This window comes from Hemibagrus wyckioides, linkage group LG01, assembly GCF_019097595.1.
Source record: "Hemibagrus wyckioides isolate EC202008001 linkage group LG01, SWU_Hwy_1.0, whole genome shotgun sequence".
In the NCBI taxonomy this organism is placed as follows: domain Eukaryota; kingdom Metazoa; phylum Chordata; class Actinopteri; order Siluriformes; family Bagridae; genus Hemibagrus; species Hemibagrus wyckioides.
Genome location: NC_080710.1, coordinates 16,828,571 through 16,898,279, shown reverse-complemented (window position 1 = coordinate 16,898,279; position 69,709 = coordinate 16,828,571). Strand labels below are relative to the sequence as shown.

General features: G+C 37.7%; 2 protein-coding genes across 5 annotated transcripts in view; both read right to left on the bottom strand.

Annotated features, from left to right (window-relative positions):
• Positions 1-29,065, bottom strand: part of ncalda (neurocalcin delta a) — a 36,170-nt gene extending 7,105 nt beyond the window's left edge. Inside the window, exons 1-2 of one of the 2 annotated variants that reach the window (XM_058389392.1) lie at positions 28,811-29,065; positions 18,772-18,839 (exon numbers count right to left, since the gene is read on the bottom strand). The gene's annotated coding sequence lies outside the window, so the exon portion shown is untranslated. Of the gene's footprint in view, positions 1-14,224; positions 14,428-18,771; positions 18,840-28,810 lie in introns of those variants that run through there. The other variant, XM_058389401.1, reaches the window with a different exon arrangement.
• A 6,808-nt stretch (positions 29,066-35,873) lies between these two features.
• Positions 35,874-60,287, bottom strand: id4 (inhibitor of DNA binding 4). 3 transcript variants are annotated; one of them, XM_058388473.1, is made up of 3 exons: positions 59,782-60,287; positions 59,329-59,395; positions 35,874-36,737 (listed from the first exon to the last, which is right to left on the bottom strand). In XM_058388473.1, the coding sequence occupies exons 1-2, from the start codon at positions 60,079-60,081 to the stop codon at positions 59,348-59,350; spliced, it is 348 nt and encodes a 115-aa protein (XP_058244456.1). In that variant the 5' UTR covers positions 60,082-60,287; the 3' UTR covers positions 35,874-36,737; positions 59,329-59,347. The 3 variants fall into 3 exon arrangements, with proteins under 3 accessions (XP_058244456.1, XP_058244367.1, XP_058244282.1); XM_058388384.1 differs by lacking the exon at positions 35,874-36,737 and adding an exon at positions 40,254-41,421; XM_058388299.1 differs by lacking the exon at positions 35,874-36,737 and adding an exon at positions 57,771-58,324.
• Between the last annotated feature and the right edge of the window lie 9,422 nt (positions 60,288-69,709).

Here is a 69,709-nt window from a genome sequence, read left to right as displayed (position 1 = left end):
GAACATTAGGGACATTAGTCCCTGAGAAGTTTTACGTGGAAATAATCATCAGTATCGCTGTTGCTCAAGTATAAAAACATGCAGGTCTGTATCAGACTCCGTATCAGTCTTTCATGTAAGAGGCAGCATGTAACAGTCAGTGCACTGATATCTTCTGAACTACAAGGTTATAACATGACAGATAACACAGGTACAGTAATGAAACTTCAGCATGGCTTAGTAAACACACACTGCAGAGCAGACACCTTATGTAGACATTATTGCTCCATAAAACATCTCAGACATAACAGCAAACAGCATTTCTTTCCTTACTGTGAGGGGCAGCACACTGGACATTGTTGGCTTTGGATGAAATCCAATGACAAAGAACTAACTAACAAACATGGCTGAGGTGGGAAATACTCTATTGTATTTGGTCAATAAAACCTACAAAATTTACTTATGTGATATTGTGTGCTGGAAACAAAGAGAGAGAGAAGAGAGAGAGGCGAGAGAGAGAGAGAGAGAGAGAGAGAGAGAGAGAGAAAGTGGTGTGTAGTAAAGCAGCTAGTTCAGTGACATGAAAAACATCTACGGTCAGAAAGTGGCCTATGCTTTTTATGTGGGTCGTTACCCTCATAAAATGAGATGCTCTGAAGAGTCTGCCTGAGAGCTAGGAAATTTTCCCCCTGGCTAGATACAGCACAGATGTAAGAAAACAGCAGTTGTAGCTTTAGCCTCTCTAAAAACAAAATACTATCATAAAGATGCTAAAACTGAACTTATTTTGGGTTTCACACATTTTGCTGAATGGGCTGAAAATCTGCTTAAAATATTAAAACCATTTAATACTTTTTAATGATTTAATAAAACCAGTAGTGGGATAATAATCATATTCCAATCATAATAATAATCAAAATGCATCTGTGCATTTAAAGTGCTTAAATCATATAGTATTTTCTTAAACAAGTGCCAAATTACAACAAAAATGTAGAACAAAATGCTTGCTTAAGTGATGTGACACAAAAATATGAATAAATGTACACATGATCAGCAAATTACATTTAATTAACAAACTGAGTTTTTAATTAATGTTTTTTTCCCCCACCACATTCTCAAATAGTATTTGTTAGTTATACTAATATTAGAGTAACATCACCACAAGGTAATGGTAGTTTTCACTTCAAGAGCTCATTTTTGTAAGTTTTGATTCGGTGACAGGCTAATTCATGTTTTTTCATGTGGTGTGTGGATTTTGGTCCATGCTCAAGTTTGATGAAGCTGCTTAGATAAGCAGTGAGAGGTGAAGTGAGTAACACTGATTATCTCCTCATCTTGGCACCTGTTAGTGGGTGGGATATATTAGGCAGCAAGTGAACATTTTGTCCTCAAAGTTAATGTGTTAGAAGCAGGAAAAATGGGCAAGCGTAAAGGATTTGGACGAGTTTGACAAGGGCCAACCTTGGGTCCTGCCATCCATGTGGATGTTACTTTGACACGTTCTACATACCTAAGCATGCGCCATAATACAAAGCAAAAATGCTTCAGGAATGGTTTTGAGGTTTTGACTTGGCCTCCAAATTCCCCAGATCTCAATCCAATCGAGCGTCTGTGGGATGTGCTGGACAAACAAGTTCAATCCATGGAGGCCCCACCTCGCATCTTACAGGACTTAAAGAATCTGCTGCTAAAATCTTGGTGTCAGATACCACAACACACCTTCAGGGAACTAGTGGAGTTCATGCCTCGAAGCAAAAGGGGGACCAACACAATATTAGACAGGTGGTCATAATGTCTGATCTGTGTATAAAAACCTCTGTAGAAAGGCACATTTGGACATCTTGATAATTCTAATTATTTTACCCTTTCCTAATTAAATTGATTAATAAATTGCAGTCCCAAAAGGGTCTAAGCAGTAGCTGTAAACATACCTTAACTCCTGCAAGCCTCTCATAAAAGGAAGACATGTTTTTAAAGCTAACTTTGATGCTTTCAGCAAGTTTATTCCTCTTCAGTAACCATTTAATTATGATTATGATCGAATTATGATTATGAAACACCGGAAATGAAGTGGATATACAACCTGGACTCAGGTCAGTCTGTCACAGCAAATTAGAGTCACAGATTCCAATACTAGCATGTTTGTTAAAAGAAAAGTAGATTATCTGGAAGAAAAGCTTCACAGGCACTGGGAAACATGCAAAACCCGTCACAGACAGCCACCCAAATTTAGAATGCTATGGTCTAAATTCAGTTCACATCATTTAGCTCAAGCTGGAAAGATACAGCCACCAAGATAACTTGTCTTAGCCCGATCAATCTGTTCTCAAAACCTCTTTGAGGGTAAATAATTTATTTAAAAAAAAATAAGTCGTCGTCGTCACACTGTTCCCTAGTGTACAGCTACACAGTCATGTTTAAAATAGAAGATTACATAAATTACTGCTCACACTTACATGGTCAGAGGGATGAAGTCTTACTCATTATCTCATACCATATATTATCCATCACCCACTCTTAGTCTGTGCACACACACTTACACACATGGCCACTGTTGTAGACAGAGCATAAGAGTATATGCCACTGACAGTGTGTGTCAGTTTGCGTAACATTTATGGAAAGAGTTTTGAGTGCCAGTACTTTGTAAAGTTTCCACACTGAGTTTCCACGTTCCACAGCAGACAAGCTGCGTTTTGCTTCTAATTAATGGCAAGAAAGAAAATGGAGGTGTTGGTGAGATAACGACTATTTATTACGGCTATAATGTAAGCGATAACAAGAACCAACTTGTCTAGCAGGTGTTCAATAAGATTAAATATAGCAAGAAATCATTTCGATGTGCGCTATTCATTAATAAGAAATGAAACAGAAACAGAATAAGACACTCCAGAACATGCAGTTATGCAAGAATAACACACTTTGGTCCACTTTGCATTTATCGCTTTCCTGTAACAGCATGACCCAATGCATGTTATTGCTGCACGATTAATAATCATTCAAAATTCATTTTAATATTCATTTTCAATTTTTCATTTAAAACTCTGAGGATATATTGAGACATTTTATTTACAGTCTTACACGAAAGGCCACAATGTCTATCAGCTTTGATTAAAATCAATCATTCTGAATGTATTGCAATACAATGTCTGCCTTAAGCTTGACCTTTACTGTTTGAGCGAAGGGAATGATTTAGAGTGAGCTGTTCAGAAGCACTAAAGTATTACTAATTACTCCAGTTGATCAATCCAATTAGTAAAATATGATCACACTGTGAAGGTTTTTGCCCCCATATAACCAGAAAACGATTTAGTTATCTAATGCGTTATTATTCAATCAATGCATATGGTGTGTGAATGGTATAAAGAAAAATACTACATTTGAAATTTAGCATTGTGTGTGTGTGTGTGCATGTCACCATGGTAACTCCATAATTAGGCAAAGCCCTAACAGCGCCACATGTTTTATTATACATGTTTCTCAGGAGGAACAGGAACCAGGCGTTGTACAACGGTGCACACATATGAACAAGCATGAAACACTGCCCAGAATGCTGTGTGCTAATGTATATCTGAAAATGACTCACTTTTTAAATCTGAACACCTTGCACATGTGCACAAATTATATGCTGCATTTAATTTCTCTACAGATATGCAAGAAATTATTAAAGAAATACGCCTCTGAGTGGATCCAGCGCTTCACACCATAAACACCACATTTAAAAGGTGCGAGAAATAAAAGTCCAATAAAATACCAATTTGAATATTAACAAATACACCTGGTTCATTTTCTCCATGTGGATTAGATTTGAAATCCCCCTCCTTTCATAAACCACTCGTCTTAGGACAATAGTGAAGCTAATGGATTATTCAGCCCAACGATTCAGTACAGAAATATGAATGAATACAGAAGCCTGGAAACAGCAGGAATAGGGGTATCTCTGTGCCCTGTTCCTTCTCCAGGCGTCTCTCTATAAAGAACAGGTAATATAACCAGTCAGAGTCATCAGGCTGTTGCCATGGTAATCTGTGCTGAACATTTCATGGGCTGATTGAGACGGAGTGAGGCAGAGTTCACCTCAATGTGTCACTCACAAACAGAAAAGAGGAAATCAGATGAGGGATATGAGAGTCACACAGTAAGGTTGTGCTTTATGAAAGCCTTTACCACCTGCCAAAATCCGGTCAATTACTCTCATTATCATGGTCAAAGCCTGGAGGAATGACAAAAACCTTAGATCATTAGATCCTTGAATCTTTCACCATCAGCAAATCATAAGAGTTCTAAAACCTTGTCTCCAATCTGAAAATTGAGAAATTACAGTTCCCGAAAATGGAGTCATTGTAATGTTTGGTGCTACACTTATATTGCCAAAAGTTTTGGGACACCCCTCCAGATCATTGAATTCAGGTGTTGGGCTTGGCCGCTTAGTTCCAGTGAAAGGATCTCCTAATGCTTCAGCATACCAAGACATTCTGGACAATGCTCCCAACATTGTGGGAACAGTTTGGTATGGTGAAGCATTGAGAGTTCCTTTCACTTGAACTAAGGGGGCAAGCCCAACCCCTGAAAAACCACACCTGAATTCAATGATTTAGAGGGGTGTCCCAAAACTTTTGACAAAATATAGTGTATGATAAAAGCTTCTATTTGACAGGTAAGCATGGGAGACTAAAGCACCAACCAGAGAGTAAAATACATTAGGAATTTGAGGATAAGCATATGTGCTGTCAGTTGTCTGATAATATCTAATCATATTATAAACTAAAAGTCAAAGCGAATGCTAATAAAACCAACACAAAATTTGCATAAAAATACTGCGTCCGAAATTAACGGTATTAATTTGTTGCTTACAGAAATGTTGAAAAGAATACATCATCATGCTTGCATTTATGAACTTATACTGAATATCAGCATGGCTGTGATTAGCTCAAGCCACGTCGATATTCAGTATAAGAACACGCGTGCTTGTGTGATATTGCTTAATTATCACCTTCTCAAGTGCATATGCTGTTTAATGACTGTTTCCAACAAATTAAAGGGACAACAGTCGATCTTTTTTTACTTCTACATATAACCTGGAAAATACATAGAACTTATTAAATATAATTGCTTAAGTCAAAGGCTCAGCTCAAGTGTATTACATGGCTGAGAAAACCTGCTGGGAAAACTGTATTATGGTCTGGATTGCTTGTTGGTGTTTTTTATGAATGACACATCCCGATGCCCTTCACTCCTCCCATCTCAGGCTGTTCAGAAAGGGAAAATAGGTTTGAAATCATTAAACACTCAGAACAGCCAGATACTTCTATTCTAAGCCACAAAAATAAATAAATAAATAAATAAATAAAACAAAAATAATAATAAAAAGAAGCACAGTAAAGCCAGAGAGAACAGTGGCAGTGTTTTTTCATGACAGAGTACACTGGAACCTCGGCATACGAATGTCCTCCCTTACGAATTTTCGCCTTAAGAATTGAAATTTTGCAAGAAATTTGCATCGGCATACGAAGCATTTTCAGCATACAAACAAATCAAACCCAACGCCGGCTAAGTTGCACGTGCATCTGAGAGACGTTCAAAACTTGTTTGCATCAGTGGAAAGCCAACCGAGTTTATGAATTTTACAAAAAAATTTTGTAATTTTTTTTGTGATTTTCTGTTTCAAAAGAATCAACACACGATAGCAACGTTGCCTTTGGCATGCGTTCAAAAACTAGGTGATTTTTTGGGTGTTTTTTATTGACAGATTGGTGGCGTGGGTGGTCTGTTCTATTTTTAGCCCAAGCTTGGGGGCACTACTTCCCGTGACATAGAATTCTCCGGTTGGGTCAGTTCTTTGTAAGCAGCCATACGGTTTACATACGCTTCGCATTGGTAATATTGGTCATATTTTTGGGTGGCTGGAACGGATTATCAGCATTTACAATTTTTCTTATAGTAAAATTAGTTTCGCAATACATACATACAAACATTTTGCCTTATAAACTCGTCTCCAGAACGAATTAAATTCGTATTCCGAGGTTCCGCTGTAATTTGTCATCGGTGAAGGAGATAAAGCTGGATGAACCAATAAGTTATAAATTGTTTGAATGACCGACTCTTAGAATACATACAGTTAGCACTTGGAGACCCAGGTAAGGCCGAAAGGCATGGTTATGGTATTATAACTTGCTTTTCAATCAGATGAATGCCCAAGTGGACAAGACAATGATGCCATGACAATCTTTGTTGATGTAACACTAGTTGAATATGGAGGTGCTGACTCAAGGAGGCTTTTTTTAAGGCAAATCTTAACTCCAACTATTTAACTGTTAAGGGTGTAATCTTGAGATTTTTTTTTGGCACATCTTGCTTACTGCACCTTTAAAGAACAAGATAAGCTCTGGAAGATAAGAAAGGTTCCCTTTAGCTCCAGTGTATCTGTCCCAAAATAAATCATGTACTACATAATTAAATTCTTCTTCTTATTATTATTATTATAGCTTAGTGTTGTTTAATTCTATTTGTCCACCATGTGTTAAATACAAAGCATTAACCCACATGGTTTAATTCATAACACAGTAAAAACCCAGGAGACTCTAGTGTTTAATTAGCTGAGACTGACCTTATGTCATGTTGCTATGGAAACAAAAACTTTTAACAATGAGAAAACAACAACAAAGAAAATTGTGTAACAATTAAAATAGATGCCCCCCCCCCAACATAACCTAACATTGTGAGGGAAAAACATGACCCATGTACTTCAGGTCCTTGTCTCAGTTAAGCCAGTTTATTATTGCACTATTATTTCCTGCTAGTGTTTGTGTCTACTGAAGTTTGACCCAGCTCTTTATAATTTTGCAGTGCTTCAAGCACATGAATACCTGCAAATGGTTACACAAATAATTTTCATGCCATTTCTGTTGCTGAACCAAGTTATGCTCTCAACCATAATGTCAATTTCATATAGCTTTCTGAACCATAAATCTCTGGCTTTCTACTTTATTAGCTGGTGTGGCAGACAGATACACAGACAGATAGATACGCAAACAGACAGACAGACACAGATAGAGACAGACAGACAGACAGATAGATAGTTTCATATACAAAAATGTTTACAAGGCAATTATAAAGGACACTTTCTAGAAGCTCTGCACTGCTGTTAAATTAAATGTGCATACACCTGTTTACAAAACATGACTTACTAGTTACAGTCTAGGTTTTCACCAGAGCTTTGTAAGTAAATCACTGATTTACATACACAATTTGACAATGCAACACAAGGACTAAGACCCTGAAATCTCATTTGTGTCAGATTGTGACAAATGCAAGCTAGTTTATTACCATTTGGTTAGCCAGCCAGCCATCTGGGATGGGAGGAAAACTTGGGGCTTTTCCAAGTGCCATATTCATGTTTACATGATCCATAGATCCTGGAAGTTGTTTCAAAAGGCTACAGACACATCCTTTAGCATTTCAAAATAATAAGACTTACTTGCAGTGGCACATGAAACCAACGATCAGTTTTTATTAGAGCATAATAAAAGTGTTAAGAGTAAATCAACATTACTATTGGGTTCATTGTAAGTGGAACATGAACCTGCATGTAAATGTGGTAAATACTGAGGAAGGAAAGGCTACAGGGCAGTGTCCTTTTCCTTCTCTTCCACCTTATCCTCTTATGCCCTTACAGCATTGAACATCTAGCAATTTTCCTAAACAAACTGACCTTGGTCTAGGGCTTCACATTGCTCATTAGTCAAAATCACAGACTAAAAGATTTGTTTCATCCATGGCAGACTTTTATGAAGCAGCAGATCTAAGTCTCAGCATGCTCTTATATTGTATAAGAGAATCCAGGAGAAGATTTCATGGTGACATTTTTAACTTTACTTTAGCTGATGACTCAGACTAGATACATATCACTTAAATTGGAATATAAACCAGTAGCAGAGCAGTCAAGCATTGATGACCATGTGAATGAATTCTGTAGATAAATATCCATGCTATTCCTAAAGTCAATGTTAAAAGTCTAATAATCTAATAGTAAATTCACTGATAAAAAAAAGCTTCTTCATTTAATGTATTTCTGTCTCCTATATTACCGTCATTTTTTCATGAAGAAGACTAAACTACAGAATAGACTAGACTTGAGTGTGTACAGAACTCGTCAGGGTGTGTTTGTGTGTGTTTTAATGAACACTGATGTACCAGGTTTAATTAATTCTGTGTTCATATGATTATATTAACTATAATAATTACTATTGTGTGTGTGTGTGTGTGCGCGCATGTATGTGTTTGTAACATAACATTGCCCAAGACTGTGAAAGGTGGGGAAATGTTTGCGGCTTGCACTCCAATCTAATCTAATCTCCCATCTCTTGAGAAGAGGTTCTCTAGAAACGTCTCTATTTTTAATTACACCTTGTTTTTTCAGCAGCATTATATAAGGGTTTGATTTACGTGAACCTGCATGTGTTGCACAGTGGCTCAGAAAAACACAGACAACAAAGCCTAACAGTTTCCTGGCACATCCTGACCTGAACACATTCCATTAGACTACAGATTAGAGAAAATCTCTCTTTTCAATATAACAGCTTCCTCATGCTCTGAAGGTGACATGACCCAGAGGACACATCACTGTGCTAGACAGTATTACCTATCCAGCCTTTCAGACCATTCAATGTCTTCTTTTCATTTCGATTCCCCATACAGCAGGCTCTTATTGCTCCGACAGAAAAATGAAAGGTGCTATATATACACACACCACATTTCCGCTATTATTATTATTACAGATTTAATTATAACAGATTAGTGCAACCACTTGGGGCCATTGGGGAAGCTGTCTGTTTTTTTTTTGTTTTTTTTCCCCCATTTCCCCTGGATGAGGATGATGATGGTAGTCACACTATAGTGCTCTTGCTGTCATTGAGTCAGTGAGATGAAGATTGATTGAGGGTTGCTGAGAGCAGAATTCAAAGGCAAACGTTTAAATATTAATATTTCATGATAAAGGTATGAAATAAACTTAATAAAATCCATTCCTTTCTTCACGTAGGAAATTAGTTTCAGACTGAATTGCATTGAGAATTTGAGGATATGTGTTTTATTGAAGACAGCTATGATGCACATGGAGGCGAGATAACAGCTACATTAAATTAAAAAAGTTGACCGCAAAGTCACCTGTTCATTATTCAACTGCTTCTTGTTCTTCAGATATATGAAGCGTCAGTGATTGTGAGACAGTAAAAATATTGCCTTCAGCTTTATAAAATGCCACTCAGTGTGTTACAAAAGGCTGTTCCTCTCAATTCTTACAGAAGGTGATCCTTCAGAGGTGTCAGTGTGAAGGATGGAACCTTCAGGGGGAGTAGGACATAGTCATGATCACGTCAGAATAGACGCCTCTGAGTGTAACAGACTGATGGGTGTAAGCTGATGGTGTCAGGACTGGTAGTTCCTATCCTTCACATCAACAGTACATCCTAGAATATTTTATTTATTTACTTTGCATTCTGTTTGCTAATTAATAAGCACGCAGACAGTTATTATACTAGAACTGATTTCTTTTCTCTTTTTTTTTTTTTAAAGCCATTGCCAAAATTATACGTACTGATGTGTCCTTCCATAACGAGAAGTGCCTCAGATCCACATAAACATTTTATCCATTATCATCCATCTTCAGTCACAACCAGCACTAACCAACGCCAGGATTATACCACATGATTTGGGCATGAAGTGCACATGAATTTTGCTTTGACTGGCAAATTCTTCCACCATATCTAAACTGGGTGTAAATCAGGGTGTTTGTTAAACAGTGTGAGAAGTTACGGGCATTCTATAAGCTGTTTTATATCCTAAAAATTCTTTGGGAAATTTCATCACGTGTAAAGTCGATGAAAGTGGTGCAGCGATACGATATGACTAGCAGCCTGGTGCCTGTTGTTACATGGAAGACAGATTGGAACACCACCATCCACAGATTTAAAGCCAATCTGTGACTTTTCAATCAACATTGCCGTTGTGTTGCTCCGCAACCATACCCACATGCTGTAGAGGATGTGTAAGTGTTTAGCGTCATTGTTTCGCATAAATGTTTGAATAAAATAGACACTTTCTGAAAATGTACCAAACTGTACTGATCACATTTCACCAACCATGTCTGTGTCTATTGTTTTTCCTGGGTCTGTTTTTCTCATAAGAAACTGGAGACAGTTTCATTTAATAGACTTTTGGACAGTGTACACAGAATTAGTTTACTCTTGAGAAGACTTCTGAGGATAATTAAAATGGAAATTTGGATGTTATGCAACAATGTACACTGTGAAGTGATTTCTGCTGTTGATGTGAGATACTGCAGTGCACTGTAGTCTGATCATACCTATGGGCAAACATGTACACTGTCACCCCTAATATATTCTGTATTGTTCTACATACTGCCTGAAATGTATATTTATTATTATTATTATTATACACCGATCAGGCATAACAATAATGGCACTGAGAGGTGAAGTAAATAACACTGATTATCTCCTCATCATGGCACCTGTTAGTGGGTGGGAGCATCTCCAAAACTGCAGCTCTTGTGGAGTGTTCCCGGTCTGCAGTGGTCAGTATCTATTAAAAGTGGTCCAAGGAAGGAACAATGGTGAACCGGCGACAGGGGCATGGGTGGCCAAGGCTCATTGATGCACGTGGGGAGCGAAGGTAGGCCTGTGTGTTCCGAGCCAACAGATGAGCTACTTTTGCTCAAACTGATGAAGTTAATGCTGGTTCTGATAGAAAGGTGTCAGAATGCACAGTTCATCACAGTCTGCTGCATTTTGGCAGCAAAAGGGGGACCAGCATAATATTACGCAGGTGGCCATAATGTTATGCCTGGACAGTGTATATTTTACTGTATTTGTTCTGTTCACAGGTAGCCTTTGTATCCCTTTTTGTGAAACAAGAGGTTAGCTAGCAATATCAATACCTCATTACATCATGAGCCTCCATAATGTCTAATAATTTACAGTGTGAAGGAAAACATACTTTTATTTTTATATAGTTGTCCAGAACAGGCCTAGGTATATGTTGATCCTCATGATTAAATTCTTCATGGATGATGAAACCCATTAACATTAGCAGCATGTACAAATGAATAATTAATCCTTGTTTTTAAATATAAACTTAATGAAACCGCAGATAAACTTGCTGCCTTGTAGCTGTGCCACAGGTTTTTGTGTAAACTGAAAGACAAGTGTGTATAAAATGGGCAGATTCCACCCATCCGGCAGCACTTCAGTATTTCAGCTACTTCTCATTAACAGCAACCGAGCTGTTACGAGTGCTGGAGTAAAACATAAAACGTTCCTTACATGGACACACCAAACTACAGATAGTCATCAGCACACCAGTGAGTGCAGAGGCAACAACAGTGGCCAAATTATTTGAAAAAGAAACAGAAAATACATATTCGGTGAAGTAAACTATACATTTCATGTCCACCCTCCATTTCAGTCTGCCACTAAAGAAAGACAAGCAGCTGTGTCTGGCTTGATGATGGACATTCAGTTATATGGCTGAGGAGACTTAGAGAACAAAACTAGCCTTTTGAATACTTGACACATGTCATACTAGTCCTTTATGCAAAGTCCAGAACAAGGAGATATCACTAGACACTAGAGATCCTGGAGGCATAGGGTTATTCAAGCTAAATGTATAAGAATGCATTTATAGTTATTTTATATAAAGGGGTTGAATTCACTAATCTGTAGTCCAAAACCTCCTGTTTCTCTGTTGCAATAATAAAGTAAGCTGAACATATTTTTCAGCCAGTTTCATACAGTTGGCAAACTCCATGCCATCGTCTAACAGGCATAGTGAAGCAACATCTTAAGCCCCCTTTTCTCAAAGCCAAAACCCATAAAGAGACAAGTCTTGGTGACCTCTGACCTTCTCCAAGTGGGCCATTGAGAATGTTACAATGGGGACGCCCACACAGCTGTCCCTGACAGCTCCATGTCCGCTCAGCACTGCCTCACTGTTTCACAAACAAGCCTAGCACAAATGGTTTGGACATCTGGGATATGATAAAAGACTATTAGGTTTGGTATTCAGAAACGTTCACATATAGCAACCTTTTCTTGTAAAGAAGCACATCACAAACAGCAACAACATGCTGGCCTTTAATATGTGTACACTGAACTTTCCCCTAATGCTTATCCTCACATCACAATTATCTGACCGAACATCTGATGTCCTGACATTCCTACACAGTCATGCCTTAAGAGCTAGTTTCTACTAGCTCTGTAATAAGCGCTCTGTAAATTACAGCAGAGAACTACGTGTCACTCGTTACCTTTATTTACAAGCCACAATTCAGAGTGTGACATGTGATGAGAGTTTCAATTCCTTAGTGAGGATTAATATACTATATTTAGTCAATTACACTAAGATAGAAGAGAAGAAATACAATCTACAAAGCTGTGCAAATCTACAGAGAGTCAATGCCTTGCTCTCAATATTAATCCTGGGATTATGATCAGGAGACTGGATGCTGGTCATGGCTGCCTCCTGAACCAGGTCATAAATGTTATTATATAAACTAAATTGCAGTTTCATAAGGGGTTCATAGAAGGTCATCGGGTTGGAACCTAGCCACCACAACAAACAAAAAATATTTCAAACCATTATGATACACACATCACACCAATGTGTCTCTAAAAAATCTTATTATTTTATATTAGGAATCCTCTCAGTGCATCTTATATATGCATCTTGTACATGTATCACTGTTAGCATATTTTAACAGGCTCTTGGCCTTGTTACAAACTTCATTGTACAAACTTTAAAATTCAGGACATAGAAGTACACAGCAGGAGGTACAAATATTTGGATCAAAATCATGATGTAAAAGACAGAACCCTTACTTACTACCATGTTTTGATAGGTGTATAGTCATTTTATTATTGTTCAAAATTTGAGGTTGACGATCACTTTTATTTGAATAATTCTACATCTGAGGACTGATGCCTGAGTGCGAGTGCGCACACACATGCACACGCGCATGCATACACACACACACAAAATCTGGGTCTGTAATAACAGACGAGGCTGATAACACACAATAGCAGTGGTTGCTGTGAGCCTAATCTCCTCCTACACGTGTGGGTTGTGTTGATGTAGCTGCCAGTATTGCATCTTATCCTCATTTCCAACAAGCTTCCAATGTGTGTCTGCGCCTGTCAACAGGCCTTCAGAAAAACAAGGAAAGAAAGTCTGTGCACGTGTGTGTGTGTGTGTGTTTGTGTATGAGTGAATGAACATTACAGCCATAGCAGACAGACTTCCTTATTTCCACCATCTGAGTACAATCATAATAAATTCCTTTTGCAATATGATTTCATAAGATATTGAGTAATATATTCTGTGTAGGCGTGCTTTGGTAGACTAGAAACTGAGCCGCACAGACAAATTGCTGAAGAAAAAAAAAAATATCGCAGCTACATCTAAAAAGCAAAATAAATCCAAAGCTATTCTGGCAAGCAGAAGAGGCGCAGCTGCTCTGCTAAATGCTGAAGAACTGCACATAAAAACACCGCTTAAGCAGATGAGGAGTGGGAGAGTTGAAAGCAGTGAAAGAGTAGGAGGGGAAATATTGAGGAAATTAGAAGCGATAAGGGAAAAGAGAAGAGCAGTACAAGCTAGCTTCATTTTCTGCCCATCTCTCTCACTCTCTCTTTCTTAGAATTTACATTCGTCCTTTAGTGTGGCATAAGCATGAAAAAGATATCAGAGCAACCCCATTATCCATGTACCCTCAATCGTAATCCATCCCTTCATCTTTTTTTTTTTTATCCCCTTCCTTCCCTTTCCCCCACACTCAAGTTCCCCCCAATCTCAGCATCAACATAAGCATAAATACCAGTCAAGCCTCTTGGGAATATATACTGACCTCATATCCGGAAGAGGGAGAGAGCACGAGAAAGATACACAGAGTGAGAAAGTGAGGAAAAAATGTAGGGGGCTGGGTATGTGAAAGAATGAGACTGGAAGGCGAAAATAAGAGGAAAATGGAATAAGTGTAATTGTGTTTGCAGTAAATACAGGAAGAGAGAGAAAAGCAGGGTGGATGGAGATGGGAGGTGATCAGGAAAAACCGAGTTTGTGTGTGTGACTGAGAAATACACAAAGTGGTGATCTATGTGTTCTGCTAGCAATATTTCTAAAACATGCAAAAGAGATGCACGACTGATACTTGGTTATTAGCACAGAAGAGACATACCTCTTCTTTTTAGTCAAAACAAGTCCTTAGAAGTCCATAACCTCGTAATTTCCCCTGAGTCTCAAATGCAGACAGCAACAGGCAGCTATACAAACCCAGCAGGACTGAGTAGGCAGCAAACAGTTCATAGATCAGCCTCGTCAAACTCAACAACTCCAAGACTCTACAAAGCCGCAAGTAGCCGGATGAAAAAGCAAACTCGGACCGAGTTCCTCCCCTTGTGACGCAAACTCCAGTCACATGGTCTCATCAAAAGCAGAAGTGAGCCTTCGTTGCCCTGGAAACAGAGACATGGCTGTGCAGCTATTTCAATAGGTCAATCTCCTTCAGAGACTGAAAAAAAGATTCACCAAAAAACACACATGCATACAGAGTGAGTGAGTGAGTGAGTGAGAGAGAGAGAGAGAGAGAGAGAGAGAGAGAGAGAGAGAGAGAGAGAGAAAGAGACAAAGGCAGCAAAAAAGAGAAAGAGAAAGATAAATATTGGAGTGGTATCTCTATAAATTGTCTCTGCACAACTGCATGTTCACTACTTACTCAATTATGAGAAAAGGTTACAAATAACAGTTACAAATCATTTTTGTCCATTCCTCTACACAAAAAGTGTCCTGGACAATTTTGGTGAAGCTTTGCCTCGACAGCCTCATTTAAAATCACTCCACAGTGATTCAAGAGAAGCTTTTTAACTACAAAAATTTCTTTTGTTGTAGCCAGTACCTCCGAGTGCCTCCGAGGGGGCCCACACAACTGCTGGCAGCCCCACTGACCCCTGACGGGTTCACAAATTCACTTCCCCCATTTTAATTGCTTTTAGCATTTGATTATTACATTCAGTGTAAATCTGCCAAGTGACTAGACACACAGATTTTCATAGAGCAAGAAATGTATAGTCTCCTTTGTCCTTGATCCTCTCCCCCACATGGACACAAGAAACATCACCACATCGATTAGCTATCACAGCAGAGAAAGCTGCGTTATTGGTAATTACACGCACCGCTAAGGTCAGCGCTCATTCAGTGTTACTAGAATCCAGCTAGCTTACCTGTCTGCTGATGTTAATAGAATTTCTTTTTTAAATGTCATAGTATTTTGTGCCAAGTGTCCTGTGCTCTACACAGCTGAGTTCATATCATAATCATTCACATTTTTTTATTAATTATGTCCAAGTCAATAAAATAAATCATCTTCAAACTGTGTCTTCTTTATCTCCATGTGCTGTGAAAGGAGCAAGAGAAACATGGAACACTGAAGTAGGGTAAAGATTCCTGTACAAGACCATGGTGTTTTTCCTCTTATGTAGCCTAATTTTGAAATGTTTGATTAGATAGACAGCTAGAAAGATATATAAAAGTAGGAAAAGACCAAGAAAAGTTTCAGGCCTCCAAACTGTGGCTGAAAGAATTTTAAGAGTAACATATTTCTTACTCTGCTTTTTCTATGAAGAAAATCGTGAACCTTGTGACACTGTATTTACAATCACAACATAAGTGTCTTGTGTAGCCTAATTAAGGAGTGTGTGACGAGAGAGATTGACAGCTAGACAGACAGACCGAGATGCAAAAATAATGTAAAAAATGTTGCTCTGCTTTCTATACTTATTGTGGCGATAAACTATAATTAAAACTGTACAAATAAAAATGACGTACAAAGTTAGACCATAAATAATAGCATGTCATTATATCTAAATTTTCAGAAAGTGAGTTTCAATTGTTGAATTTGAAAGGTCATCATTCTAAATTTACATATGTGGTCTCCTTTATATTTCTCTTGTTGTGTTGAAAACTCTATGTTCTTAGCCCAAATGTAAGGAGCTCGGGCTAACGGAGCTGTAACACAATAAGCCTTTGGATTCCATCACAATGGAACAGAGACACTTCATTGTCTGGGGGTCACCCTTACAGAGCCGACCTTGCTCCTGGTCCACAGAGCATGGAAAACCGCATTTCTATACAAGGGGCCTGATTAGCATCTGGAGGCCTGGTGAGTAGAAGGGACTAAGGATTTAAAACGGAGAAAAAAGGGGTGCCTATGGAGGAAGGGTAAGGTCATGAAAACAAATTCTCCAGGGCATGGTTCTGGCATTGATGAAGGGTCTTTAACTCTCACATCACAAATTGGATGCACTTAGAGAACACAGTTTAATAATGGAAATAAAGCAAGAGCTTGTGGAAGTACACACAAGTTTCAAAAAAACCTTCAGGATCTATATATAAAGGGGATTATCCAAGTAAAATTTGAAATTTATCGTATTATTTTATTGCCAAATCCTCCACCACCACAAAGTCTAGTCCTTCTTGTTTCTAATTTCTAATGCCAGAAATATACTTAAAATAAATTTTAAACAGAAATAGACTGTTTAAGAACTATTTCAAACATCTGACCTTGCTGTGACTGTGACCCTGTTTGGATCAATTCCAAAGTCTAATAATTTCCTCTGCTTATAGCATGCAAACACAATGCCTCCATATCCTTGTAGCAAAGGCAGAAAAAAGAGCTTTTTACTATACTGAAAATACAATAAAAACCTAATCTATTAGAATCTATAATGAACAAAGCAAATAATAATCATGATAGCTGAAATAAGAGAAGTTATTGCTTGCATGCTCCATGTGCTAATATCCAAACAGCTACTTGGTAGCTTGCAGTTTTATCTGACAGTGGTTGTCTATGTAATAATCTCTGCAACCAGTGTACATTTTATTGTACCTCTCAGGCACATGTCCAAACTGTAAGAGATTTTATATTCTTTATGCAATGTAAAAGCTCGTTTTAAAATGACACTTTGACCAGAGGTGGATTTTAAAGTTAATTTTGAAGTTGTTTAAACAAACAAACACAGTGAAGTTTAATAGTTTAATGAAGGTAATAGGTCTCAATTTTGCAGGAAACAGTCTTAGTCTATACCCAATTGACAAAAAAAAAAGCAACTGATTAACACTGATCTCAAATCTGAAAAATAACTAAAAAAAAAACAAAAAACAGAAGACAGGACCTTCACTGAGTACAAGATCTGCATTGTGCCATGTCAGAATGGTTAATTAAAGGTGGCCTCTTAAGACACTCTTAAAGATGTTCAAGCTAATGAGTCTAATGCAATGAAGCAAATTAATGTTTATAAAACACTGCTACTGCTGAAGGACCATTTCAGCACTGGATGTGTCATTTGGAGTCTCATTCTAATCAAGATGCTATGATAAATCACCAAAATGCAATGAATAAAGAGTTTAAAACAAAAGGGGATGCTGCTTTGTAGTGAAGGTTATGCCCCTGGCTGGGATCCCAACAAAGAAATCAACAGAACAAATAAGGACTAGACCTCAAAGCCTCCATTACATCATTATTTTGGGATATTGTAATCCAGACCTGTATGTGGTGTTGAGCACTGAATTCTCTATCCCTAAATGGAAGGCTGGAGTTTAGAAGCAGTACAGCATTCACGCATAGCTAAAAATGCACCAATATCATCACACCAGTAATGGCCCAGACCCTGCACACTCTGCTGAGCAGGGTAGTGGCAGAGTTTCGCAAGGTCTACTGAACACTATAATTTTACTGACTACTTAATAAATTGCCATGCCATTTGTATGCATTGCGTATTCGCATTCAAACGGATGCAAATGGAAAATGTGGCTTACAAGGCGAATGGCAGATTTGGAATTTGACCTACTAATGTCACACTCATTCATCACAAATCACATCATCGCACAATAGGATGGGCTGCAAGTCAAATGCATTGGTTTTGCCACATTTGTATTTATTTCAATAACATTTATGGGCAGACTACAGGAGCAGCTCAGCGTAGAGGAATCTTTGCCGTTGCCTAGCTACAGTGCTCCACGTGGTCAGCAGAATAATGTATGTACAGACCAGGTATTTATATATTATTTATATTTAAAAAACATATATATCAACAGATACAATAGCACTGCTGTTGTAGATTTAATTAGTTCGTGTGATTAACAGTAATGTGCAAATGCTTTTTGCCATCAGCCGTGCACATTTTGAGAAATATATTTACAGAAAGCTTCGCAATAAGCCTATTGTATTCTTAGTTATGCTGCTCAGGCCATAAACCTTTATCAAATTACTCATATTTGTTGACATTTTTATTATCGGCATTCAAACATTAACATTTGTAACCACTGCAGCCATAAGGGAGTGCGTGCACACACACACACACACACACACACACACAAGCGTGCATGGTCTGGGTCGAAGTGTATGTCAGAGCATGGGAATCTCTGGCCAGAGATCTCCCCTTGCCAGTGAGTCATGGGAACAAGAGCAGATACTACTGTTACTTTGCTCTGGAGTCATAGGTCTGGTCACACAACACACAACACAACAACTCAAAATGAATGGCACATGTCACTCTTCTCTTCAATGTACCAGCGCTGAATCTTACATATCCCAGCAAAGAGTTAAGAAAAATGTATTTGATGTAATAATGGAAACGCAATATAGTTAGTATAAAAAAAAAGTGTAAAAGCATAATCAATACACCACACACAAAAGCAAATGGACGCAATCCCACATTTAATACTCACTTAGAGAGTTGGCTGGACGTCTGCGATGTTCCCCACTGCTGTGAGAGAAAAGCCCAGAGCCAGCTAATCTGCAGAGGAAAACCAGAAGCCTGTTAGTCTTGGCCTCCAACACAGAGTTATTTTAAGGCTTTGTCATTAATGCAGTCCTACAGGACTGGAAGCACAAAGGACCAGGCAGCACAGAAAACGTAACACTTGACTTCTGGATTATGTGGACCTAATTACACTGGAGTGCCAATAGAAATTTGGCCCCATGAAATCTTCGTACAATTATATTTATATTTCAGCCCATATTAAACAAACACACTCGATGAGGACTTTATTAGGAACACTACAAGAAGCATCAATCCTTCGTGGCATGTTGGAAACATTCCTTTGAGATTCTAGTCCATGTTGACATGATTGCATCACACCAGTCATGGTTTTTCTGGTGCACTATCATGTGGCATATCCTTTGTTCTACCACATCACAAAGGTGTTCTACTGGACTCAGATCCAGTGATTGGGAAGACCACTGAACAGCACTGGACTCAGAAGTCTGAGACGACTTTTACTTTGTGACATGGTGCATTATCATGTTGGATGTAGCCATGAGAAGATGGGAAATTGTGGCCATGAATGGATGCACATGTTTAGCAAATAGGCTGTGGCATTCAAGCGATAATTGATTGAAATTAACAGGTCCAAATTGTGCCAAGAAAGCATTTCCCAATGGTCGGGTGCATGGATTGATGCAGTTCATGCCACATTCTGATCCCGCCATCCGTGTCCCTTAGCAAAAATCGAGATTCATCAGAGCAAGCTACATTTTTACAGTCTTTTACTGTCGGGTTTTAGTAAGTCTGTGCCCACTGCAGCCTCAGCTTTCTGTTCTTCACTGACAGAAGTGGAACATGACGTGGTCTCCTGCTGTTGCATGTATTGTATATCCTGAGATGCTTTGCTGCTCACCACAATTGTAGAGATTGATTGTCCAAGTTACTGTAGCCTTTTAAAGTTACTCTGTCAGCTCAAACCAACCTGGACACTCTCTGTAGACCTCTCTCATCGACAGAGTGTTTCCATCTGCAGAACTGTTGCTCACTGTTTTTTTCCCTTTATTGCACCATTCTGAGTAAACTTCTAAAAAATCCTAAAACATCAGAAATACTTAAACCATCCGTCTGGTCCAACAATTACGCCTGAGCCCAAATCGGCTCTGATGGTTAATGTGAATATTACAAAGCTGCTGGTCTGAATCTGCCTGAATTTATGCATTGCACTTCTGCAACACAAGGGACTGATAATAACATAACCCATTATTTTGTGAATTTTAAGAAAGAAATCAATTTATCATTATACTAATGCTAACATAATGGTGTAGATAATGTAATGTAACAAAGAAACATTTCTAGTAGCAGTTCTTTTGATACAGACAAGCTAAAACGGCTTGATAAAATCCACCCATGGGTCCATGAGTTGGCTTGTCCAGTGGAGTACGAAAACTGTAGGCTGTATAATTATTACACCATGAATTCTGCACAAAAAATATGTCTAAGTGAAAAAAGATCTTATACTAAAAATGATGCAACAAAATGGGTTTGTAAACGGAAACAGTAAATCAACAAAGTGTGCAAAGCTCCATTTTAAAATAGAATGTGGCAAGACAAGACATTCAATGAATCTTGCAAAAGTACTAAAAAAATGGAACCATTTGCATTAAAAATAAAAAAATTGTATTCCAGTGCTTTTACGTCATGCTAGTTACAACCAGCCAGGCCCAGCAATAATAAACAAGGACGGCCACAACAACAGTCTGAATTACTCTCTAAATGATTCAGTGACCTGGACTATAGTACTTTTTGACCGAGCCCTCCTTTTAGCTTCAGTAACCAGTCATCCTTATTGCAGCTTATTAGAGGAACATGAGCATTCCATGTACAAAGGTGCCTTCCAGGCTGATAATAATCTTTTGAGTCACCGCTTTTGCTTCTAGTCTCAGAAGAGTCTAGAAAGGACACAGCAAAACATGTCATTATGAGCTTTTCTGTGTGCCCAGCAGCATAGTCATATTAGAATGGGTTTGAGCTCAACCCCTTAGTTCCAGGAAAGGGAAATCTTAATGCTGCAGTATACAAAAACATTCTTTTCAATCATGTGGCAATAATTTGAGGAAGGCCTATATATGGAGGTCTATGTCAGGCATCCACATTCACTTTTAGCAATACAGTGTATTTGCCAGGGCAAAATCAATGCAAGACAATTGGGACAGCTTCCCATGGCCCACAACTGGCCTTACCATTTGTGGTATACTTTTCCTCAACTATCACTGATTGCTGCCACATTGTGCAGTATTTAATGAGACTATAGTCTTGAGTGTGTCCATATGATGGCTACCATGTTCAAAGCCATATTTAGCCTTGGTACCTACTGCTGCTTCCCAAGTGTACAGTAAGATTTCCTCACATTGTCTCTCTAATCACTGTAAGACTGTCTTGAAATTGCACTGAACTGTCGAGTTCTCCACTGCTAGGCTAAGGGATGGGGGGGGGGTGTAACAACGAGATGAAATCTCTTTCATTACATATGACTGATACAGATACACTAGATAGAATATGCAGCAAAGGACTGACATAATAAAGGTGTGCATCACCTGGAAATGAAACACAATCACTGGTCACTGGAGACCCGCTCATATTGCCACATGTTAACCGCTGTGTGCTTAGGCTTTTCATTTAAGACAGAATGTTAATACCAGGTAATCACAGGGTCAAAATATTCATTTAAAGAGCTTTAGATGGATAATTGGGAACAAAAGACTTAAACTGCCCAAAATTTCTAATACATTTGTGAATTTTAGTTCAATTTTAAAATCAACCAAGACTACCAAGAATCTTCATAGTCAGCACAGTGAACAGGTAAAGGATGGGAAAACTGCAGCACACTCGTCTCCTTGGAAACCTGTTGTGCTAATGTGGGTTTCTGCTTAAATGCACAGAATACAGCATGCAGTACAGAAGCTGCGAGCAGGTGTGTGTCTGCATGTGTGGGGGAGCTACAGCACGCCTACTTTGTGCTTCCATTCTCTTTCTCACGAGAGAGCCAGCAGTCACGATTCTCAGCCCACTCAGACAGAAAAACTTCCCATCTCATTTCATATGGAGGCTTTAATGTGTTTGCTCTAGCCGTGGTTTCTCCGTCGAGGCAAACTGTGTGCAACATTTCACACCTCGCCATGAAGACTGGCTGCTCACGAATCTGAAACAATGAATGGCTGAGTGACGCATCTTGAATCTGTGGTTACATTCGGCCAACAGATCTGAGTGGGTGATATCTGTTACAACTCTAGACAAATATACAGACAGACATATTAAATACTACTTGTTAACTTCTGGTTTAGTTTTTGCACCATCTTGAGTGTGTGAACTCCAGATTTCAAATCGACTAGAGCTTAATGGTATCAATAATAGATGCTGAAAGAAAACAAAAACAAATAAAAAAAAAAAAACAGCTAACATTTTCTTACTTATTTCAAATGGAACTTAGAGTAACAGTGTTTTCTTCATTAAAAAAAAAATCTCGTGCAAACACACACTAACTAATTGCAGAGGGGTTTCTGACGATTGTTCTATGTGTGGTCTGATGATTCACAGGCATTCTCATTTCACAAATAACAAAATTGCAATGTTTTGCAGTTACAAGCTATGACAGACCTCACACAAGCAGAAATGGTCCAGCAGAAGATACATGTGGGTACAGAAGGAGATGTCCATAAAAATGGCAGTGATGCAAATGGGATGATGAAATTCATAAATGTGGTAATGATCAGATGTTAACAGCAAAACATGTAGTGTTTATGGAACCTCCAGATATGGAGGTTGTCAGACTTGCACTTGCTTTAACTTGATGAGACAAGCAGCAGAGCAAATGCCTGCCAATAGCCTGTTTTCCCGATGACACAGCCGTGAGTTAATTACTCAAAGACTGAAAGATTCACAAGCCCCATAGGAAATGAATGGGTCACCAGGTGTACTTAACAACTGACAGCTGTGCAAATGTACTTAAGAACCCTATTTTTGGACACCAACTGTGTATAGCTATATTAGGTCACAGATTAAAGCTACAATTCTTCAACATTGATAGCCACAATTTATTTCATTGATCCATTACATGCTGCAGAATTGCACAGCATGTCTATTCTGGGGTTGATAGGACAGTAGGAGTACCAGAGTATGAGCGGAGCCTTAGGGCTTGAATCCAACTAGGAAATAAACATCAACACTGAAGAGCAAAAGAGCTAGGTTAGATTAATTACTGTTGGGAGAGGGAAACCCTCGGTGATGAAATCTACATCTGTTGACGGAAAAGCACAAGAACCTTCATAAAACAGGCATACTTGGAGAAATAGCTTATTCAAGCAAAGCCCTAAGCCATATTTAACATAAAATTGTGCTCTAAAAAAACACAGACCAGGTATAACATTATGATCACCTGCCTAATATTGTGTTTTTGTTTCCCTTTTGCTGCCAAAACAGCCCTGACCCATATTCTGAAACCTTTCTATCAGAACCAGCATTAACATCTTCAGCAATTTGAGCAACAGTAGCTCATCTGTTGAATCGGACCACACGGGCCAGCCTTTGCTCCCCACGTGCATCAATGAGCCTTGGCCACCCATGAGCCTGTCCCCGGTTCACCTCTTCCTTCCTTGGACCACTTTTGATAGTTACTGACCACTGCAGACCGGAAACACCACCACAAGAGCTGCAGTATTGGAGATGCTCTGATCCAGTCGTCTAGCCATCACAATTTGGCCCTTTGTTAAACTCACTCAAATCCTTACGCTTGTCCATTTTTCCTGCTTCTAACACATCAACTTTGAGGACAAAATGTTCACTTGCTGCCTAATATATCCCACCCACTAACAGGTGCCATGATGACGAGATAATCAGCGTTATTCCATGGTCGTAATGTTATGCCTGATCAGTGTATTAGTTTGTAGCTGGGTGATATTTGAAGATATCACATGTTCAAATCCCTATGACAATCACAAAAACTAAACCAGCGCGAGTCAGCAAAAAAGTGATGTTCTATTTTATTTTATTTATTTAATAGTTATATTTTGAATATTCAAACAATATAAAGAACAACAACAAAGGTTCACAAAGGGAGCACAACACTTTGCCATGTCAATGGCCAAACCTTCCCAGTGCTCAGATTTCTTTAAACCGGTTTTAGTTCTCTTTCTCACGAGAAAAAGTGCCAATTATCGCCTACATAAAACAACAGCATGCCAGAAAACATACAAGTGTTAAGTTGGCTCTCGTCTGAATAAATCATTTCCACAGTTTCTAAGTTTTGCAAACAGAGAGAAAGTTAAGCGTTTCTATGTCAACAAACTAAGATTATATTTAAAGCAGAAAAATCATTCTTTACCAATTACATCAAAACAACTTCAGGAGCTAAAGGACAGCATCTTTAGGTGACCAGTTTTTGCTTGACCACAGAGAAATGAACATCTCCAATTTGTTTATGCCTCTAGAGCCTCACATTATGTTGCCTCTTCTTCAACAGCGAGAGACAGTGAAAGAATGAACAGTAATTTCAGTTAAACTCTCACTGCAGATGTGCATCAAGATAACATCAAAATACACAGTTGTGTGCACATTTCTGTTTGCACCATTGTTACTAATGTGACTCTAAAATAATCAGGAATTTATGGGGTGAGCTTTTTTGTTTTAAACCATCTCCATCAACAATAATTCCTAGAAAAATTTCCCAGAACATAGTAAGTTTAATTTAATTACTTCGCTTGGAGAAATTGTTAGCGACACTCATATACTTGAATAAAACCCAGAGACATGATTAGAGTTGCTGTTGGAATAATCTCTATTTTGTTTTAGATAACAGCAGAGATGTTGGTAATATCTCGTGGGTGTATTTAACCAGCCATTACATTTGTGAGTTTAAGAAGCAGAGCATGTTAACTTGGCTTTGTCTTCTGATCATTGGCATTAAATATGTGCTGTGATCAAACCCAGATCTGCACGTAATGTTGGTCACAGCTGTCTATTTAACACTCCACCACATAATAATTTACTGCAGAATGGTTTTAATGCTATATTTACCTAATGAATTAAGGGTAACTACTGTGAACCGAATGAGATCATAAAGACACGACTTGCTCGTAATTATGGTCATATCTATGGCATGCAAATACCACGTACATTTTTCTACGTGGCACGCATACCAAAGAAAAAGCTTTCCGAGTTCAACCGAGTCTCTCTCTCACATACATGCCTGCAAGGTCATTTGTATAATGCTCACTAATGTAAATCTTAAGCATGGCTTAAACACAACAGATGTAAGAGCAAGCTGCATTTAACACTACTGTAGCACTATAACAACAAATATTATTACTACTGATGCACTGATACTGATATTTTTCTGACACTATGGTCAATCACTCACTAAAAAAAAAACCTCTACTGAACATCATCTGATACCACTCAATAGTGTGACAAATGATAACTAACTGCAAACTTAAGATCTGTGAGAATTTCAGGAGAAGGTGTTACAGTATCTTCCTACAACATGCACAGCCGGTAAGAACATCTTTATACTGTTTAAACAGTATCTTTAATAGAAAGTGTGAGAGTGGCTGAGCATGCAGAGCAGTATCAGGGAGCGTGGTCATTAAAAATGTTGAATGTGACAGCATTCCAGTTCGGCGAGTAGTGAGATGCGCACTTCTTTTCCACTCACTTGCCAGAGATTATACTTTGCATGGGAGTCAAGGTGCAATTCACAGCACCTTGAGCTGAACTGTAATGAGCACACTCACTGCTGCTGCTCTGCACGCTCATGTCCTGTAACCTCAAACTATATTAAAGATACTGTCTAAACACCAGAATATCTAAAAACCTAAAACTCAGCATGAGGAGGACCACACAGCCACACAGACCACACAGCTAGCAGGAGACAGCAGCCACCAACACAAACAGAGCAACAAAAAATGCTGCATGATGCCCATGAATTGATTCAAACTAAGTAGATTTTGCCAAAAATAATGTAAAACATTATTCACACTTGTACTTGGTCTGAGAAAAGTGTTATTGATGCATCCCATTAGTTACTTATATACATTTATACAGGTTGAGTTCAGGACCAGTCAAGACCAGTCAAGTTCCTCAACACCAAACTCACTCATCCATGTCTTTATGGGTCTTGCTTTGTACACTGGTGTGCAGTCATGTTGGAACAGGAAGGGGCCATCCAAAAATTGTTGGGAGCATGAAATTTTCCAAAATGTCTTGGTATGTTGAAACATTAAGAGTTCCTTTCACTGGAACTAAGGGGCCAAGCCCAACCCCTGAATTCAATGATTTGAAGGGGTGTTCCAAAACTTTTGGCAATATAGTGTATGTGTTAGCAGTCATTCGGCTGATCAACTCACCTGAATAATGAGGCCCAAAAAAAAAGCATTTTAAGGCAATCAAGCTTCTCCTTTTGTTATAGGTAGTTAATTCTAGCTACCTAGCTAGCTAATAGTGAACAAAATTTCTATTCCTAGTCATTTCCTTAGTTTGTTTTTAATCCGTTATGTGCTCTCGATGTATTTTTTAATCTAATCTAATTTTGGCACAATAGTATAAGCACACCAGCTTCAACCCACAGATTGGGGGAAAAGACCCAGCTTAGACAACCAAAGAATAATAATAATAATAATAATAATAATAATAATAATAATAATATTATTATTATTATCAACAACAACAACAACAACGATAAATAAATAAATAATACATAATACTTACACGAAAATACAGAGAAACTCACAGACACCTGCCCTTTTCAATAGCTGGTTATTCTGAGTGAACTGAACTACTTCTCTACTGCGTAACAATAGAATCTGGACAATGAGAATAAATCGACTATCTTTCACTAGACAGAGAACAAACAAATGACTCCATTTGTTCAGCAAGAACAAAGTTAAAAGTTAATGTCTTCTACTGTAATATGAAACTCTTTCACACTCTCACTCCCTATTGCTGTATTTATACCCTATCCCCTCTGACTAGCTGCACCTCCTGCCAATCACGACATTGTCTGGCTTCTTTTGTGCTCAAAGCTAGGTCATGATGAGGTTTGATGTATCTGAGCTGGCATATGATACAAATTTTCTACCAGTATTGACCTGATATCCTTAACAGAGTGCAGACTGTGAATTACTACTGCAGCACTGCCAGCAAAGCTGCTCTAGAACATATTACACAAAATTTCACAGCTTCACTCTGTTACTATCATATGCACTGTAGCTTTAACCATCTGTCTTACTGTCGCCCTAGGTGCAGTGCCGACAACCACCTGGAGACCTATAGATTTAACCACTTCCTGTATTCTGATTGTTTCACATCGCTTTCTGTTCCTTTGAAAAGAAGATGCAATTCCTCATTTGAACAGTGAATGTTTATAAACTGTTTACAACCGTCTTGAAAAAAATGTTCAAAATGCACAAACACACCAAACTACTGCATTATGATACTTAACAGGACTCACTAGATGCACTCAACTGACTTTATGAATAATTTCTTTTATAAATCATTTTCCAATAAGGTGTCCTTACATTTACTCAAATAGTGGGTACTTTATATAAAACTCGCAGTCTCTGCTGTAATTCATTCCAAAGGTGTTCTATCGGGTTGAGGTCAGGACTCTGTAAAGTTCCTCCACACCAAACTCACTCATCTATGTCTTTATGGACCTTGCTTTGTGCACTGGTGTGCAGTCATGTTGGAACAGAAAGGGGTCATACCCAAACGAATATTCACGCGAAGTTGGGGAATAAAATTGTCCAAAATGTCTTTGTATGTTGAAGCATTAAGAGTTCCTTTCACTGGAACAAATGGGCCAAGCCCAACCTCTGAAAAACAACACCTGAATTAAACTTTTAACAATACAGTGTAGATCTTTAGTCACTGTTTAAAGACTTCTAGTGATTCAGCTGTTCAGGCATCTAGGGGAAGTTCATTCCATCACCTACGTGTCAGAACAGTGAGAAGTCTCGATGCAGGCTTTCCCTGGACCCTGAGAGAAGGTGGGATGAGCAGAGAAAGTGTTATAAGACTGGAGGAGGCATGGCGCAGTGCAGAGTGTGAGAAGTCTTTGAGGCAGGTGGGTGTGAATCTGTATTTGTCTTTGACAACACTTTTAAATCTGATGCAGTCAGTAACAGGAAGCCAACAGAGGGCTTCCTGTAACCCAAAATTCAAACAAATGCATGATTTAAAAAAATAAAATAAAATCCAAGGGGTTCATTTGGTCATATCAAGAAGACGTCGGTCAATTAAGATACAGTTAATACACACCTGTATATCATGCTCAGGAATTTTGGCCCTGGGGAAAAAAAAAATGCCCCCAACCCCTGACTCTTAATAGAGAAATCGAGAAATCTCTGGGACATCACTGATGCACAATGCAAAGTTCGTCATTAATAAATAACTCTTCCAGCGTGAGACTATTGCCTCATCAGGAACTGATCAGCAAATATGCATGAATATTAAAATGAAAGCAGAAGATAGCAAGCAGAGCTGGCTAAATGGCTCGCGCAGTGCTTTAATGAACTGAAAGCTAACTTCAGTACGAAGCTGTTTCAGTAAAACACCGTTAACTGATGCTGTCTCTAGCCTGAAATGGACGATCCTCTGACAAACACCTCGAGCTGTTCAAATCAAAACGCTCCAGTAAAACTCCGTGGGATTTAATTCTCGCTAACTCACCTCGATTAAACTTCCCATTAAAGATTAGCTAGCTAGCTGATTGATTGCTGTATATCACCAAGGGAAAAAAGTCGCCTACATTGCTCCGACGAAGGTAAAGCCGAGCACAGCTGTCTCTTTTAACTGTCTACCGTGAATACTTTTAGCTTGCGAAGCTAACCGCCCATGCAAGAGCAACAAGTTGCACCCAAACAAGTCATGTTTCCAGTTAGCACATAGCTAAAACAGCGGAACAACAAAGTTTGCGTCCTCCTGACGAAGCTCAGAGAAAAAGATCTCACCTGTGACAAAGCTCTGCAGATGGATCTGACACCGTGCAATGCTGTGGGGGTTACAAACAGGAGAAAGAACAGCGGGGGGAAAGGAAGACGAAAACGCAAGAAATTACGAGGAAAAGTGCAGTTCCCGTACGCGGCGCTGCTGAATGGCCCCAGGAAAGGCTGATGACGTCACTTCACGCGCCATGTACGCCCTCCTGCAGCAGCTTGACTGAAGTTTTTTTTTTTCCCTTCCTTTTCTCCTCACATTTTAAATGTCCTTATATGTGCATTATAATGCAGAAGAATGTCCTGTTATAGATGCTAAAGTTCATACACCGAATTGCATATGCTGCAGTTCTGAACGTTTAGGTGAATGCAATGTTTCCTCTACAAGCTCCACAAGAAGTCTTTCAATAATTCTGGCGGAAATGCAGTAAAGATAAATCTACTTCATGGCCAAGTGGTTGAAAAGGGTACCGACTTCTCAAAACTCTTCACATAACTAACTCTAAAATGTCTTATTGAACTGAAATTTACACCAGTACACTGTTATTTCAACAGGAATTAATAAAGGTAACTAGTAGAGATCGTCATGGTTCAGATAGATAGATAGATAGATAGATAGATAGATGTGCTTCATCCACATGTCTAATAAAAAGCCTGTTTTGTCTATTTTGCAATAGGCTACAATTTGTTTTACCAATATTTTTAATTACCAGTTTCAGAAACCTGCTTTTATATTAAAGTTGCAAATACAGTTGCGCACTATTGCACATTATTCCAGACTCTCAGACCTGTTTATTGTTTTTACATCCATACAAAATCCAAGTGAATCCTAACCATTTCATCTAAGTAACAACAACAACAACAAAATACTTTCCTTTCAATCACCAACTAAGCTACACAAATATAATGATTATTAAAGATTAGGAAAGGTCAGGGATTGTGCAAAACAAGACAGAATTATTATTTGATGTATACAGTATCTCACAAAAGTGAGTACACCCCTCACAGTTTTGTAAATACTTTATTATATCTTTTCATGTGACAACACTGAAGAAATGACACTCTGCTACAATGTAAAGTAGTGAGTGTACAGCCTGTATAACAGTGTAAATTTGCTGTCCCCTGAAAATAACTCAGCACACAGACGTTAATGTCTAAACCATTGGTAACAAAAGTGAGTACACCCCTAAGTGGAAATGTCCAAATTGGGCCCAAAGTGTCAATATTTTGTGTGGCCACCATTATTTTCCAGCACTGCCTTAACTCTCTTGGGCATGGAGTTCACCACAAAAGTTCACTTTTGTGAGATACTGTATTTGGGATTGAAAATGCACAGCCTTTTTTATTCACTGCAGATAAGAAGCTCTTGTTTTATCTTATTATTAAGCTGATAATAGTCTGTTTTTATGTTTTTAGAGAGATACATAGTGCAGAAGTTACTCTAGTGCAGTCAATTACTGATAATTGACTAGATTCTTTAGATAGATAGATAGATAGATAGATAGATAGATAGATAGATAGATAGATAGATAGATAGATAGATAGATAGATGCATGGATGGATAGATAGATGGTCAGCTCTATGGCCAGGTCAAGGATGAAGTTACTCTTATAGTGAGAAATTGATGGTTATACCGAACCCGTGATTTTACTGCCATCTAGTGGTAGATTAGTTAATCCTGCGATAATAATAACAGGAAATGAAAACTGATGTCTGAAACGGATGTCTTGCTTAAAGGAAGACAGCTTTGCCCCAGTGTGAGGATGTGTGCATTATTGAGCAGGTTTTCTTCCAGGACATCCCTGTATTTGGCTCCATTCATCCTTCTTTTCTCCCCACTTCAGAGACTCTGTTAGAATGGTCACTAAATTCTTGGTCAGCTCCATGGCCAAGGACCTTTAAAACCTGGCTACTGATTTTGGCCAGACTTCCAGCTTGATAGAGAGTCCTGATGGTTCCAAGCATCTTACAATCCATATAATGTCATACTCCTGATAAAAAACCCAAACAAACATTCTGCTATGTAAAAAATTAAACCAGTATAAATCAGTCAGTAAGTTTTTCACCCTTAATGTGAAATTAATGTGAAAGTATAGAAATTAAGTGAAAAGCAGACATATTTTAGGGTAAAATAGAAAAATAAAAAGTCACAATAACTTGGTTGCATGCATAGCTTTTTTTTTTTTTTAATTTTTTTCAAATGTTATATCATTTATAGTTGTTCAGAATGCAAAAATTTATTCCATGTTCAAAAGTAATTATCATACAGTTGTCATTCATTATTTATTTCTGATAAATCCCAGCTTTTTTCTGTAGTATTTCCTTTATGTCTTTTCAGTTTAATCCAATTGCTGAAGCCATGATCCAGAAAGAGCTTACAAAATGCAGAAAATCTGGTGCAGGAAATCACATCACCAGAAGAACAGCATACCCACAGTGCAACATGATGAAGGCAGCATCATGTTTTCCTTTAGCCAAAACTGTGGAATTTCTCAAGATCATGAATCATTCATGAAATCATGAGTAGCTACAAATACCAGTTTATTTCAATGAAAAACCTACAGGTGTCTGCTAGTGAGCTGAGGATGAAAAGAAATTTCAGCATAACAGTAACCCAAAGAATATATCCAAATTAACAAAGGAATGTCTTAAAGAAAAGAAGATCAAAGATTTTGATTGACCTAACCAGAGCCCCGATGTGAGTCCAACTAAAATGTGTGGTGTGACCTGAAGCAGGCTGTGCACAGAAGATGGCCTAACAATGTAATGGATCTAAATTGCTTTAGTAAGAAAGAGTGAATAAATATTGGCTCTTACTCAAAATCTAATAAAATCCAAAGGTTTTACATGTTTTCACTAAATTGTTTCTGCTTGTGGGTAGCACGGTGGCTTAGTGGTTAGCACTGTTGCCTCACAGCAAGAAGGTCCTGGGTTTGAATCCTGGGTTTGAACACGCCTTTCTGTGTGAAGCTTGCATGTTCTCCCTGTGCTTGTGAGGGGGTACTCCCGTTTCCTCCCACAGCCAGAAACATGTAGATTAGATTGATTGGTAATTCTAAATTGTGTGTGGTTGTCTGTCTATATGTGATGGAATGTACCTGCCTAATGTGCATTGGGATAGGCTCCAGCAGATCCCTGTGACCGTAATTAGGAATAAAATGTGTGTGGTGTGTCTCTGTGGTGACCCCAACCAGGGAGCAACAACAAAATAATTGTATATGTTGTATCTTGAGTTAATAAAGAATAACAAAAAATCTGTCATTTTAACAGGAGTGTATAGGCTTTTTATATCCATTGTACTCATGCCCAGATAAACCACAGTAGGATCACAGAAGTATACAGACAGTTCCTTTGCTTTAATGGTTTGCAATTTTTTCCAGTTATGCACTGTAAATTAAATTGATGTCTCATAAATTGCTTTTGCTATAGTCAGGTTCTAGAGACATCTCAATATCAGTTAGACTCAAAGCAAACAGGATTCCCCTTGAGCTTAATATGAAATGCCTTAGTCAAAGATTGGCATAATTAACTAAATTATCTATTTCAACTATATTTTATTTTCTAAAGGATGTAGAAGAAGAAACTAGAGAAGAATACAAATGAATGAGAACTGTGTTCCAAGAGAACTGAACTGTGCTGGACACAGACACAGACACACACACACACACACACAAATTGTCCTGTTTGCACGCATATGTCACTTTACATTACACTTTACACTTTATATTGATCCTATTTACATGTGTCACTTTAATATTTGCACTCACTGTCTACACTGTTCTTTTGCACAGAGTCGGTCTACATGTTGTTTGTCTGCACTGTCCTGTCTTGTCATCCTGTGCACTTCTGTTGTATGCCTAGTTTTTCTTGCACCTTAAGTATAGTTTAGTTTTATCTCTATGTTTAGCTCAATGTTTGTCTGCATCACTGTACTTTGTTATGTGTAGCACTTTTGGTCTAAGAGGAACGTTTCACTTCACTGTGTACTGCATCAGCTATATATGGTTGAAGTGACAATAAAGCTTCTTTGACTTTGACTTTGACTTGACTTGAATATATATTCATTTGCAGTCTTCTCTAGTATATATATATATATATATATATATATATATATATATATATATAATTCAAAGTGTGAATATAGTTTTAAATTACTAGGTAAATTAAAAAAAAATGTTATATGTTGAATGTAACAATTCCTCATAAAACTGCTTGAATTAATTATCTAGATCAACTCTATTTTCTCTCTATTTTGTAAGTAACTTTACTCAGATGATTTGAGACCTAGCAGTTGGATTTTATGATCAGCAGATGGCGCTCTTACTCTTTTTCATGTCGTATTTTGTACATTTTTAAATCTTACGCTGTTACAATGTCTGCCAGTAAATAAGTAGTTAAAAAAAACGTACACTAGTCATCATCAATAATCATACTTATGTGAGAGCAAGTAGGTTTTAGTGATCACACGTTCTGCCCCCAATACTACTGCTCTCCATGGTGCTGAAGTCACTCCCACTGGCAAACTGTAGCAGCTGTATTTTGGTTAGTGGTACCTACTTAGTCAGTGAGTAAGGTTACTAAAGCACCATGACTTTCTAACTCTAACTCTAATAATGACTTTCTAACTCTAACTCTAATAGAAGAGAAAAGGTGAGAGATTTCTTCTTCTTCTTCTTCTCCCTTACAGAATTTTATCTGTTTATTTTTTCACTGACTGGCACACTAAAGACGTTGAAGTCAACATGCCGATTCCAGTGCAATCTTCTACCTCCTTCTGTTCCTATGGTCACTTCAGGGTTTATCATTGTGTTCCTCTCCATTTGTGGGGTTTGTATTCTACACTTACAGTCACAAGCAAAGATCACAAGATAGCCAAGTGGATTCTAGTTAAATAACATCTGACACTGGTACATCTGGGACTAACTGGAAAGAACCTGGATGCACAACACAGTGTTCTTTCCAGAGCAATTAAAAAAAAAAAAACAGATGGAAAATGTTGTTCTTCTTCATCATGTAAAGGATTTTTAGAGGGTCTGAATTGTAAAGTATACATCCTTTTAAAATGTTTTTATTGTATTTGTGGGTAGCACAGTGGCACACTGGTTTTCTGGTTTCTTCTCACCACCCAAAAAGCATGCCTGTTGATGGATTGGAGTGTGTGTGTGTGTGTGTATGTGTATGTGTGTGTGTGTGTGAGTGAGTGCATGGTGCCCTGTGATGGGCTGGCAACTCACTCAGGGTGCATTTCAACCTCATGGCCAGTGTTCCCAGCATTGTCTCTGAATCCACTGGGCAGAATAAAGATGGCTACTGAAGATGAATGACTGAAAAAGGGTATCCATTTGATTCAGTTAAGAGTTATGCATGACCTGGGTAAGGTTGTGGGGCTGTGCAGGGGAATAGCTCCTTATGATAGATTTGATTTTACAACTTCCTGTCTCCTTGATGGTTGGAAGAGATTTCATTGGCTTTGGCTGAATTCTATGGTCCACATTAGAGACCTGGCCAAAGAAAAAAACTTTTGCGGCCTGGCACTTTACAGTGGATGAATGGGATATGAATGGAGAAATTAGGCCTGAATTTGCTTTTCACTTTGACTTGTTTACATATTTCCAATTTCAGAGGTAGTCTTGCAGTGGAATTTTTCTTATTTTACCCATCTCTGTTCATATTTGTCCTTTATAACCATTCTCAAGTAAATTGTTTAAATAGAATAACAATTTCCAACCTTGGAAAGTATAGCATTCAGTACAGAAACCCTGAAAATGAATGTTTTAAATGGAACTATATTTGTGTATCCTCAATACAAATTATTTAATTGAATCATGTAGGAAGTGGGTTTTTATTGTGTCATATATGGTACTGGAAATGGAACTGGATAATAATAACAGGCAAATACCTTCACTGGTTCATGAAGACAAACTCATACATACTCAAACATTAACACTAGGGTTAATGTGTTGTGGAAGTGTACACATACTCCCTGCTGCACGGTGCTTCCACCTCTTTTTCTGCTTGGCTGCTAGTCTTGAAGCTGATGCCAGGCATTGATAGCTGGCAGACTGTCAGTAATTCGTGTTAATTGAGGGAAGTTTCCATCCCTGGCACCCAGTCAGCTGGCATGGCTGTCCCTCTGTCTGGGGCCCAGCAGCTCATTCAGTCGTATCCCAGTGCAAGGCATGACCAGCTTTCTGCTCTCATTGTTAATGTACAATCACCCTCATTTACACTGACTTAAAGCGCCGGAAGTGGAAATATGTTGTCTGTTCAGAAATTAATGATCTGTCAAATCAAATATATTGTTGTAGTTCTAAGGACCTAAAAAGAAAATGAACAACTGTGCTTCGATTATTAATTAAAAGTGAAAAGAAAACATTCTGGATGTTAAGACAAAATGCATTTTATTATATATACCCTTTTTTCCTGAAGGTACATTCCTGATTGCATAAAATCTGATGTAGATTAAATCTGAAGCTGCTTTGTGTATATATATAAAATATAGAATTATATATATATACATACATACATACATACATACATATATATATATATATATATATATATATATATATATAAATGAAATAGCTTGAAATAGCTGAATAATGAATAAATTGTCTAAATGATTGTACATTATAATTATTAATTTATTACTATTTTTTTCCTAAGATCTCGATAGAACATAATTATTTTGAAGAATGTTAATTAAGTTTTAAAGAGAAAAGGTCTCTGTCCTATTTATTGACGTTTAAAGCCACGTCAAGTTTCTTTCCATCAAACTATCATGTAACAGTAACGTTAAGTTCAATCTAATTTCACCTCATTTGAACTGTGATTATTTCCATATATCTCTAACACCACAATTAATCAACCTCTTTACTGTTGGGTGTTAATCCTTTTCAACTTACCACAATTGACTAATTAAACTAATTAAGACGAATAATGAAGAGATTGTAATTTCATGGTCTTTCTCCTCTATAGCCACAGTCACATTCCCCAAACTGAAATGTGCTCGAATATTATTCCCAAAACAAAAGAAATGATTCAAGAGATTTATTTATTTAATTTATCAGGTGATGGATCTCAGTCAGAAAAGAATCAGAATGAGAATAATTATTCACATGGGAAAGGAGACTTCACAAAGTCTCTGTAAACAATAGAAGGGAAGAATACACAAAAGGAAACACTTTTAATTATCAGAAATGCATTTTTGTACATGTAATTGCTAATTATGCTGATAGCTTTATCAAAAAAATTGTTATCTTTGAAAAAGATTTGCTTGCACTTCTTAACTATACAGCGCTTTTCTTTTTTCCTTCAGTTTTTAATGAATTAATTAGGCGATCACTGTAATTACTGTTTATATTGTTGTTAATGAGCCCAAAGGCAAGCAAGCAGCACTCATCCAAATTACACTCACTAGGCACAGAGCCAAAGAGAGGTCCTAACCGGGTGGTGTGTGTGTGTGTGTGTGTGTGTATGCCTATCAATATACATGCGTATTTGTGTTTTTCCACCTACCTAATATAATAACCTTATGCATTGATAACAATTATATTTCAAGAGTGCAATACATATATACACAATACATTATCATCAGGTTATTATGTAAGGGTTTACATTTGTGTTTGGGGGCAATGTATGCTGAATCATTGCAATCTCTCTCTCTCTCTCTCTCTCTCTCTCTCACACACACACACACACACACACACACATTGCTGGCTCATAGTTACAGGGACTACGGTTTCCTGCAAAGTCCCAAGACTTGCATGTAAGACTATACTACATTCTGTCTAGGTGTAAATAAGTGTGAGTGAATATGTGAGTACATGGCACCATGCAATGGACTGTTGTGTAGTCCCACACACAGTGTATTCCCAGCTTTCCTCCCAGTTTTCCAGTATAGTTGCTGAAATCACTGCAACCCTGACCTGGAAAGTGCTTGCTGAAAAAGACGGAAGGGAAGAAGGAAGGAAGAAAGAAAGAAAGAAAGAAAGAAAGAAAGAAAGAAAGAAAGAAAGAAAGAAAGAAAGAAAGAAAGAAAGAAAGAAAGAAAGAAAGAAAGAAAGAAAGAAAGAAAGAAAGAAAGAAAGAAAGAAAGTTGTGTTAATAGAGAAAGTTTCTTAAGATTCATTTACATGAACTCCTACCTACTGGATGAAGTTTCTTAAGATTTAACAGAAATAGTGAAGTCTTTGTTGTTTTTCTAAACAATTAAACAAAAAAGTTTAGTGTTTTTCTGTGAAAACGTCAAAGTAAGTTTGTGATCTGAGAAGTAAGCTGTATGTGGGAGGATATGCCACTTTCTTAGTTTGTTAATTTGAAATGTAAATTGTATTTATAGGCTTACAATTAATCCTGTAATCATTAGATTAAAACACCTTTATTTTTTTTATAAAAGGTACCTTGAATAAAGTATAGTGTGATGCTTAGTGGATGTGTGAAGGTAGTTCAGGTCATCTGAAATGATAATGGCAAGGCAATAAAATGCCACATCTGGTTGTGTCTGCTGACAGATTTGTAGCAGTTACCTGTATGATTGAGGTCAGGGCATGTGGAAGGTACACAATAACACACACATACACACACACATGTCACAAAGCAGCAAGAAAACTGTCAGCTATTTAATTAATAGTCATTTCTGGAGCCTTCTCTCCAGATGCCAATTTAACCCAATCAGTGTAGCGGAGGGGAGCGATGTGAGAACAGAAATAAGAAAATGTGAACATGAAGAAAAAAAGAAGATAGAGGATAGAAGACATGGTACATACTAATATTGATGTGGCATTTTCTCCAAATGAAAATGTGAATTAGATTTTTTTTTTTTTCTGTGAAATATTGTGAACAGCCTCACATTTGCTTGCAGACATTTATCTAAATAGAGAGCCTAATTAATGTGTCTGGTGCCCTTATTATTCATTGAGGGGATATGCCTCAATGGGGAGAGCCAGAAAGGTCACTTTTAAACTGAAACTCATGGAAAATAATGAATACAAGCAATGACTGCTGCCTTCACAACCTTGAAGACAGTGAGCAAGTAAGATTTCCAAACTCCACAGGCTACCACCCAAGCTGAATGCTAGGTTGAATATTTGTTGTGAAATAACTTCTGAGCAGATTTTAAAGTAATGCAACATTCTCATCTCCAGTCACACGAACCAACATGCTTTATTCATATTAAGACTAATTATTTTATACTGATCTATATAAGTGGATGCCTTTTTATAGAGCATCAGTTATTTCCTCAATACTATGCGTTTTTTAAAGACAATATCTAAGTGATCATTTTTTATTTACATTTAACTATAAGCACTTATTCGTGATCACATACTGCCTGGGGTGTCTATTAGTTTATCCCCTCTGTGTACATCTATCTAAAATGTGCTCATCAAATCCTCTAAACCACATTACACTCAGATATTTCTATCTATAAGAGCCCTTTTATTATTTTATTCATAATATAGTATATGATCATTATGGCTTGTTTACCACCTGCCATGGTTTATTCCACCCAAATTTCAGCCACAGAAATGTTCAGTCATAGAAATGGAAAATGGAATGACTATTCTGTTTCTATAATGTCAACCACTGGTGATCTGATTTGTAAGCGTAAATCTCATTTTGCGACAACTCACCTGCACAGCCACCCAACTCTGTACCTTTGTGAACTTTTCAGTAATAAAGCCTTCAATTAGCTCTGGCCAATCAATACAGTAATTGCAATGAGATTCTGATGGTGTGGAATCGTTGGGTGCTGCTGCTTCATATCGATTTACTTAAAGCAATTAAACACAGTTTCTGCTGCAATGGTGCCTCAGTCCCTTGCCATCTGCTCCAAGTACACTGCAGTGAGGCTGTGCAAATGGGCAACAGGAAGTCAGGAAATGAATGGTGATAAACAAAACAGTGCAGAACATCTGTAGAACACTTACAGAACCTGCACACACACACACGCACGCACGCACACACACACACATGCACACACACACGCACACTACAAAATGTCTAGCATTTTCCTTCTTTAACTAAAGAACATGTACATAATCATTGTTCTGAATAATGCACCTGTGAAAGCAGTCTGTGAATTAGTCACACTTCAGAGCAAAACATATTGTTTTGGCCATTACTTATTGTACCTACAATTTGCAGCATTGTAGTGTGCCATTTGCTGGAGCACAATTTCTGTAAAAGGTGACAATGGTGAAAGCAGCATTCAGTGTACTACAGGGAATGTAATCTGGCTCATCATCACCACTGGCTATACTGGGCTACAGAATGATGCTGTGCACAATAGATATTGTCCGATATCGATTTTGATAGGCTTTCTCCCCCTCCAAAATGTCTTTTCCATTCTCCTGCAGGTAATCTTAATGTCTTCATATAAGGCCTGAGGTCCACTTACAAAAGAGGCACAGAGGACAAAACAATGATTTTGCAGTATATGGCCCAATCTTCTAACCACCATCTTTTGCTTTCACTGAAAAAACCCCCCACAAATGATAGACTAATTGTAATGACCTTTGGAAATAAATCCCTACCCTAGTATGTTATTTTATGGAGGGACACCTAAAACACAAAAAAGGGGAGGGGAGAATCACAAATATTATAGTACAAGAAAGGGAAAAAAACTTACTGGACATAGACTTACAGGGAAAATGTGTCCAGCAGAGACAACATTATTAATTCTGTTCAGTAAAAATATATATTTTATGTGGCCTCTTTATATTGTGCATGGTGATGCTCTATCCAGTCCTGTGTGTGTTTTCTACAGTTAATATAGACATATTAATTCAACTACAAGAATTTAGTTGACCTAATTGCAGAGTTTGGAGTTGTGATAGCAAAGTTCTGCAATGCCAGAGCATGACATAGAATAGGTCTAGTTAACTGTTTAATGTGATAATAGTCCTTCTTCTCATTAAGATACACAAGTGAAACACAAGTGAAAATCAGGCATGAACATAGGACATTGAAAGTGTGTGTACACTCTTAAATTTAGTTTCAGGACTCGTCAGTGGTGAACTTCAAATGTTCTACATTCAAGACAAATACGTATAAGGAATGAATTAAAGCCATTTAAACTGGCGGATAATTTATAGATAAGCATTGTCACCTCAATGGGCTACTTTTGTCCTGCCTTATTTACATCTTCCAGTTTTGAATTTAAATGTAAAAAATTTGAATCTATTATCAGCTTTTCAGACCGCACATCAGCCTTTTATTATACCTTTCCTAAATTTAAATCAAGCGAATATGACAGTAGTCTGCCATCCTCTGATTTAAAATCGGCATAAAACCTTAACCGGCCTACATAAAGAAGCTTTCAGAGGAACAAGCTCTCCTTTAAAGTCTTGAATAAAGCACGTTTATTAATCCTTGAGGGGAAATGTGAGGGGTGTAAAAAAGAGAAGAAGAAAGTGGAACAAAAAGCACTTTGCCTTTCTTTTTATTTCACCAAAAGCATGAGCAAGAGAGCGAAAAAAAAAAAGAGAAAATCAATTACCAGGCACACCTGAATATTATTCCCTGCACCATCCCTTCGCTCCTTCCAAAAAAAAGCTTAAATTACTCAGCAAACTTATCGCTTGCTGTGGCAAGACTGGTATTAAAGAAAACAATCAAGGCGTCAGGATTAATCTTGGACAGCCGCCTTATCTTTAACTTGCACCTTTGTTATTTTCTGATGAGCTGCTCCTTTCTGCACTGCCACATTGTGCCATACCTCACTGCCTCCTTTCTCCAGCTCCCTGGGCTGTAGCGCAGGACCTTTTCAGTTTATTAAAAAACCTTTATTTGTGAAGAACAAAGACGAGATGAAAGCAAACAATAAGGTCAAGCAATCTCCTTTCTGCCAGCACTCTGTCCTCTCACCTGATATTTGGAGCATTATCTGTGTGTGTGTTTTTGTATGTGTGTGTGTGTGTATGTGTGTGTGTTTGTGTGTGTGTGTGTGGTCCAAATGCTCTGACAGCATTCTCCTATAAGTGATTGACACACATCAACCTCTAACGGAAGACCTTTCCACTGCTTCTCCTATCAAAAGGGCATGACTGTCACTCCATGCTATAATGACAACTTGTCAAACTAAAAGCGGGACTCAACTGATATGAAATCTGCACACACACAAACACACACATGGATACACAAAGGTGTAAATGTAGAAATGTAGATTAAATAGAAATGGCAGGAACTCATGGCATCTTGAACTCTATAAACTCCATAGTTCCTCATATCCAATTCAGGCAGAAATTCCCCCATTGCAGTTCCACCACACAATGCAAAGCTCTGCGGATAGACATAGTCTTGTCTGTAATCAGGTGGAGCGTGGTGTTCTAGGTCATTCCATACCACCTTCTCTCTCTTTCTCTCTCTCTCCCCCTCCATCTCTCTGCAGTGCTCCTTCCCTCTCAAGCAAATCGAGACTAGCATCTGCAGTGACAAGTGCTCCTGTTCACCTTTTCTCTCTTATCTCCTCTGTCCCAGAGAGCTCCTTCTCTCTTTTCACCCCTCTAATCTCCACCTTCCCCTCTCTGTCCCTCGCTCCTCCTCTCCTCCCCTCTTCTCCTGCTCTGCTTCTGTATTCATCAGGTCTGGCTTGTCCATGTATGCGATGGCTCTTTTATCTGCCCCTGAGAGGAAAAGGAGAAAAAGGAGCAGTGAGCAAACTGATAAACAAATAAAGTATAAGAATAAATTTCACATTTGGTTGTGTGCTTCTTTTTTTGTTTGCAATGAGGAGGCAGTGGAGGATTTTTGTCACAGTCCATTTTCCTGACGTTTATCTGTGTCTGGTTTTACGACATTGTAAAGCTACCCCGCTGAACACTGCTGAGGAGTAGTGCTCTCTGGTTTGCCAGCCATAAGCGTTGCAGTGACTGTGTATTGTTTGATGTGTTGGCTGAAGTAAATAGAGGGTACAAACACTCGACACAGTTGTGAAACCCAGAGCAACTAACCATCTTAAAACTCAACATCAAACACTATGCTAATGCCGGGTTGCATTAGCCTAGCACAGACTACAGTAGAGTAGAGCAAGGAAGCTGTTGAATATCACACAAGCAAACACCCATGTGCTTGAGAGAAAGTGAGGAGCGCTGTGAGAAGTGTTGAGCAACAACAATAATAGAACATATTGGTTAACAAACTAATCCTTCCAGGAGTGTGTGCTGTTTGTGGGTTAAAGGGTTTTAGATCACTTAATGGAAAGTGGCCCTTGTAAAATGAATTCATCCAATCAGCTCAACACATAAACACATCTCAATTATGCAAACAGCAGAAGACAATGCTGCAGCTGGAGACAGAAAGCTCTCTGAACAATTGTCACCTGAATAGAACTCCAGTGCGGATAATGGAGCAGGACTACACAGCAAAATAAAGGTCACAAACTGAATACTGAGATAACATAATCCATACTGAGCTAACAGAAATGCTGAAAAATAGCATTCATTTTGGCTGAACTAATAAAGATTATGTGCCAGTTCTTTCTGAGTGTCTAAGAATGAGTGCAAAGAATTCAAGTAAATAATAACAAACAAAATGATGTGTGGTTAGGCCTAGAGGGGAATAATCCATAATGGAGTGGACTGACACAAGGGGCTGTTACCCTGGAGTTGATTATTCTCCAATTTTCCCTGCCCCCGAGTGTTATATTTGTCTTGTACCATAGCTACATGCCAATGACTACATTTTTTAAAAGAACATCTAATGGTTTTTATTGCATTCCTAGTTACATATAGGCCCAATGTTGTGAAACATCCACAAAACAAATGAATCCCTGCAAACATAGCAGCTATAAACTGCTGATCTTTACGCAAGGTTCATTTCTCTCTTTTTCTTCTCCCTCTTGAAAACATTCCCGGTGCCAGGAAGTTTAAAGAAACAACATCACATTTGTCTTTTTTTTTTTTTTTACACAGCTCTGACACTGTAGTCTACTTCCATGTAAAATAAACAATTACTCTTGATCATAGCTTCTTGCTGGTTATATTATAATTAAAATAGAATTATAGATTATTTTCTTTGTTAAATAAAAATTGCATTTAACAATGAGGGTTGGCTGCCATACAAGTCCCTGTGAATAGCAGTAGAAAAAGAGCATTAATATAAAAAAATATGTATATGTGATTTTTCTTGCAGGTAGGACTACTGTCAGAGTTGTGCTGTTATAAAAAATTAATCTTCTGAACAATCAAAACTGTGTAACAAACAGAACAATGTAATAGATGAACCGGTCTTGACTAATGGTATATCTTTATGCATTACAATATGGTTCAGGATATGCAATTTTAACTATTCATCACACTAACCAAAGCAAAAACAGTACAATTAAAAAGCAAATTCATGGGCCATCTAATGACTCATGTTATTTATATAACATATTATTTTTGTTAGAATTCATATGAATGGGGTCATTTTCAAAAATATTTTTTAAATAAAGCTAATCTCATCCCTGACTACTACTTTATCCATTCGTATCTTATCGTATTTGTGTAAATTCCTATAAATGTACAAGAGTCAAACACACTCTTCCTCCTGTTGGACAGCATTCATGTGGAAAGCAATGAGGAAAATTAGTCATTAGTAATATTAGTAACAGCTCATTATGCACTGCTCAGTGCCCTACACCTCTAATGCTTGCTCTGCTTGTTGACATGAAGTAAAACACATAGGATTTTTCAAACCCAAATACAGAGTTATCATTGTTACTGGTGAGGGACTGTAACAGTATGTCAAGAAGTCATTCTGCCCTCCCTGAGATGTGCCCCCCTCCAATATTTTGAGATATATTGTGAGGCATATTATCTCCCTGAATCACACCTGTGTTTCACTTCTTAATAGAACATGGGAATCAATATTACATTCTATTGCACTGAGCTACTACACTGTCTGCACTGACTGCTTCTTCACTTCATTTTGGTTTGGTTGAAACCAGCAACATGCAGAGAAAGCACCATAAAAGGCCTCTGAGTCAGTGCTGAGCAGAGATTCTCTGTATTTCAAAGTCAAGTCAAAAGTCAAAGAAGCTTTATTGTCACTTCAACCATACATAGCTGATGCAGTACACAGTGAAATGAAACAATGTGCTTCTAAATTATAAAATTATCTTCCCCTTTACATTTTATTTGCTACTGGAGATTTTTAAATCTCAGCTGAAAACGCATCTGTATACTATGAACTGCTATAGTTTTATCGGAGTTTATAATGTTACTAATATGTGTTTATGGTACTTGTCATTTTACAAGTTTCCTAATTGTGAAGCACTTTGCTCTATAAATCAAACTGAGTTGAGATGAATATCTGAATATTAATAGACATTTTAAAGACACATAGGTGTGATATTTTTAGAAAAACAGTCTAATTAAAGATGTCAGTCCAACCAACTTCCATATGAGCGAGCTAATTATTTGGCACCGCTGCCTCCTCTTACCTTTTTTTTTTAATTTCATAGACATTTGTGGCTGCAGTGCTTATTTTTTTAAATTACAAATTGCTAGACGCTCATATGGAATTCACAAACGGATGATTACAGGAGAGATTTAATTATGGGAAATGGTGACAGAGAGGTCATTCTAATTTAGCTTTGTGATGTATTTTAGCTTGTAAAATATTACAATTTCCCCAGGCCATCATTCAATCCATACTAACAAAACTAGCATTTGCAGTTATTTATCAGCATTCTGTTCTAGCTGCAATGCAATTAACTATGTAACTTCTAAATAACATTGCAAAAACTTTATTCCTAGCTATGATCTTAGATATTATCTAATTTCAATCTTTCATGATGTTTTTGGTCTACAGGAATAAAAATAACTATGTAATTACTGTATGTTAATAGAGTGCAGAGAAAGAAAGCAGGATTCGGGATCTAATGAGCTTGGTAATTCATTAATTTAAAGTAACTTACCAAGGTGTGTGTAGTAAATTTCCATCTCATTGGAATAAACATATCACAGACCCACTCCTGTCAATCATTTTAAATATGTTGCAGAGAATAAAATTTTTGTAATGTTCCTTAAACAGACAATATTATCTTTATCAATTCAGAGACCTTTGGAAGCTCCTTTTTAATCTACAAAGATGAACTGACATGTTTGTTCATTACTAAAATTAGATGGCTCGAAATGAAAAAGAAAAAACAGCAACCCTGTGTCTTGATTGTTAGTATGAGGATCTCTTAAATACAGATCTTTCTTTCTTTCCTCTTAAGTTTTAATAACCCACATTTTCAAGCCCTATATAGTAATTTGGCTTCTGTACATATTTTTTGGTTTGCATTCATCCTATCATTTAGTCATCATACACAAAAGATGAAAAAGCAAAAATGTATAAAGACTTGTCTAATGTAACATTACTGCAAGCAGAAAGCCACATATTCCTAATGGATGTTTGCAATGAACTGATTACTTAAAACCAAGGTAAACTGTGTACCTGTAACAGTCCAAGACAATGTCCCCTTATCTCCCATAAATACTGTGCTATAGTACAAATAGACTAGTGAGTAATGGACTAGTGGTAGTTTGTTAATGAAGCTCTATATGGCCAAAGGTTTTTGAACACCTGAATTGAAGACATATATCATAAGAATTTTAAGCTGTTGCTTTACAGTGTGCCTTCACTTGAATTAAAGGACCAGAACATGTTCCAGCACAAACATGTTAAATGCCCCATGCCGTCCAAGAAGAGAGGAGGTTATTATAATTGCCACAGGGATTTAACCAAATCTGATATGGCACATTCAGGTGTTATGGTCAGGTGTCCACAAACTTATGGCCATAAAGTGTATCTAGCCCAGCTAGGTGGTCTGTTCATACAGCTAGTATTTGGTATAGCTTATTAAATATTGAGAGTGACTGTGAAATTGTGCCATACTTGTGCCAGATATGGAAGTGGTCAGTTGAGCAGTGACAGTGTTTTTCACATCCTCTTTCATTCTCTGTTTTTTTTGTTGTTGTTTTTTTTTAACTGGTTTCTGCTTTCTTGCTGCCTGAGTTTTTCTATATTCTTTCCACTGACCACAAAGCTACTAGTTAGCTAACATGTTTTGCTCGCTCTCTACAGCTGCAAGCTACTCATTTTCCCCCATGTATTTTTTATACATGGATTAAGAGGTCAGCATCATGCACCTATGAGAGGTTGGCATGATTGCAAAAATGATCACTTCTTACCTTATTCTTACCTTATTTTTTACATTTTGTAACACTTCTACAAGATGATTAATCAGAACAATTATCTGCATGACACTATGATTTAGAAGGAAATCTGCCCACACCACAGGCACTATTATCTTTCTCTCCCCCTCTCAAACCTTCAAGCCCCTAACACAGTCGCTGTTAATATCCTCTGCAGGACACACTCATGAGCTTCCTGCTAACTGTCTCTTGCCTTTTGTCTGAGGGGTAATGAAGCTCCCAGCATGCATCTGTCGGGTGTCTCTGTGTTATACTCAAGCTGGTGTGTGTGTGTGTGTGTGTGTATCAGTCTGTCTGTGTGTGTAATGACCCAATATCACACACTTGCACACACCACACACCCACACCCACACCCACAAAACACACACACACACAGTGATAGACCCTTAGAAAAGAGAGAGATGAGGCAAGGGTAATTGTGATTATGGCCTTTTAATTACCGTGTATGAGGCCTCTCGGACACCTGTCTCTGCCCAGCACAGTGGGACAGCACACCTGAGGGGGGCCATATGAGTAGGTAAGTCGGCCATCAGGAGGTCTAAAAGGCTTGCTTATTACAAAACAACAACCCCCTAAATCAGCACACCGCATCTGGGACTAATGCACAGCTCACCCATATAAAGACTAAGATAGAGAGGTTATACTAAGCAAAGTGTCCTCACTGGCTTGTTTTGCCATTTGATGCTTCACTAGAGAAGCCTCTTTAAATAGTTCATGGAATATGACTACTGTGAATCAACTGAGTTTATATAGCTATTTATTTTTGCCTTGTTGAAGTCTACCACTCCATTAGGGGAAAATCATATAAGGAGAAAATTATGGTATGTACGTTATAACGCTTTGAAAATATTTTTTAGCCATTGTTTTATAGTATATAATAGATTAAATATATGTATGTATGTATTATGTGAAGTATGTATGTATGTATTTTATTATTATTATTATTATTTTTATTTATTTTTTTTTTTTTCCCTGATCTTGAATTAAGATAAACCATGGGCAAAACAATATGCTATAATAATATCCAATATCTTTGAATCTTCTAAACATACCTTTAATGTTATTTTTAAAATAGTTCTGAATATTTTTTAAAAATGGTTAAAAATGGACATAATGGATCAGAAATATGAGACATTTAAGTTTTTGTGCCATAAATAGACTATGAGATAAAGGGAAATGACTTAAAAAGAGGGCACATGGACAGTAAGCTCAAAATCACCACCACAGTGTGTGTATGCGCTGCTAGGAATAGCATCAGAATATAGAAGTCAGTAGTCAAAGTACAATGTGCTAACTGGGACTGCACAGCTGGCAATGGTCTTCTTTGTTTTTAGGTTGATCTTTCTTTCTGGCTTGTCAAATTACAACTCTCTCTCTGTCTCTCTCTCTCTCTATCTCTGCAGCTGAACACTTGAAGCCCCCCACTGTATTATGGTGTTAATAAAGGGCCAGGAGGCTCAAAGGGAGTGGCGTGTGCCACACAAAGAATAGACGGCTGCTGCCGCAGTCTTCAGCCCTCATTAACTTTTGTCTCATTGCAACAGTCATGTCCTGTTATTATCTCTTTCTCACTCTCCCGTATCTCTCCCTCTTTCTCTTTCCCCTGACACTCCTCTCTTGCTCTTTGTCTTTCTTACTCCCCAGGCTGCTTGTGTTTTCTTCCACACTCATTGGCAGAGACTGAGTCTACTCTCGTTCTGCATCACAAAGAAGTCAGCAAACGAAATCAAGAGAGAATCAAGCTTCCATGGCATCAGACCCACTTATAATAATTTTGGGGGGAGATGCATTCTTAATAATGAAATATTTTGTGTGTAGGTGAAGTGACAGCCATATTACAGAATGAATTTGTGTTTGTGGGGGGGGGCATTTGTAAGTGTACGGGTGAAATTTGGGTATATTGGTATATTTAGTGTATGTGTCTGCATGTGTTATCAAATAGAAAATATAATTTTAATTAAAAAAAGCAAAATAAAAAAAAATAGGTAGTAACACAAAACAGTTACACACAGTCCAATATATGCATGCAGTGAAGAATGAAGGAAGCAATTTGAGCGTGTATGTGTGTGCATGTGTTTGTGTAGTTACTGTACTCTTGGCTTGTTTATGTCGCTCAGTCACCACTAATGAGTGATCAGCTTTCCCAGCATGAGAGTCGTGCGGGTAATTCAGTGGCGCGCCATGTTCCCAAACGCAGGAGAGGAGCTTCATTAATGAGGAGACCTGTATAATCAAACAATTAGCGTGCCATCTGAGACCAATGCATTCCACTCATCAGTGAAGACTCGTCCCTGACCAGCATCCACTTCCTCTTCCTCACTACTCTTTTCATGAATATGCCTGACAACCTCCTCTTCCTCTAGGGCATCGGCAAGCCAAAGATCACAAAAGAACAAACTGAAAAACATTCACAGCTTCTTCTGTGCAGAGTGACTCATAACAGTGGCATAGCAGACTGACTCAGATTTTTGTCCATGGCCTAACCTCACCCAGTTTATTTTCCAATTTCATTTGTACAACCTCACACAATCTATTCCTTTTAAAAGAAAAACCCAACAACAAAATGGTTTCTTTACTATTTTATTTACATTTCATGAATGGAAGATGATTGGTAATTGTGGAATGTCTCGCATTAATTATCTGCAACATAATATTAAGCATGTTTCATAAAGACAATTTATAATGAGTACTCCGCAATCAAATGGGTAAAAATAACAGGCCTACTGCTGCAGTTGTGAATCGTTCATCATCAGCTACAGTCCACTGCCTGTTTTTTGTCCTATCACACTTACCATATAAACAATAGATGAATAATGAGTAAAGCTGGAAGAAGACATTTGACTACATGGTCTACGATAGTAATTTAGTATTAGCAATGAAACACCCTCAAATCTTTTGAATAATACATGGAATTGGGAAGGTTTGATGTTTCTGTAATCATAATGGATTACATTTTGCAAAGTATACAAGCCACCTCATTATTTTCAGAATATAGATGATCCCTGGATGTCGCCACATCACATATTACCTCATCCAGAATAGGGATCTGGTTATATGAAGAATTTTCTGAGCTCATGAATAATACATGACTCTCAGCTGTCTAAGCATATTAGGAATGGCCCTGAATGGCTGATGAGATTTACATGGTGCAAATAAAGCCCAGGGTTACTGAAGGGGCCATATTAGACCTAATCTAACTAGAGTGCAAGTGAAAATATATTAATAAATATCTCCACATTGAAATAAATAAATAACAAAGATTATTGGGCTGGTGAGTATGCACATGAGTGGGCGTGAGGATGTCATGCAGGCAGAGAAGAAAATTAGGTTCTCTATCTGCAGTCTTATATTTTTGGTTAAAGCTTTGCTGATCCTTTTTAATAGCTTGTTTTTTTATGCAATCTTCGTAGTTTTATATGTTCTGTTTCACATAGAAGATTTTCTTGCTGTAGGGACTATTAGTTATTAGTATTATTACACACACACACACACACACACACACATATGCACATATATGTATATATTTATATATATAGTGTTTGTGTGTATGTGTGTGTATATATGTGGATTTTCTTGCTGTAGGGACAACACCCACATGCACACACACACACCCACACACATATGTATGTGTATATATATATATATATATATATATATATATATATATATATATATACTAAATGATGGCAGATGATACTACTAGCCAGAACCCCTCTGTGTCAGCACAGATGCTGTCAGATGAATCAGCATAAATTAGCACTGACTACACCTTTCTAATAAACTACAGCTACACAGCTGATCCATGTGGTGGGGGATGCCACAGACACAAATCCACAAGGAGACCCAGTTAGGTTCCCCTGGTAATTAGCAAATTGCACAGAGTACTTTGGTCAATTATTCAAATCTCTCTCTCTCTCTCTCTCTCTCTCTCTTTCTCTTTCTTGCTCTCACTCTCTCTCTCTCAAGAAAAATCTATGGTATACATTGCAGTGTTTTTGAGTAATTGACATTGCTAGCATTGCAGCTGTAACGATTCAGATCCAATCTCCTTAATTGCCATAATTCATCTTTACCTTAATTTTACTTTTAAAATGGATATTGCTAAATATGCTAACGCATGTGTGAGGACAGACACACACACCCTGGCACTGCTGTCTCCCAAAAAACAGAATGAGTTTGCTTTGTTCGGACAGACACAGCACAGCAGTTGTGTTTATGTCTAGTCACAACACTCTTCATTTCAAGGCCAATTCTCACTCATCTTCAGCTATGCTTGGATCTGCTCTGTTTATATGAGCTTGTGATCCTAAGATGTTGTCGTGATATGGAGGGCATCTTAGCTGAATGTAGACTTTAAAATTTTATGAGTAATATTAAAAACCATTGCATTTTTTTGTTGTTTTACTAATTATGCGTTAACCTAATGACTCCATTTACAAGCAGTCTGGCATATATAAAAGACAAAGGAATGCCGGTCACTTATATTTTACTGGAATTCTAATCACTTTTTACTCATATTTGATAATTCTTTGTTTATAATCTCTCTCTCTCTCTCTCTCTCTCTCTCTTTGTATTGTGGACTGTGAACAAGGTTATGTCTGGTCTCAGAGCTCACCATTTGCTTTAGCTACAGTATGAGGCCATTAAGCAGCACAGTGAGAGATTGGAGGAGTGAGTCTCATTTCTCATTATAGCTGCCACCAGCTCCAGGGACCTTTCATTTCCTCTACCCAAGCATGCTAAGGGTGAGGGAGGGATAGAAAGAGAAAGATGAAGAGAGAGACTCTGATAGAGATTAAGAGATTAATAGAGAAAAAGGGAAACAAGGAAAGATAGCAGTTGAAAGAGAGGGACAGAAGTGGAGAGAGAGAGACAGACAGACAGAGAGAGAGCAAGTGGGTTAGTCTAAGTGGTGGAGATTGCTACAGTTCTCCTGCTTTTGAGATATGGTCCACAAATATCACACGCCTGCCATAGAAACTGTCGCCATGCCACAGTGCCAAGCCACCCACTGCCGTTTTTGTGCGAGAGAGAACAGAACAGCTGGCACCTCCGCAACCTCTTTACCTGCTCAAATAAAGAGAGGATTACACCCCGAGCCACCCAGCCGTCTGTCTGTTTACCCTGTTGGCACCAGAAGAATCGCAGGAAAACACTGTTATACTGAATAAGCAATGGGATGGATATACTTGCTTCAAGAGCAAACATTTTTGAATCAAAAAGCCAATTTTTGGTTATAAACTAGTCCAGCATTGTCTGTGGATCTGTGGACTTTGGATCAGTGGAGTCGTGAAGTTTGATTAATGCTACAATGCTTCTGTCATGCTATAAATCTTTGTAGACAGAACAAAAACATAATTTCCTAATCCAGAAGCATGAAGGAGTGTTGCGTGCCTTTAGCTATGTTTCATCATTCAGAAATCAGAACAAACAATTCATGCAGAGGGATAGTCAGATAAACGAACTGCTCAGTATGGAACTTCATCAATCAAACTGGCAATGATGTTAAATGGATGTAGATGGAATTAAACATCAAAATGGGACCACATTTACCAAGTGAAATACACCGTTATTATTATCATGGGCCATTATTTCTAAAACAAACAAAATGATTATCTATTACATAAATTAAGTTATGTAAATAATCAACGTATGTGTTAACAGTTCCATACCGTTTATGTGTTTTCTGTGTTTTCAGTTTTATGTTGTTTTTTGAAAGAAAAGTAATGTTGACAGATTTTTCTTTATTATTGCTTTTTTTTTTAAAGTAAATATTTCTCATTATTAACTGTTTATGAGCAGCTCTCTGGTTTATTCCCCATATTGTGTAAAGTGACTATCTTTAATGCTGCTAAAATGAGGAGCAGTCTGGAGGTCCTGACAGGCCAAGGGAGTCAGTGGTAAACAGACAGTGGGATGTTATTGCTTTTGCTGCTGGCCATATCATGGCAACACACAAAAAGTCATACTCTCAGAAGCTGACCATCTGGTCATTAATCCCTCAGTGACTGAAAAAAAGCAGCTCCTCAACAGGAACATATTAACATGGGAATTAGATAGCAAATTAATCAGTCTGATCTGCATATTAAAAGGTGACAGGTATTGCTTTTACACCATAGGTGCACAATAATCTGGGGGAAAAAACAGCTAATCTTAAGACTAATCATCAAAATCTAATAGTTCGGTGCAAAAAGAACCCCAAACATAATATATTTTAGATATATATTTTAGTCTTAGTGAACTAATATTTACACCAGTACACTGTTACGCAATTTATTTCAACAGGAATTTATAAAGGTAACTAGTAGAGATCTTCATGGTTCAGATAGATAGATAGATAGATAGATAGATAGATAGATAGATAGATAGATAGATAGATAGATAGATAGATAGATAGATAGATAGATAGATAGATAGATAGATAGATAGATAGATAGATAGATAGACAGAAAGGCATACTCAGACATGGTTCTTTATAATAGTCTAATATGAAAGTGATACAACTCTAAATGCCAGAAACATTTACCTGTATTGTCACCATGTTTGCAAAGGAAAATCTTAAGAGGTGGATTTGTTTATTAAGAAAGACCTGTTTCCTAACTCAATATTCACAATACATAAACAGGGGAGCTCATGTATCATCCCAGGCTGCAAAATGGCATTTGCCTGACAGCAATCCCCACAGGCAATCTCTGCATTCACCGGGAATATAATTTCTGATCTAATTTCAGAATTGCATATCAGCAATAAATTAATCTTTCTCACAGCAGCTGTTCTTGGATTAAAACATTTAAGTTATTATGTAGCTTCATACTAAGCTGTTTCCCGCTGGATTGATACGAGAAAAGAAAAATTACAAAAGAGAAAGTAGAAGTTCCACACTTATGTTCACAACGAACCTATCCCATAGGCACCATGCCAAAAGACCTGTAGCTTCAGTTCTGCCACATTGCTCTGGCATTTACCGTGACATATTGCCTGTGTGATCATGGCAGCTTGGGGTCATGTTTGTCCTCCATGGCTGGCATCCCATCCCAGCTGCAACAGAGCCAGAACCCTTGCTCTCCTCTCTAATCACTTGTTCTCAGGGGATGGATGGATGAATTGAGAGGGGGTGGAGGAGAGGCATTTTGGATGTGAGAGAAAAGCCTGGCATGGGATGTAGAGCTCATTTCTGTAATTCATCCCCCTGGAGCTGGCACAGACTGCATGTAGCCCATTCCTCCATGTTCCCCTCTTTTGTTCACCATCTTTCCTCTCTTTTATTTTTTCTCCTTTGTGATGTTCTTTCATTTCCTTTTCGCATTTGTTTATATCACAACAACATATTGGCTGAAGAGTACACAGACTTAAACTAATCTAGATAAAGGGGATATTTTACACATGCACCCAGACTTACAAATTAGCTGATTATGAGACTTACTTGCATATGCATTATAGAAATTTTGTTATCATTCTTTACATACATTTCCTCAAGGCTCTGTTATTAAACAGACTCTCTGTTCAATATCAACATCTGCAAAATCTATACAACATATGCAAAATCTGTGAAGAAGAAAAAATAATCTCTTTTTTCCCTAAAAATCCTTTTTTGAAAGATCTATTCAGCCATGATACTGATGGCATTTTGGTCATTTTCCACTATCAGTATATTCCACATAATATTCCTGATGGCAAAAATATTTTCACTCTGTGTCACCAAAATTGGTTATCAATCAATCAATCAGTCAAAAAAATCTGACTATAGTTCTATTTATAAATAATCTGTATGGCATCTTTACATAAAATAGTGTACATTAGTGATAAATATCCCCCTTGGACCATTTTTTTATGAATCAGATTTGTTCTATTCACTTTCATACTAAATCTGGACCAGCTATGTGCAACTATGTGAAACTCATCACATTTGGATTCAGAACTAAACCTGCAGGCTTTGTTAGAAAAACACCGCACACAGAGGAGCATCTAGACCAGGTTAATTTTTTAAAAAAAAGCAATGGGCTGAAGCATTCACTGAAAAATCCTATTACATTTTGGAATAAAATAGTTATTCAAGTTGCATTTATTGTAGATTTTCCTTTTTTACTTGCAGGAACCTAGACTTAATGCATCTGGAATGACTCTATTTAAAATGACAGACTATGCTTGATCTTATTTTCTGTGTAGTGCCTATATTTGTTCAAATTTGTACATTTATACATCTTTACAAATGACATGTTTAACATTTAACGCACACTCAAACACATTCAGAGTGTTTGAATGTGTGCTTATGGTGCCCTTCATGACTAGGGGTTCTGGATCCACTGTGACCCCTGATTAGGAGAAAACACTTGAAAGTGAATTAATAAATCAGCACCATCATTTTGTCAGATACAAAGATTGTTGTTGTTGATGATATTGCTGAACCTTGCACAAAGTTGCTGGTTCAGTCACATTCATATAACTGCAGGGGTGAAATATAGACCCAAAAGAACCCCAATCTGTATATCTATCTGTAAATATCTATTATCATTATTATTATTATTATTATTATTATTATTATTATTATTATTATTATTATTATTATTATTATTATTAAGTTATATATATAACTTAATAGTATATTGTGTCTTAATTTGTGTTCTTTTACATTTTTGTGTCTTCTTATCATTAGTGGTAACAGGGCTATTGTCTGTTAACGAATTCTGTCTAGTAATATTCAGAATTTACAAGTCTCTTTCAGTCTTAAAAATGACTTTAATATCTATTTTTTTTTCATTAACTGTCACATTTCAATATTTTACCTGCTTCTGTATACACCATTCAAAGATCTGTGATATTTGCTAGCTCTAAGGCTCTTGCATGTGTTTATGAGAGTGCCTGTAGCAGGCATTGTACACTAATAGGTGCTTTAAATAGCACCAATTAGCCAGAAGCCTGAGGTGTTCAATCACTCAGGGGCTATTAGCCTGTAATCAGGTGGTGTCCAAGACCCTGCATATTTTTGTCCTTCTCTCCACCATACACCCTCACCATTCCTCTGTCAGGGGTAGAAGTAATTAAAAAGGAAAAAAATATCCTCTCTGCTTTAAAGTGCATAGTTGACATGGTAAAGGCATGTGCAGGATTGGCATGTGTAATTTGATGTAAATGAGAGCAAACTGTCAAAACCATTTTGACTATAGTGTAAAATATTCTGTCCCTATGCCTTGCACTCTCCTGTTTGTGTCTTTTGCATTCACACCACTATAATTTGATCATGTTGTTACAGAAAATGAATAAATAAATACGTTGAAAAAAACAGTGCATGCGTGCATAATAAAGTGTAATGGAAATATTCTGTCAGGCAACCAAGAAGACACCATAACCATATTCATATTTCAATAAGGTGTCTGGATCATCCTTTCTGTTATATTTGCAGTATACACACATGCATGCACACATACACACATTCACACACCTGTTCAAACAATCATCGACTTTACAACAGCAAACCTGGCCTGCTTGCTAAAAACAATGTTCGCTGAAAACATTTCCAAGCTGTTGATCTCGGTGTGACGGCTGCTCTGTGGCAATTGACCAGCAAGGCTCCGAAGCCTGTTCTTATCTTACAGGATGTGATCATTTCCCACGATCCCACTCTTCAGTATACACAAGCAGACAGAACGCCACCAGAGAGAGCGAGACAGATGCAGTCAGGTGTGCCAGCCTCAAACAAAGAGACAGGCTCATAAATGGTCCTATACATACACAAGTTGATTTCATTAAATAATACACCATTTCACATGACCATATTTTGCCTGAAAACAAAAAAAATTAAATTGCTGCAGTGACTTTGGGAGACTGACTAAACAGAGAAACTAATTCGGATTTATATTATTAGTACTAGTGAATTGTGAATTTTATAAATAAGTGATTAGGTTTGTGGTGTCGCTTACAAGATTAAAAGATACATGGTAGATATTCATTAGCATAAATTAGATAACGGATGTCTAGATATCGTCTATGAAATCTATGAAATCCCCAGTACTCTTTGATAAGACGAACAAACCCAATGATGAAAACCAGTATCTCACTACAATATAGTTTCTTCAGTGACTAGGAGATGCTGTATCATACCTGTTTTATTTTTTTATTAATCATTTTCAATTCTTTCTTACACCTAATGTTTGAAAACCTGAAAATATTCATGTCAATGATTCTGTGGTCACTGTGTATAAAAAGATAACTGAAGCAATATCACAACATTTGATTACCAGGACTGTTTAATTACGATAATATGAATGACGTATTTATTGTACTATGTTGCAATAATGTGTTTATGTTTCAGAAGGTGAACAGAGTGAAAAAATCCACCTTTCCTAACATTCAGATCCTGGAACAGATCATTCCAATAGAGGGCACAATTGAGAGCGAGAGAGAGAGAGAGAGAGAGAGAGAGAGAGAGAGAGAGAGAGAGAGAGAGAGAGAGAGAGAGAGAGAGAGAGAGAGAGAGAGAGAGAGAGAGAAAGAAAAAAACCCGCAAACCCAACAGCTCGCACCATGCATTTCAACAGAATTAAATACAATGCTATACTTTAATCATGCAGTTCCAGGAGCTAATGCAAAGTGACGTAATGCAAAGAATTCATATTGTGCATTTCCAGTGGTAAAATAATTGAGTGGCAAGAGCTAATATGATGAAAATAAAAAGCCTTATGTTAGGGGTATTTTGTATTATTTCTGTATGTGCAAAAAATATATATATTAAATATATATTATTAAACTACTGTGGCATTACAGAGATGGACATCACAGTGTTTAAGAAGAGAATGGAAAAAAATTGGTATAGTATAATTGTATGCATGTGTGTTTTTATTTAAATAAATATGATATTTTGATGATTATGGAACACAAATTCATGTAACCAAATGCATCTAAAAGCCAGAACTGGAATTTTAATTACAAGCTGCTTTATATCAGGAGGCCCACTATTGCCTGAACAAGATTTAACACTTAACAGCATTTAGGATTTTGTCAATTTAGTTCACTAATGTATGGAATGGGACAGTGATGTCCCACTGACACCAGATCATTCATAAAAGAGCAAATATGTTTTTAATGGATTCTGTTTATACTGTATGTGCTGTTTCACACCAGCATAACCACATGACAAATTTGTACAAATTCATACTAACAATGGCAACAGCAATTTCACAGAAATGCAGCTCTAAGAAAGGTGAAAACACTTACTGCACATCTAACCCTAATTTTAACCTGTGGTATCTTGAGAAGTGCAAACTGTAACAAATGTGAGGGCAAGAGGAAAGAATTATGACATTAAAGTGCTCATATATTTTGTGTGCAGAAATGAATAAAATCAAATCTATTCAAAATAAAAACCAGAGCGTACCAGGAAATAGTAGTAAAATATTTTTTTCCAGACCGAGTCTTCCTGGTTAGCTTGGAAATTGTACTATGAAGTCTAACTAAATTTACTCTGCATAACACTATATACTTGCTATTCTTTTGAAACAATTGAATATATTTAGTTATTTACACATTATTCCAATCCTTGATTCCTATTTGTAAAAAAAAAGTAATAATAAAAAAAATAATTTTAAATGGCATGCAAAATGTGAAGACTTTTAATAACTGTGCATAATTCACATCTTTACAGAATGTACGTAATCACGACAGAGGAAAGCATAATTTGCTTTATGATGTGAGATCTTTATTAGCAGAACAATCATGTATTTTTTTTCACTACACTTATGGAAAACACAATATTTACAAAACAAAAGCTTTCAATAAAAATATCTTATAATTACAATAGCATATAGATATTTTCTTACACATACAATTATAGAACATCCTATTTTTATATTTACAGGATTATTTGTCAACATGTATTTTTTTTTTCTTTACAATATTAAACAATTCAATTGCAGAGAAATCTCTGTTTAAAACAAATCATCTATTTTTAACAATAGATGTCAATATTTTAACTTTCAATGTTACTTTCAATGTACTGTAAAGCTTTACAGTGTGACGTTTCTTAGTAAAAATTAAACAAGATTTTTCCTGGTATGGTCAATTACCATTAAGGAAATATGAGAGAGAGAGAGAGAGAGAGAGAGAGAGAGAGAGAGAGATTCTTTATCCTTTATCCAAATTCAGCATTTCCTTCACTGACAGATAAAAGAGTGAACGGAGAAGAAGACTGGCTGCCTCAGCCATTACTGACAGTTAACACTGAAATGTTTATAAATTATGGTTTAGAAGCCATTAGTTTCAGAACTGCTTTGCAATCCCACGTTGGGCCTGGTGTGTGTTGGATTCGCTGCCAAAGCTTGGCTTGGCTTTGGATGGGCTCACTGCACACCTGTGAGAAGCGAATGAATAGAGGGGGTGTGTGAACGGCATGTTGCAGACTGACTGGCGCCACCGACAAAACAGAGAACACGCTTGATCAACAACCCAAAACAAACCGGCTCAGACAACAAGCATCGCAGTCCACAGCTCCTAGCCTCTCTGTCCACATACAAACACACACACACAAATATGCAAGCACACACACACACACAGCTGCAGTCAAACCAGTCTGGATACTTCACCTTCGAGCCACTGATTTAACCCTCCGTTAGTGAGATTGCTACACTAGGGACAGTTATTGCACAAAGTACAGCTGCAGCCGAGTGCCACCAGTGCTCAAATATCCTACAGTGCAGCCACTACTAGATATAGTACACTCTGTTGCACAGAATACAATCTTCAGATTCAGTTAATGATAGCTGCTATCAGTAGTCATGATTAAATATCAATGCACCTTTATCTTAATGTCATATTTGTCTCTATCCTGTTTCTTGCTGTGCAAAGCTGTTTTTAGAACTGAATGTAAAATTAGTGTTATTACAGCAAATTCTCATACAGGGATTTATTCATAACACTTTTTCTGTCACAGGTTTAAACTTGTTCCTGAAATTAGCTCATAGTTCATAGATGGTGAATTTCTCAGCATGTGTACAGTATGTTGGACTGTTGAGGAAGCTAACAGCTCAGTTAGAAAAATGATCTCACAGTAAAATCTGAGTTTAAACTAAATGAAATTTTTTTTTGGGAGATTCTGGTTCTGGTTGTTCTCCTGAAACAGGCTATTGTAAAGTCTACTCTAATTCACTACGCATTATGGGAATGCTTTCAAAATTTTCTGTCCTGCCAGCCACCTCCCCTTTTTTTTAACACACTGTATATATGTATCATTGCATTACTGTGAATAATACTACCATGATTATCAACTGGTTACTGATACTAGAAAAGTCAACCCATTCCCTCTGATAAGAAAACATACGTGCAACTACATTCAGTATTGGCAAATAATATACTCACCACTGCGATATGCTGCAGTTTAGCGGCACAAAATCGTGTCCTCCTGCTTATTGACAACTGGTGTCCTCTGAAAACAGGTAAATAGGTAAACAGGTAAACAGGTGCACTCTTACTGTTCTCTCACATAGAAAGGCCACAATATTTAAACAAGATGCCTTATTCCTGCGTATGCTCCCTGCTCTAAATAAACTACTTTTTTATTCCGTTAACAGCATGAACAATGGACATGGGTCATGCGTTAAAACCGGACAAAAGAGAAAAAGAAAGAAAACGCACAGGCCGCTTGCAGGTTGCACGCGTTCAGCGCGATGTGGTGCGTGAGGCGACGTAAATAAATTAAAAAAAAAAAAGCTTTACAGGATGGACATGAAGCTGGATGCACATCACACAGTGCTACAGCAGAACAATGTGGTTTAGGACAAAGCCGGAGCGCGCAGGCTGCAGGCTGCTCACCTGCTCTGTGTTGAGGACGGAGAGCGGGGTGCGGATGGAGCTCCGCAGCCACGTCCCGCTGTGTTCGCTGTGCTCGCTGCGCTCGAGCGCCAGCTGCAGGTCCAGGATGTAGTCGATGACGTGCTGCAGGATCTCCACGCGGCTCACGCGCCGGTGCTGCGGGATGGTGGGCACCAGGCGCTTCAGCCGGCTGTAGCAGTCGTTCATGTCGTGCTGCAGGCAGCACAGATCCGGCTCGGCCGAGAGTTCAGCGCAGCTGCACGAGTCCCTCCGGGCCCGAGGCAGAATGGTAGCCTTCATCTTCTCATTCAAGGTAAATATTGCAAAAAAGAAAAAAGAAAAAAAGAGAAGAAAAAGAAATAGGAAAGCGTCAGCTCGCGTCACGCTTATCGGTATGGAAATAGCACAGAACTACAGGAACATGAGAAGAGACAGGAATCGTTATTCTTCTGCCATTCTCTAGCTCCATTCACTCAGGCGCGGGCCGTCTGGAGCCGATGTGTCTCCGCTGTACATTTATAAGAGAGAAAAAGGAGGCGGCGCCGCCACGCGCGCGCGCGCACACACACACACACACACACACTCCTGGAGAAGAAGGCGCTCAATCACAGCGCTCCCCCCATGAGAGTGATGGAGCACGGAGACCTGGAACAAGGCGGGTCTCTAAACTGCGGTGGGTCTCTAGCACACGGAGTGAGACAGGGTGGATACGTGTGTGTGTGTGTGTGTGTTGGTGGGTGGGTGGGTTCGGTCTGTGTGTCGGGGTGTGTGTGTGCTTATGTATGGTTAAGTTCACGGACCAGTTGCTTATGCTAAAAAGTGGACAAACATGTAACATTTTAATGGTAGGTATTAACTCCTTATAATACGTAGACCCAAAATTCTGCAAACTGTGTTACTTTCTATAGATAGATAGATAGATAGATAGATAGATAGATAGATAGATAGATAGATGTGTGTATGATTCCCTATTTTAATTCATATATTCATACATAATCAATATTATTTCATTTTTTAAAATAATTTTCAGTATCAAAGGGTGTTTATCGATGCATGTTAGTTAGGAGCGATTAAGTCAAATCAAATGACTGACTGCTGTAACCTCAGCAACAAAACAAAAATGAGTTTCTCCACACTTTGCCCTGATGGATTTCTCCCTCTTTTTGGCAACTGGTTTGCTTCCCACAGAAGACAGAGAAGTGCCAACTGTGTGATGTCACTCATTCACACAGAGTCACACACATTAGTATCTAGTCAAATACTGCAAGTCCAGGGAACACTCGGCTTCTTTGGAAATCAGGTTTCTCATCATTCCTTCTATATCATTATTTTAGCTGCTTGTCGTGTTATAGCCCAGTAAGACAAATTAAGATTTAAGTTTTATGTAACTAATGTGAATTTTTTAACCAATGCCTGCTTTATGGAGGTTGCCTCTAAAAGAGCCTCCAGCATAGCAGGTGCAAAGAGTTTCCAAATAACGCTATCAGTCATGTTCTGAGAGAGGCGGGGGTTCGGGTGGTTACTCTAGTCCTGTTATCCTCGTTCCATAACAAAATCACCTACTGTGCAAAAATCCTAACAGTTTTCCCTTACCACAAAACATCTACATATAAAATACCATTGTTTGTAGTAGCAGTAGCAGTAGTAGTAGTAGTAGTAGAGTACTTTATTAATTCTGAAGAGGAAATTTGCTATTGTACAGTAAACATCTATTCTAACTAAAAATGTTATAATATTCTTATTCCTATATCTTATATATATATATTATTTTATTCTGGGCTTAATTAACTCAAAACCTTGTTATAAACCTATAGGTACTTTTACAGGAGCAAATCATATTGTTAAAAAGAGCCTTCAGTAAGATAGTAAACAGTTACTATGAGCTCTTAAAGAGATGTTAATTATAGCCACTAAAGGTTTCACGATCCCACATAGATCTCTACAATGGAGGATTTCCATTTTAGAAAGGTTAAGAAAGAGAACCTCTTTACATCATTAATCATTAGCCACCCAAAAGCCATTTTTTTAACAGCGTATAAATATTAACTAAGGTACACTAAATAATGATATTTATGTGTTACACATATACAGCAAAATATGTATATTCTATAGATTAGAAGTTTTGTTTATGTCTATAACACAAAAGTCTTTAAATGTCTATTTCCCCCAAACATGATTACAACACATTGAATTAAAAAATAGATAAAATGATCATTTTCTGTTTGTTGGCTGTACAGAAATCAGTAAATAACTCTTAGGCATTTAATTTTGATAAAATGTTGTGCCCTTTTGGTAGTATATTCTTGAAGAAATACTCTGAGAATATGTTGACCTTGTGGGAGTGTGTCTAGTGTCCAGCAAGCTAGACAAAACCTGTTATCTCGCTATCTTACTCAAAGCTAGCTCTTCAAAAGCCTGGAGTGGATGAATCTTTGATGGTGACCTTTCCTGGAATGCACCCTCCCCATCTCTCTCTCTCTCTCTCTCTCTCTCTGTCTCTCTCTCTGAATCTGGACACAGTGTCTAAATAATCTTGTCAAATATATTCCTCCCAATATACCCAATACAGGGGTATCTAAATGTTTTCATAAAGAAAAAAATGTCATGTGTTAAGTATAAACAACAAATATATGTGTATGTATTTGTATTCATAGTATTCTAACTCAAAACATCATGAACTCAGTGAATCATCCTGTGGATGATTCAGCTTCAAGCATTCTGTTTGATGCTGTAGAGGACAGCACTTCTAAACACTGTGTACGTATCACATTACAACCGCATCACTGCTGCAGATAAACAATTAAAAGCTGCTGCCACCATTAATGAGAAGGAGAATGAATGTTAACCTGTAAAACAGTACATTAAAAAAATCTGCCTTGAGGCCTGTGTTTATAATTACCATTACCCACATGCAACACAACTGACCCTGAGTCATTTATTATCCTGCATGTGTATGCTAGCTCTGCTTTCAGTTCTATAAACTCTCTGAACTTCCTAAATCCATCCAGTCAGCAGGAGACTCGAGCATGTAAGCCATGAATAGATTTATCAATATGACCACCGTCACCTAAAGAGTCATACTGGACAGGATTTGGTTCTATAAGCAGGCCTGTTGGATATTACAGGAGTTCATCATTGTTCCCGTTTGTTTAGTGTGTGTTAATCTCTTTTACCATCCTGCAAAACCGAATAACAGTCGCTCACTGTCATTTGCACAGGTGCACAACTGTTTGCAGTGAAACCTGTATAGTCATCTGAATTAACATAGACACAGGCACAAAAATGTGCCCACACACTTGATCTACATTCTGTTTATAAAATATTGATGAATTATGATTTATTACACATCATCTTCATAGTTGACTGCATGGTGCATTGTTTAAAAGTTGCTGTAGGAGGATCCTAGATAAAGTGAAGCAGATTTTCCAAATGTGACCCTGTGAGCATACACAAACACACAATTCATTGAAAAAACCCTCCAGAATCTGCTGAACATTTACACAATGCAGTGTGAACTGAAAAATTCACAAAGCACAACAACCTCCTAGTGACAGCCTTTGTTAGCTCAGTACACTTGCTGAGCAGAATGACCTTCATTAGCTTTGTTTTCTACAACTACACTATATGACAAAATGTTTGTGGACACCTGACCATCACACCTGTTTGTGATTTTCAGTTATACTATTATAAAGCTCAAGAATGTTTATGGACGATACATTTTATTGATATAAATACATATTACTGTTGCTGTTGCAAACACATATGAATAATTATTTAATTATTGATTTATGCCAATAATTTATGAAATTATTGATTTTTTTATCAGAGTAGAAGTTCTCTCTCTATTCTTAAATATAATTCAACTACAGTAGATTTAACTATTTATTACTGTTTTTACAATGTCTGAATTAACAATCACTTCATTTTAATGTTCATCTCTGTGTTTGTGCATGGCTTATGGTATTATTAAAAATGCCTGTCCTTTTCTCTTTGTTTTCATTAAACTGCATTCCTATAGACTCACTTTCAAAACCCAAGCACCCCATCAACCTCTTCAGTTCCCTCTCTTAGAGTCACTGCTGCATTCCACTCCATTCTTCCTCTCATAGAGCGTAGCAGGGAATAGGATCAGAGATGGGAAGAGGCAGCATGCAGCACTCCGGGGTCGCTCACCAGAAAGACGCAGAGCAGATGGCGAGCTTTTGTCAGAGCACCGTCCTTTCAGAATGTAGGAAAGCCCTCTCTCTCTCTCTCTTTCTCTCTCTCTCTCTCTCTCTCTCTCTCTCTCACTCTCTCTATCACTCACTCTCTCTCTCTCTTTCTCTCTAAAGCTCTCTCTCTCTTTCTTCCTCTTGTGTTCTCTCTACCTCTTATGCACTCTCTTTCTTCTCTTTCTCACTCTTGGGCCAGTGCAAAGGTATGCACAGGGCAGATGGTGGGATCACTGAAAGCTAATTCTTTAAGAAAAGAAATTGTCTGCTTAGGGGACCAGTACACATTAGTGAAAAAAGGAACCAGGTCGCTGCTGTACCTCTGTGAATAGTCCACTTAAGTTAGAACATGCTTCAACTAAACATGGCAATAAAACCATGAAGAGCAGTGTGGAAGTGGAACAAGATTTATTGAGATAGTAAAAATGAACTAAATTTAATTGCATTTCTCTCAAGTTAGTATCCCCAACCATTTATAAGGCATCTTAGTATTTTAGCCAATGTCTGCATGTTTTTTGAGTACCTTAAACTAATTAAAAATCCCAGTTTAGCACTCATTTTTCAGTGGGTTCAAGAAAAGCCAGTATTTCTTCAATGTTGCAGGGTAACAAGAATCAGGGTCCAGCTTCCTACCAAGTAACAAGCAATGGACAGTTTTACCGCAAGTGAAAATTGTACTGAAAGCATCCCATGGGTGCATGAGACGGCAGTCAGTTAAACACAAAAAAATTGTGAATTTTTATTCAAAGGAAATATGTGGGAGCAGATTTCTAAACGAATACATTAGAGATGACATTCAAAGGCACCTATCATGAGTTCAAAAAGGAGTGGGCGTACTGTAACCTTTAATACACTGTACACACACACACACGCACACATTTCACAGATTAATGTAAATCGTGCAGCATTAACATTTGAGAATTAAATGTTAAATAGTTTATATTTTTATTATTTTCTTTTTATTAACCCCATCTTCAGAATGGAAAACATCCATTGCTACTCACTGAGCACTAGCAAATATTATGTAATGTTAACGGTGCTTGTATTCGTGTCAGCTAGATTTGTTAACTCCTCTTGTAAGTTTGTTTGCTATAGGTTAAGCTAGCCACAGTGACAAAAGCTAATAGAAACTATGTTGCATTCTAAGTTAACTAACAACAATTAGTGAGCTAGCGAGTTAACTATAACTAGCTAGGCCAAAATATGGCCAAAAGGTTTGTGGACACCTGACCATCACACACACATGCGGTTCTTTCCCAAAATGTTGCAGCCAAGTTAAAAACATACAATAGTCTAAAACGTATGTGTATGTTTTAGCATTACAATTTCCCGATTATATTTACATTTGGATGTGAGTTCAATGCAATCTTCATTTACAAGATACTTTTGTTTACAAGAAATGATGTTGTGTAATAACATCTTAAATCTCACAAATTTTTACAGAATTTTAATAAGGGTAACCTTTTTAAAATGAAATTCCTTCTGTTCTTCTGTACTGTATGCTTGGATAGATGTTTTTATTTTTTAGCTTTAAAAATTCAAGGTATCATCATCAGATGGCAGGTCAGTATCATTTATTTCCTAAAGGTTAAGATGATCTTAATGTCATGATGCTTATGGAAACTGGGGCTTAAAGTGACCCAATTCATTGAGGAATGAGGAAACCAAACCTACCCAAAATATACTTAAAGGTTATTGCGACCCTATTCAATTCTGCTTTATTCACAAGGCCTATATTTCAATCCATCATTCTATCAAAGAGGTAATTATGCCACCTACAGTATAAACTGTCAGTATATAACTATGATGTAATGATGCCACTGTTTTTCCAAGAAAGATTTCATTCGCCTTGTGATTTTCAAAATGTCTTTATTGAGCAGTTTGAGTAGCAGTAGCAGAGAACCCCATTGTCTTTATACAAACAAGTTATTAAACCATTAAAAATATGCTGACATGTTACTAATGTTACTAGGGTAGAATTTTGAAGATGGTCTGAATGTTAATGCCAGGGTTTAGGTTTTACTTTTTAATTTCTCATATGCTTTATCTATTAATTTTATAAGTTTCAGATCTCTTACTTTTATTACACATGCACTCACACCCACACACCCACCCACACACACACACACACACACAGACCAATCTCAGTGTTTCCCAGTATTTGTAAAAGAATGTGTTTTAAGGCAACACAAAAAGCGCTCTTGTGGGAATGGGAGAGGATTAGCAGAGAGGGATGTAATGAGAGCAATAGGCCAGAGCCTGATCCCTACTCATTAACTCATCCTTTCACCTTCGTCATTCCTTCCATGCACTTGCATCTGATGTCCTCTTTAATCCTTCCACTCATTCAACAATTCATTTATATATACACGCGTAATAATATAATGAAATAATATTCATTGCTTTCTTTACATTATATAATTTGTTTATCTGTTACTTTTGGAATTGGATGGCTGAAAGTAAGAAAACTGTAAATGGGTCATTTGGTGATACACAACGTTTCTTGTTGTGGTTTGCGCTCTTTTGACAACAGGGTAGCACCTGATGTCTACCTTACGAATGAAGCCTCCACCTGCTTTGAACTGAGGCGACTGAGGAAAAGCAGTATGGCACAGATGGCTGGATACCAAAAGAAGAGGAGCGTTTTTTTCTCAGGGTCTTTAAAAAGGAGAGCTCTCTTTCTTGGCTAATATTTAGCTGCTTCAAATGCTAATGGCGAGGCTTCCTTCTCCAAGGTTAGCATGACAATTATGGGAATGCTTTAGATGTGGGACATTTGTTTACTGGGTGAAAGGGTGCGGGGAGGCAGTGAGCAGAGAGGCCCAAGCTATTTACCTCCTGCCTGTGAAGCCCAAGTCAATTTCAAGGTACAAAGCTGCACAGTTTGTATAATTAGCAAGCTGTAGTTAATTTTCATCCATCGCTTTTTCACTCCAAAAAATGTTCAAAAAGAACCCAAGAAGGATTTAAGTTTTTTGCCCCATTAAATTCAAGCTTTGATCGAAAGCTTCATTTTGTTGGCAGTTTATTTATTCATTTTTCCTCCTCTCATCTCCCAGTTGATAGCAATGATGAGAGAAGAGATGAAATTTGTCATTTCTTAGCAATTGGAGACCAGTTAAAAATCAAGCGTGAAAAGGAAATGATATAATTTTTTTTACACTGCCATGCTCCTTGAAAAAAAATACACTTTAAGCACAGATTTCTGAAAATGTTACTGACATTTACTCGCCACAGAGTTTATCTGCGTAGCACCAAAACGCAGAGAGGAGATATTATGTTAAATTATTAATTTCATGCTTGACATGAAAGTTTTCAATCACTTTTTATTACATTTTGCCTGAACAAGTTGAGTTCATCTTTCAGACTGGCCCTTATTGAATTTTCCACTTGCTCCATGATGATACTTTAAATGTGTTTTGTGAAATTTTGACTATTTATACCAATTCACAAATGAATAATAAAACTCCTTACATATATAATACAAAGAAAAAATAGCTCCTCGTCCCACCTAAAATAACATTCGCTAAAATTCCCGTTGTGCATTGCACTCAAATGTACTTCAATTCCTTCAAGCTCTTTTCATGCATTATTCACCTCTTCTGTTACCGAGAGAGGACTCCAGGGACATGCTGAGAACTCATTGCAATATTTATGTGCTCCTTAGTATTGCTTTGCTTCCAACCTTATTAAACTCCATAGTTTCCTCAGGAAAGCTTTCCATGGTATAAGAATATTCATTAATATGTATAATAAACAAATTACCATACCTTAAATTACTTGCAATATATTCATTGTAACCACAATGCGACAGCTCAGGTTCCTAGTGCAGAATTATGATGGTTCATTGTTCTTCTCAAGATATGGCAGTTTGATCGTTAAGCAAATCTAAACGGCTGTGAGCAAAGTTAGATTTTGATGATTCAAATCATATCCATAATGGGAATTATGATGCCACATTTATATTTGGTTTCATATTTCGTTTCATATTTAACAGTATAAACAAGCACTATAAGCACAGACCTTTCTGCAGAATAGAAGGCAGTTTTGTGGTTTGAAAAAGAAGAAAGCATATGGTATTGTAACATTAGTTAAAATTAGCTTCATTTATCAACTGTGACGTTTCTGAGGATGCAGTCACAGACAGCCTTTCTTCATTTCTTATACAGTACATCAAAATGTGGAAGTCCACCATCTCAAACTGATCATGCTACAGATGGCATCATCCCCCCCCCTCCAGAGAGAGACTGAGATCATAGTCAAAATTAAATGACAATCGTTTTTCTCATAATTTGCAGAATGTTGAGTGTTGATGACCATCTGTGTGTTATAATATGCTGTGCAGGTAAATCAGTCTGCAAGTCTGTGTTTATGTCCACTTATATTCATTGGTAGTAGCTATATAAACCCAGAGGTTTTGTGCACCAGGTCAGGATCAGTCTCATCTACGTGTCCCCACTGGGACAACGAAACCCCTGTTGCCACGGCACCCATGTCCCACAGCAACCCAGTCCTATGGCTCGCAGATGGAATGAAGGACTGAGACAGGGAGAGAGGAGAGACAGAGAAGAGAGGGATTATGTCTCCTCTCTTAGGATAAGGGCCTGTCTGATTGAGGCTCTCCTGGCAGAGTGGGTTTGATCTTTCTACCTATCCCTCTCATCTATTTTCTGATTCCCATCATCCCTTTGTGTCATTCCTCTCTGCTTCTTCCATCTACCCTGCTAAACTGCAATCCAACATCACAAATTTGCAGATTGTGTGTCAATAGTTACCAGTAACCCCCCCCCTCCCCCGTGTGTCAACGTGCCCCAGTGTGCACTCCACTAGCATGCCTGCCTACGTGAAGAATATAGGGGATCCGTCTAGCACAAGCTTTTATGTTACCAAATAAAAAAAGACTGCTCTTCATCTGTGGTAAATAGGTTGCAGTTGACAGTTGACAGACATGCTGAAAATTTGTAACGACACTCATATATGGCAGCGGGTATTATGTGAAGATAGCATCTCTTGTATCTGCTTAACTTGGTAATTGGACTGGGCCTGTGGGATGGGCACGTGAGAGTTTTAGAGTAAAGCCACTGACCGGTTTGTTCTGCAGCTACAGTAGACAAAATGGAGTTGTGTACACCAGGGTGACATATCCAGTGGGTGAGTCCCACTGGATTCCATCGAGCAGCACGTGGGTGATACATTCATCACGCAGCCTGCACTTTCAGGCTGCTGTTATGAATCTAATTAGAGAGTGCTGCACTACCGAGACTCGCTGAAGTAAAGTCACATCAGTCTCGCGGCTGTGATCACTATGAACTCCCCCCTCCCTCTCCCAATCTATACACAAACACACCCTGAGGCTCCAGTGGAAGTAATCCACAATGGTGCCCCACGGCTGTGCAGCAGGAATAGGGTCGGCACTAATACAGAGTTGAGGAAGATGCAGGATCATGTGATTTTGGAATTGCTCTTCTTGCAGTTGGAGGCATGGAAATATTAATATTCACTTTATGAAATGTTTACAAGCACACACACACACAGTTTGCATATATATATATATATATATATATATATATATACATAAATACATAATGTATATTTATAAACACATACACCACACAGGAGAGAGATACAAGCAATCATTATTTTTTTGTTGATGATGTTGATATTTCTACCTTATTCAATTCTGCTCTTTTCTTATGTTTGAAAGCTTCTACGTAATT

Coding starts and splice junctions, on each gene's coding strand:
- id4 (XM_058388473.1), bottom strand. CDS start 60,081: ATGAAGGCTACCATTCTGCCTCGGGCCCGGAGGGACTCGTGCAGCTGC. Junction 59,396..59,781: donor CCGTCCTCAACACAGAGCAG/GTGAGCAGCCTG, acceptor ACCTGTTTTCAG/AGGACACCAGTTGTCAATAA.